Here is a 72,089-nt window from a genome sequence, read left to right as displayed (position 1 = left end):
ATGAAGCAATGCTTTTTTTTCCTAATATATTTTAAGGTCTAAACCATTTTTGAAAGTGACCTTGATCCATAAATTTCCATAGATATTTCACTAGATAGTTCATCACAATAGATCCGAGAAAATTATACTTAAAAATATGAAATCTATACTATGAGGGTTATTATATTTAGACTTCTAAATTTATTCATTGTTTTAATACATCCAATATGTAAAATATATAAAAAAGAGAACGTGTAAAAATACAATCCCTTAGCACAATAATAACACAAAATGTTATCACCAAAAAATGATCACCTAGCCATTTCTAACTAGGTGGATCGAAATACACCATGTAAGATTAATTTTACCATAGTAAAATCACTTCCAGTGTGAAAAATAAATTAGTAGACCACTTTTATTAAATTATTTTCAGATGAAAAAAAAATCCATGAGAATGATTAGAGAAATCCTTATTTATTTAATTTTCTCTAAGAATAATTATTAAATCATTGTTTAAATAATTATTCCTTGTCACATTTGATGAAATCCCCTAGGAATAATTAAATAAATCACTATTTATTTATTATTCATTATTTCTATCATTGGAATAATTGTTAAATCACTATTTAATAAGTGTTTCAATTTCACACCATTCTTAATCCTCGCGAAATAATTAATAAATTATTTTATTTATTAATCATTTCTAAATAAAGATATTTGACAATTTTAAATATCTTTACCCTCTCCAAAAAATACAATAAAGTATTAGTAATGGTTAGATCTTGATTTGGTCAATATTTTTTTATTATTCTCCCTTTTTTAGATTAATTCAATACTTTGTTATAAATAGGAGGGTTTTCCATTCATTCTTCACCATGATCATTATTGTTGTCACCATTATCGTCTCTTTTCTTTTAAGCTCCCATTTGAGTTCTCCACATTGTCTTGGGTTTTTCACACATTGAGAGGGAACGTTGATTACTGAAGCATCAAGGACATCAAAGGACCCATCCCACGAAGGGGGATTTGTAGACCCTTTTTGTAGATATCCTTCACAAGGTGTTATCAATAAAGATATATTCAATTAGAAGTCTTTCTATTTGGGTTATTAAATTGGATAAATATTGACTAGTTTTTGATATTGTGGATCGTAGATGTTTTTTTTGTAGGTTTTACACTTTTTATTGCAGATCTAAATCATAAGAAGCCGCAAATTTTTGTTAGGGTCATTTGTAACCTAGTGACTTAAGTGAAGTGTTTTTGGTAGACCTTCCAAGCAACTTCAGACTAAAAAATGACGACTATAGTGATGTAATAATAACGTTGTTGGGTGATTGAAGTTTTAGTAAATTTCGGGGTTCTCTATAACTATTTTTAACCTCTCAATTTCTATTTATAGTATTATTTCCGTTTTTGTCAAATTTTTGATTCTGGTGGTTTACGTTTCTTTCCACAGGTCACAAGTACCAATCAAGCAGGAGATGGAAAAATTTGTGTGAGATCTACTGACCGAGGGACTAGGGCGAAAAACACATTTTTCAGCCCCTAATCTGCATTCCAGAGCACACTATTTGGCCCAAAAGCTTTGTTTTATAGTGTTTCAGGTGAGTACTTGCATTTTGGTATTTTTCTGGAAATTTTTTAGAATTTTTTTCAGATTTGCTGAGAGTGTTGTCTGTAAACTAGGAAGGGTACTTCACCTCTATTTTCAGTCTCCCCTAGGCCTAGATACACTCATTTTTTCTCTTTGAGGAAGGAAAAATCTACCTAGGGTTTAGACTACACCTCCACATTGTTAGGAAGATATTTCCTGAGTGAGGAGTCTAGGGTTTCAACATTTTCAACCACTGCTTTTTAGAGTCTGATCCATTACTTTTCAAAACTTTTGGATAGGTTTATTTCACCTTTTATCCCTTTAGATTTTTGTTTTTTCCTTTCCCCCTTAGGATCCCCTTGAGCATCCTAGGTTTTAAGAGTTTCACACCTATCCTTTGCAACATTTTTCACCTCTAATTTTTGTTGTTTGTTTGCACCATTTACAACATATTAGTGCCTCTAGATCTCAGTCCCTTGACATTAGATATTTTAGGCCTTTTAATGTGTCTTTGAGTAGATTGTTTCCCTCTCTTTATTATCTACTTGATGGACTTTGTGTGTGGGGTTTTGTGTTCATGATTGGTTGTTTATTTTTTGTCATTTTCAGATTTATTTATAGTATTTCAGCAACACATGGCATCATAAAAATTTCTCAATTAACTCATACAATTGACACATTATTTTCACACACTCACACCCTAAACGAATGTGAGCTTGGTTAACATTGCCAAGTCTAGATTTGAAGCTCAACACAAATAGATTAAGCCCACTTGGGCACCAAGGCAAAACAATCTTTCTATTGTACATGTAGGATTGGTGGGATAGGTTTCCAACAACACCCATCAATCTCTTACATTGAGACATAGATGTTAGCATATTAGGGAGCTCAAAATTAGTCACCATCCCATGGTCCAAAGCCATAGTTCATCAGAAACCCGATTAGAGCGGGTTAGGCTAGGTCATCGTGTGAGCAATTCTCCTCTAGACTACCCAACCTTTAGTAGGGAATCCCATGCGTTGGTTGACTACGAAGAAGCTCAAGAATCAACCACCCCTGTGGAACAAAGGTAACTGTAGTGACCAATCTTAGGAAAGTACCTTATAGGACTGGCTGTGGGAAGCAGTTAATTTTCTACCTTACCTTTCTTTAGACAACCCTACTTACGAGGATGAGATTCTGTCAAGTAAGAAGTTCTTTGGAAGGTCATCTAAAACTATAAATTTTAGTTTGTTTGAGGATTTAAACCACCTATAGGCTAGAGGTATTTTTATTTGATAGGACACGTTTTCTTGTATTAGAGTAACATCATTAATATAGTTAGTTTACACTTGGAACCACTACACTAGGAGTTTGATTGTTTTTTGTTTCCCTTTTATTCCTATCATCACCCTTTAGTCCTTAGATCCATAATTGTCTTGACATCATTATGCTCCCTAGGCATTTGTCAGGGTGACTTCGATGTCTTCACCCTCAGTTCTCATTAGGACATATTACTCCTCCTCGTTGAGTTAATGCACATCCTCCTAGTCCTTCATTGATTAATGATTGTGATGTCGATTCAACTAATTCATCCAATTCCTCCTTTAATTTCGCATATTATCAACCTTGTACCGCCACCATGTTAGGCACCAACATGGGTGTGGGAAACCAGGGGATAACCTATGTACCAATCAAGGTAACCCCCACTGATGTGGTCACTCCTACTCCAATGCTTCATTTTATGGCTAGTTTGAGTCTCCCTAATTTCAGCTAGCTCATTAGTGATCCCCTTCTCTATGATCCCACTTGGACAATTATTCTTACTAAACTTCCTTATTACATCTCTAATTTTGAATGTAATCATAGAGAATATCCCATTAATTAGGTTCTCTCATTCCACATGTCCATCTATCTTCATTTTTTCCAATGCATGCTTACTAGAGGAGCTACTAAGTGGTATGTTGATCAATCCATAGTGACTCATTCCACTTTTTGAACTGTTGCCAAATATTTTCTTGCCTACTTCCAGTCACCTCTCTGTTATGACACTGGTACCAAATTTTTGACTTCTTTCCTTCAAACTTTTTCCATTCACCTATGCCACCATTTTCAAGAATGGTGTAGAAGGAGGAGCATTTGTAGAGCTCCTAAATTCAAAGACCGTGTCTATATGGATTAGTTCCTTAGGTCACTTTTAGCCCCCATTTCTAAAGATATCGCGTCACACTTCCCCTAGTCTGAGGAAGAAGTGTTTAAATGTGGCAACAAGAATATTCCAATTTAATTTGTCCTTGAATTAAATTGTGAATTAAAATCGAATTTAGTCTTAACAGCTACTTGGAATTAATTAATTAATTTATTTTAAATTAATTAGTTGGAGAAATTCAAGTTAGAAGTATTTTTGAAGTCATGCAAGAGTTATCCCTTAAATTAAGGAGATAAGATTGAGTTATATTTGAGTTGTAATAAGTTAACTCAGTTTATTGAGTTAAGTCCAGTTAAAATAGTTCCAAACTGTTTGACGAACTAATAGTGAGTTAATAGTCAGTTGATGCATTAATGCATTAAACTAGTTCTACTCCAGTTAATTGAAGATTCCCGCATCAGAAACTCATCCATGTCTATTCTGAGGAAGACATAGTTGATATTAATGTTCAAGGATAGTGTACTATCAGTTGCATGTGTTTTCTCATGGTGAAAACTCATGCATGCAGTCAAGGATTCATCCTTGAGGACTGCACTATTTTGGATGCTTGTTTTTCCACTTGGTAATAGGCCATTCATCCGCAAGGAACAACACAAGGAAATAGCAGCTTGGAGGGTAGAGAGGAAGGCTGGAGAGAAGCCAAGATTTCCTATGAGCATCTGTGAGGATTGTACTGACTGCTGGCTAGCTGTGAGAGCTAAGGCTTTGTATAATTCCTATGTATTTCCACCATGTATGATAATACAATAGTGTGGTGTTTTATCTGAGACTTTCCCCAAAGTATTTTCATGTGTATTGTGCCATTGATTCTTATTCTTCTGGTTATATTATTCAGCTCGATCTCTAAGCTTCCACAAATTGATAGTAGAAGTAGGTTATAGTAATCCGCTTTGATTTATATTGCATTATCGGGTTAACCTATCACAGATTTTCTACATGGTACCAAAGCTGTGAATAGTATATTGAGAAGAGAATTCAAAGTTTGAAGTTCGGGGTTGCAGGTGCAAATTGAATTCATATCATACTTCAAGGTTGGCCAATGGCATTCTATGGCTTGAGACTCAAGTATTCCTTGGAAGGTAGCTTGAATTACATAGCATGGAAAGGTAGAATGGAGGCTGTATTAGAAGAAAATGTCTTGAAGGAATTCATTGATTAGGAAATCCCAAAGCTAACTTCAACTAATGCACAATAGTTGTTTGAGTGGAAGAAGTGTGTGGCGAAGGCGAGACAGATCATCCTTGAGGCAGTCCAAGACCATATTTTCTCAAATCTCCATGGGAAGGATATACCATTTTGGATGTGGAAGACATTGAAGAACCTCTACCAAAACAATAGTGACCAGAGGAAATTGGCGCTCAAGGATAAGCTTCGAAGAATCAAGATGGAGAAAGGCGATACTATTTCCACATATCTGAACAAGCTCACCACCTGTAGAGATGAGCTTGGAAGTGTGGGAATAACTACTGCCGATGATGATATGGTGAGCCTTTCTCTCCTTGGCCTTCCAAAGAGTTGGAATAGCTACCAGGACTCTGTGAATGGAAGGGAGAAACTGGCAGATTGGGAATGACAGTGGTTGGATCTTATGCAGGAGGAGATCAGGAGGAGCACACGAGATGGTTCTTCATCCAAGTATGATGATGAAGAAAATTTGGCCTTAGCAAGTAAGGCAAGGAAAGGGAAGGGGAAGGCTTCCCATTTCAAATCTAATTCTTCTCATGGAGGGAAGAAGGGTGACATGTCTAAAGTAACATGCTTTAATTGTCACAAGATGGGACATTATATGACTAATTGCCCATCGAAGAAGTCCAAGAAGGGATCCTCGCAAGGATCGGAAGGTGAGGCATTAGCCTCTCAGTTCAAAATGGACTTTACCCTCATCACATGCATGGTGTCATTGATGATGGGTTGTGTCTGGTATCTTGGCAGTGGAGCCTCATTCCACATGACCGGTGATAAAATAATTATCCAGTGCCTTGGAGGAGAAAGACCTCAAGATGCGCATAAAGATGGGCGACGACGGAAGGTATAGTGTTTCAGGAGTGGGCATAGTTTATTTTTAGATGGAGCATGAAGCTCCTCTCACCTTGAGAGATGTGATGTATGTGCTTGGACTGAAGAAGAATTTGGTATCAGTTGCGATGTTGGAGGAGAAAGGATACGATGTTGTCTTCAGTAAAGGAAAGGCATTCCTAAGACACATAGCCATGAGTCAGACCAAGAGGATAGGGATTCGGGTGAAGAATCTCTATAAAATAGAGGTAAATGAGTGTGCAACATTGAGTACGAAAGTAGAATTGGTGCAAAGCTAAGACATTTGCGAGTTGTGGCACAGGTGGTTGGGGCATTTGCATCATGGGGATTTGGAGATAATGTAACAGATATCTATAGGACATTCCAAGGATAAACATCAGCAAGTTGACACATGCAAAGTTTGTACCTTGGGAAAGAACACCAAGTATTCCTTTCATGATCAAGACAGTCAAGCAGAGGCTATGTTAGAGCAAGTTCATACTAATTTGTGTGGACCATTCTTGATGACATCCATAGTGAAGCAAAGGTATTATGTGATTTTCATTGATGGCTATTCTCGTAAATGTTGGATTTATTTCATGTAGAAGAAGGACCAAACTTTCACAAAGTTTTGTGAGTTCAAAGCTTTGGTCGAGAAAGAGTCAGGGAAGAAGATCAAGGCCTTAAGAAGTGACAATGGTGGAGAATATGTCTCTCAAGAGTTTAAGGACTTATCTGCAGTGGATGTAATTAAAAGAGAGTTGTCGGCACCTCATAACCCGCAACAGAAAGGCGTGGACAAGAGGAAGAATAGAACTATTGTAGGGGCAGCATAGGCAATGTTGCATGACCAAGGCCTACCACTTCACTTGTGGGTTGAGGCATGCAACACAACAGTCTATTTTCCAAATAGAAGCCCACATAGCATACTTGGGATGAAGAAAATAGAGGAAGCTTTCTCCAGTAAGAGACCAAATGTGGGTCACTTCAGGATGTATATTTCCATGTGAGAAAGGATGCACAGAAGAAGCTTGAGCCAACAGTAGAGTTGGGGATATTTCTGGGGTACACTGATAAACCTCACAACTATCGGGTGTACTTGCCTACCTGTCAGAGGATAGTGGTTCACAGAGATCTCAAGTTTGATGAGTAGAAGGCCATGCGAGTTTCCCTTGAGAGGGATCTCCAACTAAAGGTTGTGGAGGAACTATTGGTTCCTAAGGAGGAGGAGCCTCAGACTGATGCAGAGCAGCTGCATGCAGAGGTTCTAGGAGTGGAGACATCCACTCAAGTAGAGTCTTCCAGAGATGGATGGAAGCGCACAAGAGAAGCTGACAGATTGTTGGAGGATGTGAGAGAGAATGTGGGAGCACCATCTTCTCAGCGCAGATAGAGGAGGTCACCTGAGAAGTACAATGGATACATGGCCCTTGCTAGGGAATGTGTTGAGATCGAGCCATCTTCCTTTGAGGAGGCAGTGCAACAGCTGATTTTGGTTGATGCTATGATGGAGGAGTATGAATCCATGGTTTGTAACAGTGTTTGGGACATCATTTTGAGACCAGGGAACAAGTCAGTTGTGAGTTCCCATTGGCTTTACAAGGTAAGGAAAGCTGTTGATGGTAGTGTGGAGAAGCATAAGGCAAGATTTGTTACCCGTGGCTTTTCACAAGTCGATGGGATTGACTATGGTGAGACTTTTTCTCCTGTCACAAGGTACTCTTCTATTAGATCTATGTTGGCACTATCAGCACAGATGGGTTGGAAGAACCATCAAATGGATGTGAAGACTGCATTCCTCTATAGCCAAATTGAGGAAGAGGTGTACATAGAGCAGCCGGAAGGTTTTGATACCTTCGATCATGAGTCACATGTGTGCCTACTCAAGAGAGCATTATATGGGCTGAAGCAAGCACCTTGTGTTTGGTACACCAGGATAGGCAACTACTTCACCGGGTTGGGCTTCACAAAGAGTGAAGTGGATGCAAACTTGTACCACATCGTGGTGAAAGGTAAGATGTTGATCATTGTACTTTATGTTGTTGATCTCATATTGACTCGTGATGATCAATTGATCACGTCTTGCAAGGAGGACCTTACAATAGAATTTGAGATGAAAGACATGGGTCTCATGCATTACTTCCTTGGCATGGAAGTGTGGCAGAAGGATGGGGAGTTGTTTGTGTCTTAGGGCAAGTATGCCAATGAGATACTCAGGAGATTCCACATGGAGAAGTGCAAGCCCATGTAAAATCCTCTAGTAGGTAACTGCAGGAAGGAGGTTGCTACTTCAAGGTAAGTGGTAGAGGCTACTATGTATAGGCAACTTGTGGGTTCACTGACGTACTTGATGAACACACGGCCAGATTTATGCTATGCAGTGAACCAACTGAGTCAAGTGATGGTTCAACCTACCAAGATGTTTTGGAAGGTGGCAAACCATGTATTGAGATACCTCAAAGGCACATCTCAGTATGGAAAAAGGTACATACGAATAGAGGTAGTGAAGCTACAAGGTTTCACTGATGTAGGTTGGGCAAGGAGTCCATCGGATTAGAAGAGCACATCAGGAGGGATTTTCAACCTTGGGTCAGCGGCAGTTTCTAAGTACAACATGAAACAGAGGTTGGTTGCACTCAGCTCAGCAGATGCGGAATACATGAATGCAAGTAAGGCAACATGAGAGGCCATTTGGATGTGGAAAATCCTAGTTGGTTTGGTTGTTCAGAGGATGGATCCAACTGTGATCTATTGTGATAATCAGAGTTGTATCAAACTCTCTGAGAAACCAGTATTTCATGATAGGGCCAAGCACATCGACATCCAGTATCATCATCTCAACAACTGTGTAGCAAGGAGGATCATGTTGCTACAACATATTTCGACAGAGGAGCAAGATGCTGACATTTTGACAAAGGAATTGTCAAAGTGTAAATTCGAGTTCCATAGAGACAAGAGTGGGGTCGCAGATAATCCCTTTCTTATTGAGAGGGAGTGTTGAAATATGGAAACAAGAATATGCCAATTTAATTTGTCCTTGAATTAAATTGTGAATTAAAATCGAATTTAGTCTTAACAACTACTTGGAAATAATTAATTTATTTATTTTAAATTAATTAGTTGGAGAAATTAAAGTTAGAGGTCTTTCTGAAGTCATGCAAGAGTTATCCCTTAAATTAAGGAGATAATATTGAGTTATATTTGAGTTGTAATTAGTTAAATTAGTTTATTGGGATAAGTCTAGTTAAATTAGTTCCAAACTGTTTGAGGAACTAATAGTGAGTTAATAGTCAGTTGATGCATTAATGCTCTCAAGTAGTGCTACTCTAGTTAACTGAAGATTCCCTCATCAAAAACTCATGCATGTCTATTGTGAGAAATACCTAGTTGAGATTAATGTTCAAGGACATTGTACTATCAGTTGCACGTGTTTTGTCATGGAGAAAACTCATGCATGCAGTCAAGGATTCATCCACAAGGAACAACGCAAGGAAATAGGATCTTGGAGGGTGGAGAGGAAGGCTAGAGAGAAGCCAAGTTTACCTGTGAGCATCTGTGAGGATTGTAATGAGAGATGGCTAGCTGTGAGAGCTAAGGCTTTGTATAATTCATATGTATTTCCACCATGTATGATAATACAATAGTGTGGGATTTTATCTGAGACTTTCCCCAAAGTATTTTCATGTGTATTGTGCCATTGATTCTTCTTCTTCTAGTTATATTATTCAACTCGATCTTTAAGGTTCTGCAAATTGATAGTAAAAGTAGGTTATAGTATTCTTCTTTGATTTATATTGCATTATCAGGTTAACTATCAGAGATTTTCTAGAAGATGTGATCCAAGTAGCCTTAAAATTTGATGTGATATATACCCAAACAGGTTTTGTTTTTATTATCATCCTTGATCTGCCTCGACCTGGTGTTGTTGATGCACTAAAATCATCTCTTTCCACGGATGGCATAGTTGGAACCATTTCACACCCTCAACCATATGCTCCATCTCTGATCAGTTATGCTCCATATCAAGGAGGGATGAGTTCCTCTTACATTTATCCCTCCCCCAATCCTCCACATGGAAACTCTTATCTAGGTCCCAACATGCCATATGCATATCCCCATCCACATCAATAGACACCAGGGCAAATTGTTGTATCACCTATTTATCCCAAGGTTTCCCCATATCCTTATTATCTGTATGCACCATCTAGTGCTCCAGTCCCTCAGGCACAAGTTTCGCATCCCCTTATGCATGCTCCCCCTCTGCCACAACCAAAAATGCCTCCGCAAGTTTAAGCGTATGCTCATTAGAGTAGACCTAATCCCCCTAATCCCAAGAAAAAGAACAAGGGGAAGGGTAATAGAAACCAACAATCTCAAGAAATAAAGGCAACCAAGGTCCTCTACCCAATGCACCTTAGGGTCCTTAGCCCAATCCCACAACTCAGCAATAGGGCAAACACCCAAGAAAAACAAGGGCCTTCGTATGGATAAACCTTGTTCTTGTTGCGATGTATATGGCCATTATACTCATGAGTGTCCCATTTTACCTCATATTTTTCAACTATGGGAAGCTCAACCAGCTGCTTTTTAAGTACCACATCCCATCACTCCTCCTCCCCCTCCTACTTCATTTCAACCAGTAGTGCTTACCAATACTTTTCCTCACCAAGGATACATTGTTTCCCAACCTATGCCAAGTTGGGTATCTCAACCCACTCCACCACCTAGTAACCATGATTATTAGATAATTATGATGAATTATGATGAGGTTAATACTGAGCAAGTCAACCTTCAGACTTGATCGTGCCAATACAATAAGCCATTTGCAAAGTAAGCAACTGAGTTCCAACCCAAAGTTTACACTAATCCTCTATCATCATCCACTGGTACCTTATAGATCCCTCAACATAAATTTGACATTATTCCCAAGATCCCCAAAGGTCCATTATGTCGAAATGCTTCTTCTACTAAAGGTTCCCATACCTATAGCATAGTAGATGACTTGGCACAGTTTATTCTTGCCATATCAACACTAGAGGTTCTCAAGACGTGCCCATCCCAACGGAGAGCTCCACTCTCTACTTTGGGTGTCATGGATCCCCAAGACGATTATATGATTGTCTTTCATGTTGACAAGTTGGAAAATTCTACACTACCTTCATCTATTGCTTTTCAAATACCAATCTCCATTGAAAATGCCACTATTCAACAATGTATCATAGATGAAGCTGCCTCCACCTTTGTGATGGTTGCTAGTGTTTGGAAGAAACTTGGCTTCCCCGAACCTTTCGCCATCCACCATCACTCTGCATGCTTGGGACAATTATCCTTCACAACACCTTGGCTTATATCACAATAGTCCAATCACAGTTGTTGAGAAGACCATCTCTATTGACATTGAAGTCATCGATGCTCCCTTATATTATAACATTCTTTTGGTTCATAGTTATACCTATGCTATGTTAGCAATAACATCTGTGGTTCACCGTAAGATGTCATTTCCCCACAATGGAAATATCATCATCGTTGATCAGTTGACATATTATGATCCCAAATCCCAGACATCACCTTAGTCCAACATCTCTTCTGTGATAGATAATAAGACTATCTCATCCCTCACTAATGTCTATCCTGGAGTCTACACAGATTCCACTTTGCTTGGTGCTTATCATGGTCCAAAACTACTCCTTTTGAGCCTATCTCATCCAGTTTTTTCATGCTCCAATCATCACAGTCTGCCCATAAATGGTCTGGTATTCCTTCATAGTGACCAACACCTCCACAACCTATTGTTCCTAAATCAACCCAACCTTCTAGTACTACTCCTCAAGGATCATTTCCTTCTACTAGTATCTCTCCTAATCCTCCCCCTCCCCCCTTGGAACCATTCCCCCAAGCCTTAACCAACTCCAGGACATTATCCTTCTAGTCAGATATTGTTCTTATTCCCCCTTGGAGTTTATTCTAGACCTGTCATGGCCACGTTAAGTTTGCCTAACATTACCTTGGGGATCCCATTTTGGTACATTGATCCTCCCACAAACACTCCCCCAAATCAACTCAAACCTTACACTACTTTGACCACGGTCCAAACTATTGTTCCTACCCCTTCCTTTGCTTCAGTTCCACACCAACCTCAACTAGAACCTACTCTTGTTGCGAAAGCACTAAGAAATGGGGGAAAGCCAAGAAAAAGGGAACCAAAGACAATATCAATGTAAACTTTGAAACGGGAACTGATACTGTTACCCGTTTCGTAGAGATAGCAAAAAAGTGACCTGATTTTGAAAAGGGGTGATGCAGAACACACATGTTTTTTTCAGAGCATAGTTTTGGACACTTTAATTTTTTTATGTACATTACATTTTAGAGTGGTAGTGATTTTCATCCTAATTTGAAAAAGTGGGTATTCTGCATCAGACCCTTTTTTTAAAAGACCTATTTTTTGGCTTTAAATTTTCTAATGTATAAAATGTAAATAATTATTTTGTAAATTTGATAATTTTTGAAGTGGTCTTTTTTTCATATTTTCTTGTTTTTATTTTATTTTTTATTTTTTTTGTAGTGAGGTTTTTATTGTTTTGTATTTTTAAATTAGAAGGTCAAAATTTTGAATTTTCAATATTCTACATATTTATACATCCTTAATTAATTTTTCAATCCACATGAAATAATTGTTTCTAAAAAACAATATTTTTTAACAATGGACATAAAAATAACCATTTTTAACATAAATATAACAAAAAACTACACATTTTGATAACTTTTTGCTAGAATTGACATGTCAAAATCACAATTTTTATAGGAAAATTTTAACTGAAAACGGTTAAATAATATCTTTTTTTTATGAATTTCTTGTCAAAAAAATAATAATAATCACTTTTTTTTCAAAAAATAATGATTAACTTAAAAATCAATGCGAAAATCACATATTACAAATGTTGAACGCATAACAACCCTAATTGAGTGTTTATTCTTCCCATAAAATGTCAAAGTCAAAACATTGCAAAGCTTGATTTCCAAGCATAGCTTAAATTTAATCAACAATGTCACATAATCCAAACTCTTCTTCCTCTAGAGTTTCATCATTTTCTTCTTCCACAGTATTTTCTACTTCCTTTTGCTCATCTTCCTCTTCTAATCGATCTTTGATGTCTACGAATCTCCCAATGTATGTCTTTCCAAACATTCCATGTAATGGTGGTTGGGGTTCCTTTGCCTTTTTTGTCACATGTGATTCACTAAAGTCCCCTTTCTTCAACCCAATTTCTTGCATTGCATCTAGAAAAAATTGAAGAGCATTAATTCTTTACTAAATGAAATTGCACTGTACTGGATATTTTTCAATTGCAATGCAATTTATTCCTTTTTGAGGGCAACATTCTAGTGTTGTACCTAATTATCAAGCACAAAAGAAATAATGAACTAAATTAGTACAATGACATGTTAATTGAAAAATAACATATTTAAATTCAATTCCATATAATAAAACTTACCTGAGCTAGAAAATAAATCTAGAACCCAATCTCCTTCATCTGAACATATGTCTATAAGATAGTTAATCAATAATTGTGGTTTTTGATAAATGTTAACTATCTCTCCTTTTGCTTCTTCGTCTTCATATGTTAGTTTTCTCACAATAGCATCATAAATCAGTATTTGGCTATGACTCTTTCCGTCTACCCGATTGAAAATCATAGACATATGGCTATCATCTTTTGCCCAACTATCAATATGAATGAACTCACAATCATTTATGAATTGTTGATCTTCATTGTTAAGAAGATTTGACTTTTTCCTGTAACATGAAACAATAAAAGTTCAATTAACTTGTACATAAATGAATTTTGTAACATTAAGAAAATATACATTTTAAACGTCTTACCATGTAATCCACATCCTTGAATATTTTTTTCCCTTTGAAGCTTGACAATATCATTGCCAATTGTGTATCTGAATGAAATGTCACAAATCTCCATAATGGTGATGACGTGACTTCTACAAATCCCGCAACCACTTTACTAAGAGCTTGATAAGTATAAGGGTCACTATCATAGTCAATGTTTGGAATACTAAAACCATGGGGAATATCTGCAATGACTAGGGCATAATCCCTTTTAGGTATGAGTTTAGCAATGCCTTCACAGTCGCCTTGTATTACTTGATATTGAATGGTGCCTAGCCCATTCCAAATGAAATGATTAAGAGTTGGATCAAGTTCAACATTCTTAATACGTTGCTTCCTCAGTCTTTAGATCTTTATTTTTTCAATAAAGGTTTTGAAACTATCTGGCGTTCCATTATCATCCTTCCTCATCTTTTATAAAATAAACAAATATATGTGTAAGTTATAAATTAAAAATAGTACACAGATGAATAAAAATGAATGTATAAATCAAGATACCTTTTTAAATGCAAGATAAAAAGCTTTTAATGTTGATGTAGAACTTGAATCTGGATAGTTGTGTACAACATCATCCCAACTATCTTCATTCAACAATCTAACCATTTGTTCTTGAATTTTCCTGTAAACTTTGTGACTGCATAGATAAAGTAACAAAAAGTTAATATAATGATTTGTATAACAAATACTACTAAGAACAACATGTTTTATTTAAAAGATAAATATAATCTAGAAATAAATAAAAATAATTCAACAAACTTACTTTTGAAATTCTTCAGACATTTCCTCCAATGATAATTCCCCTGACTTCACACGAGATAATATTGTTTTGACAACTTTTCATCTTCCACTCCTTGCATCGCACTCCAAGATGTGATAGTCATATCATCTGAAGCTGCTTCATTTCAGGAGCTGATTTATTGTTGCTACATATCAATGGCTTAGACTTTTTGACCCTCTGGTTTTTAATGGCAATGTCTTCCCACATGCTAAAAATCTCATCAATCAACTTCCAAACATCTCCAGTTCTAAATGCCAATTGGAAAATGTTATCAACACCTCTGAATAAATCACTATTTTTGTTGCCTTTTCCACCTTTTGAATTGGTTTTCTCTTCAATTTGATAGCATATTTCCATACAACATTCCTTTCGGAAATCTGCAATAACATTTATCCTATCCCCACCACATTTTTCTTGAAATTCACTATGAATAAATCTAACCCTTTGGATGAAAGTCATAGACATCCTATATTCATTATCTGAATTATGATCCCATGCCACTAACTTTGCTTCTGTATCTGATAAACCAGAATAAATGATACATTTCATTATTTCAAAATGTGGGTTATTAGGATATTCCTCCATCAATTGTCTTTGAGCTTCTACAGAATGTTTCCCCCCAAGCACATAATAATTTTATTCAAAACATTTTGACTTATCAAATGCTTCTTTGTTGGGAACTTGAAGTGGATCAACAAGAAGCACATAACTAACCACATGAGCATATGGATTGTACCTCATCAATGTCTTCAAGTTGTGAACATGCAGATGATGTGGCTTTCTGACTTGATATTGACATTGTCCTTCACTTGCCTTATACGTTTGTCTGACATTAAGCTAAAATGTACGACCACCATCAATTAAATTTCTCTTTGTCAAATTCTCTCAAATGGAATTTTTGTTAGAAAATTATATATTACGGAGCAATGGAACACATAAAATATTGTAGAAATATAAACACAGAAAATGCACAAAATAAGAGAGACACAGATATACGTGGTTCACCCAGTTTGGGCTACGTCCACCCCGAACAGCCAGTCCTTCCTTTCTATTATCCAGCAAAATGAAGAGACAAAACCTACAGCAAATCCGCTGTAATATCCTATGTTTTCTCTCACAGTCTCACCTCTCTGTTTCTCGCTCACACAGAATACACATCTATCACACAGCCTCAAATACAATACCCTCATACAAAGAGAGGGGTTGCCTTCTAGGGAAAAAAACCCTAAACAAACATAAGTTCTACCGTCAGATCATCCGCCTAATGAACGGCCCAGATTGACTAAAAATTACTATACTTTTACAAGGCAATTTTACATTTATTTTTGGCTTCAGGGGCACTGCCCCCGAGCCCCCGCCGGGGGACCGCTGGCCCCCGAACCCCCCATCCGGGGGGGATGGGCCCCCCGGACCCTCGCGGGGGGGACAAGTCCCCGCGCACCCCCCCGCGTGGAGGGGTGTACAAAACTTCCTGGGGTATACATCCGACTGAAACAAACACCTCTGAACAATCATGCTCCACACACAACAATCTCCCACTTGGAGAATGATTGTAGCAACTCCACCACTGCTTCATTTGCTGGACAATGGCTCATCTTTGGACCTTGCTATTTCTCATCTTCATCGTCATCCTTGAAGACCAATTGAAACTGAGCATGTTCTCAGTTCCTCCCTGGTTACAACTTTTGTTAGCATATCTACAGGATTCTGGCTAGTGTGTATCTTTTCCAGCTTCAACTCTCCATCTTCCAACACTGATCATATGAAATGATACTTGAGCTGTATGTGTTTAGTCCTAGAATGAAATGTTGAGTTCTTTGCAAGATGAATGGCACTTTGGCTATCACTGTATAACGTGCCCATATCATGCTTCTTACCCAACTCACCCATAAACCTTTGTAACCAAATCATTTCTTTACTAGCCTCTGTAGCAGCAACATACTCTACTTCTGTTGTTGAAAGTGCAACAACACTTTGGATTTTTGAAACCCAACTGACAGCTGTTCCTCCAACAGTAAATACATATCCTGTAGTGCTCCTCCTGTTATCTCTGTCACCTGCCATATCTGCATCAACATATCCTTGTAGGGAGATGTTTGAACCACCAAAGCATAATGCTTGATTTGTGGTACCTTTCAAATATCTGAGAATCCATTTCACTGCCATCCAATGTTCCTTTCCTGGATTGTTCATGTACCTGCTTACAACTCCCACTGCATGTATCAGGCCTTGTGCAGACCATTGCATACATTAAGCTTCCAACTGCTGATGCATATGGAACTTTAGACATATAATCCATGTCTTCTTGGGTCTTTGGGCACATTTCCTTGCTAAGTTTGAAATGGCTAGCAAAAGGTGTACTAACTGGTTTTGCATTGTGCATGTTAAATCTTTTCAACACCTTTTGTATGTACTCATTCTGAGACAATGTTAATTTACAATTTTTCCTGTCTCTAGTTATTCTCATACCAAGGATTTGTTTTGCAGCTCCCAAATCCTTCATTGCAAATGAATTTGCCAATTTTCTTTTGAGCACATTTATTTCCTGCATGTTAGATCCTGCAACAAGCATGTCATCTACATACAATAACAATATAATATAGCTGCCATCATTTTTCTTTTTCAAATAAACACAATGATTAGAGTGACATCTAGTATAACCTTGTTCAGACATAAACTTGTCAAATTTTAGATACCATTGCCTTGGAGCCCGTTTTAAGCCATACAAGCTCTTCTTCAACCTGCACACTAGTTTCTCCTTCCCTTTCACCTCATATCCTTGTGGCTGCTGCATATATATCTCTTCCTCCAAATCCCCATGGAGAAAGGTTGTCTTTACATCTAACTACTCAAGATGCAAATCTTCAGCTGCTACAAGACTTAAAATAGTTCTGATTGAAGTCATTTTAACAACAGGAGAAAATATTTCATCAAAATCAATACCTTTCTTCTGTGCAAACCCCTTCACCACAAGTCTAGCTTTATACCTCTGTTTTCCTCCATCTTCTTCCTTCAGCCTGTAAACCCATTTATTCTGCAATGCTGTTTTACCTGCAGGCAACCTGACTAAGTCCCAAGTCTGGTTATGTGCTAAGGAGTCCATCTCTTCTTTCATGGCTTGCTCCCACTTCTTCCTGGTTTCTACATGCACTGCTTCTTCATAACATTCGGGTTCACCAGAATCAGTCAACAATAAATAATATAATGAAGGAGAGTATCGTTCAGGGGGTCTACTTATCCTGGTAGATCTTCTAACACCACTTTCAGGTGTTTGGGGTGCCTGTTGTTGTTGTGGTGGTTGCTGTTGTTGATTATTATTATTTTCAGGCACCTTTACCTTTTCAGTGATGTCATCAAGAACTGCGTATTCCTTGTTTTTGTTTTCTTTCTTCTTTTCCTGCAACTGATTCTTATACAAGACCTTTTCATTGAATATTACATCTATGCTCCTAATGATTTTGTGATTTTCATAATCATTTAAGCGATAACGAAAATCATTAACACCATATCCAATAAAGGTACATTTTTTTGACTTTGCCTCAAGCTTTGTTCTATTTTCTTTATCAATATGGACAAAGGCCTCACAACCAAAAGGCTTTAAAAAAGAGTAGTTTACCTTTTTACCTGTCCATGCTTCCTCTGGAACACCACCATCCAAGGAACTTGAAGGCCCTCTGTTTATTAGATAAACAACAGTATCTACAGCATCTGCCGAAAACTGTAAAGGCAATCCTGCATGCAACCTCATGCACCTTGCACGCTCCATGATTGTTCTATTCATCCTTTCTGACACACCATTTTCTTGTGGTGTTCTTGGAACTGTCTTGTCTCTGCAAATTCCATGCTCTGAATAGTACCTATCAAACTCTTTGCTGCAATATTCACCTCCATTGTCTGATCTAAGACACTTCAATTTCTTTCCTGTCTCAATCTCAACCAAAGCTTTCCATTTCTTGAAAGTATCAAATACATCAGATTTATTCTTAATACAATAAATCCAAGTTTTTCTAGTTGCATCATCAATAAAGGTCACATAATAACGAGAGCCACCAAGAGATGATACCTGAGCAGGTCCCCATACGTCTGTATGCACAAGCTCTAATTTTTCGTTCTTCTTTTCTTTCCCAACTCTGAGAAATCTGACTCTCTTCTGTTTTCCATAAATGCAGTTCTCACAGAAGTCCAAATCAACATTCTTCAAACCTGGCAACAAATTCCTTGAGTGAAGAATCTTCATCCCCTTTTCACTCATGTGTCCGAGCCTATGATGCCATAATGCTGCATCTGCTCCTTTGGAAGTTAAAGCATTAACAGAGTTAGAAATACCGTTGCATAAATACAATGTACCAACCTTTTCGCCTTTTGCTATTACCAGGGCTCCTTTGGTGACCTTCAAAGCTTTATCTGTGAAAGTTTTCACACAACCTTCACCACCTAACTGCCCTGTTGAAATCAGATTTTTCTTTAGATCTGGAACATGCCTTACCTCCTTTAATAGTTATTGGTTTCCATTCTGCTGTTTTACAAGAACCTTACCCATTCCAACGATTTTACAGGGTTTATCATCACCCAGACAAACTTGTCCAAAATCTCCTTGAACATAGTCATGAAAGTATTTCTTATCAGGTGTGGCATGGAATGAAGCCCCTGAATCTACCACCCAGGAATCAGTAATATTTTTGAAAGAAAGAATCAAAGCATCTTGTAACACCTCACCTGTCACATTTGGTTCATGATTGTTTTCTTGTTGTGCATCTCCTTCTTTTCCCTTCCGAGATCTACAGTCTTTCTTTAGGTGTCCTTTCTTTCCACATTTCCAGCACACTATTCTCGATCTGGACTTGGATTTGCCTTTCCTTGATTTACTGCGATATCCTGAGCTCTTTCCTCTTTCCATTTTTCTTCCTCTAGACTCTGCACTCAATGCATTTCCCGATGTCTCACCAGAGCTTTTCCGTCGCATTTCCTCGCTAAGGATAGCACCGACAACATCATCAAACTTTAAAGTACTAGATCAAGAAATGGAGTTACTAATGGCCATTACCAAACCATTCCAACTTTCTGGTAATGAGCACAAGAATAACAGAGCTCTAACTTCATCATCAAAGTTTTCCCCTACAGAACTTAACTGACTTGTAACTGTATTAAAATCATTTAAATGGTTTGCAACAGATCCACCTTCCGACATATTCATATTAAATAACCGTTTCATAAGAAATACCTTGTTTGAGGCCGAGGGTTTTTCATATAGTTTCGACAACGCCTGCATCAAACCCTCTGTCGTGGTTTCCTTCGAAATGTTGAAGGCGACTGATGCAGCAAGGCACAACCGTATTGTTTCGAGTGCCTTTCTATCGAGAAGGTTCCATTCTTCGTCTTTCATACCCGTCGGCATCTTTGTTTTTCCGCCCAATGGTAGGTATAGATCTTTCTGATACAGATAATCTTCCATTTGCATCTTCCACAGCGAGAAGTTTTGGCCGTTAAATTTCTCGACCCTAAACTTACCATCTTCCGCCATTGCTCCCACTCAAACGAGGAACCCTTCTTTCCTGCGAGTTTATCAGCCAAATAGACCTTCGGCTCTGATACCAGTTGTTAGAAAATTATATATTACGGAGCAATGGAACACATAAAATATTGCAGAAATATAAACACAGAAAATGCACAAAACAAGAGAGACACAGATATACGTGGTTCACCCAGTTTGGGCTACGTACACCCCGAACAGCCAGTCCTTCCTTTCTATTATCCAGCAAAATGAAGAGACACAACCTACAGCAAATCCGCTGTAATATCCTCTGTTTTTTCTCACAGTCTCACCTCTCTGTTTCTCGCTCACACAGAATACACATCTATCACACAGCCTCAAATACAATACCCTCATACAAAGAGAGGGGTTGCCTTCTAGGGCAAACAACCCTAAACAAACATAATTTCTAATGTCAGATCATCCGCCTAATGAATGGCCCATATTGACTAGAAATTACTATACTTTTACAGGGCAATTTTACATTTATTTTTGGCTTTGGGGGTGTTGTCCCCGAGCCCCCGCCGGGGGACTACTGGCCCCCGGACCCCCCAGCCGGGGGGGATGGGCCCCCCTGGACCCTCGCGGGGGGGACAAGTCCCCCCCGCACCCCCCTACATGGAGGGGTGTACAAAACTTCCTGGGTATACATCCGACTGAAACAAAGACCTCTGAACAATCATGCTCCATACACAACAATTTTGTTTTGTTTTGATAATGCCATCATCTAAATTAGCTCCTGGTGTAATGATTTCTCTACTTTCTTTTGAAGTTTCATTAGGTTCTTGACTACTGGTAATGACTACATCAAAATCTTCAACTTCACTTTTCTTCGTCATAACATTCTCAACAGATTTATTCTTTGGCATTTTTACTTTTGGTCCTTTACAGCCCTTCTCAGTTCCAATGTCATCTTTAGTAATGGAAACATATGCTTCACTATCAGTTTCAACTTCGTCGTCCCCAAAAGTAACTTGTTTACCCTTGCTAGATTTATCCACTAGAGGCCTTTTTTCTGATTCTTTGGATGTAGTTTTGTAGCATCATCAATTACTACAGTTTTCTTGTTTTCCATATCTTCTTCTGACACTAAGTAAAAACTTCTGACAACTTTCATGATATCATGCTCTATGAAATGAATTCCTCCCAACCTAATTGAACAACTTTCAACAAAATTCTGCCAAACAAAGTATCATATGTCAATAAAAACAAAGTTAAAAAAATTATAGTGAGACACTTTCAAGAACGCAAAATACAAATATAAATAACAATAGTTACAATGTTTTGTGTTATCTCATTTACGATTTGTTTACACAACTTTGTAGATGCCTCTCTCGTGTCATACAATGAATATGATAGTCGATATTTAATCCTTTCATTTGACTTGGGAGCTTTGGTAAGTATGTAAACAACTCCAGAAAGATTCACAGAAATTTTCTTTGATGCCATTTTCTTGAAAAATAGAACCACATAAATTAGTAAATAACAAAAACATATTAACTTAAATTAACAACAAAAACATATCATAAATTTCTTATTTGTATAATCAGAATCGCCCAGCCACCCCTAACGGGCAGGTGGGTAGGTCGGTGGGCGGACGGGAGGTCGGGTGAGGGACGGTGGGGTGGGGTGGCAAGCCAAGTGGGTGAGGGCAGGCCGGGTGCGTGTGGGCGAGAGGGGTGCACATGTGTGGGTGGGCAGGCGGTGGGTGGAGGCGAGCGTGCGGGGGGGGGGGCAGCCCCCAACCACCCCATCCTCACCCACACCGGCTCCCTCCGCCTCCCGCTCCCCCTAACCCACACTCCCCTCCCTCACCTACCCCTCTCCCACACCCCCTTCCCCACCCTCTTCTCCCGTCCCTATCCCACCCACGCCCCCTTCTTCTCCCTACTCACCCTACCTTCCCCTCACCCATGGCCCCTTCCTACCCCCCTCCCCCTCCCCTACGCCCCCTAACCCCATCTCCTTCCCCTCCCCCCTCACCTATGCCCCCTAACCCTCCCTTCCCCTTCCCACCCCCTTCCTCTCCCTACTCGCCCTACCTTCCCCTCACCCACACCCCCTTCCTACCTCCCTCCCCCTCCCCTATGCCCCCTAACCCTCCCTTCCCCTTCCCACCCCCTTCCTCTCCCTACTCGCCCTACCTTCCCCTCACCCACGCCCCCTTCCTACCTCCCTCCCCCTCCCTATGCCCCCTAACCCCATCCCCTTCCCCTCCCCCCTCACCTATGCCCCATAACCCCCCCTACCCCTTCCCCTTCCAACGCCCCTAAGCCCCCCCTCTACCCTCACCCCTAACCCTTCCCTCTACCCTAGCCCCTCCCCTCTACCCTTGCCCCTAACCCTTCCCCATACCCTAGCCCCTCACTCCCCTTGCCCCTCTCGCCACCCTAACCCACCCCTCACCCTAACCTCCCCACACTAACTCCCCACTCGCCCTAACCCCCCCTACCCTCTACCCTCTACCCTCACCCTACCCTAACCCCCCTAACCCTCCCCTCCCCTTAACCCCCCTAACCCTTTACCCTTGCCCTACCCTAACCCCGCCCCTCCTAACCCTCCCCTCCCCTCCCCTCCCCTTCACCCCCCTAACCCTCTACCCTCACCCTACCCTAACCGCCCCTCCCCCTAACCCCCCTAACCCTACCCTAACCTCCCCCTCCCCTCCCCTTACCCTCGCGTTACCCTAACCCCCCCTCCCCCTAACCCCCCTAACCCTCCCCTCCCCTTAACCCCCCTAACCCTCTACCCTCGCCCTACCCTAACCCCCCCACCCCTAAACCCTGTAACCCTCCCCTCCCCTTAACCCCCTAACCCTCTACCATTGCCCTACCCTAACCCCTCCCCTTATCCCCTTACCACCATAACCCTTCCCTAACCCCCCCCTCCCCCTAACCCTCACCTCCCCTCCCCTAACCCCCCTAACCCTCCCCTCCCCTTAACCCCCGTAACCCTCTACTCTCGGCCTACCCTAACCCTCCCCTCCCCCTCCCCCTACCCCTCCCCTTCCCTTACCCCCCTAACCCTACCCTAACCCCCGCCTTCGCCATCCCATAACCCCCCCCCCACGCCTCCTCTCTACTCTCCCCATCACCCCTACTTGCCCTACCCTAACCCTCCCCTCCCCTCTACCCTCCCCACGCCCTACCCTAACCCCCCCTCATCCCCCACCCGCGCCCACCCATGGGCATCCCCCACCCTGTGCCCATGCCCACCGACGGGCCTCCCCACCTGGCACCTACCCACGGGCCTCCCCCACCTGGTGCCCGCACCCATCCACGGGCCTCCCCCACCCAGCGCCCACCCACGGGCCTCCACCACCTAGCGCTCACACCCGCCCACGGGCCTCCCCACCCGGTGCCCGCCCCCACCTGGCCCCTACACCCACACTCGCTCCCCACCGACGCCCTCCCCTCTGCTCCCCACCCAGTGCCCGTGCCCGCGCCCGCTCCCCACCCGACGCTCGTGCCCGCGCCTGTGCCCGCTCCCCACTCGGCGCCCGCGCCCACGCCTGTGCTCACTACCCACTCGGCACCCTCCCCTTTGTTCCCCTCCCGCGCCCGCCGCCCACCAGGTGTGCGTGCCCGCCGCCCACAAGCTGCGTGCCCCCGCCGCCCACCAGGTGCCCGTGCCCACCCGCACCTCTACCCGCTCCCCACCCAGCGCCCTCCCCTTCGCTCCCCACCCGACCCCCACCCACAGGCCTCCCTCACCGCCCCCGCCCACAACCTCTGCCTCTGGCCCCATCCATGGCCTGCCTCCCTGCCTGACTGGTGGAGAGAAATTTCGGGAATCGCCCGGCCACCAATCGGGCAAGGAGGTGAGTCGCCGGTGTGGCACGGCCTCGGATGTGGCCACCTCGGCAGCCCGCCCGCCCCGCTCGATTGGTGGCTGGCGCCACCCCAGCGGCACGTCCCCCACCTGACTGGTGGTCTAGTGATTCCAAGAATTTAGGCTCTACCATTTATCCCTCCATTACTAGACAAGGGATTCGTAGGCATGAAATCCTCATCTATACAACTAAGATTTACCACAATCCCTCCATTATTGGTCAATGGATTCCTAGTGCAAACAATAAACATACACTACCAAGATTTACGGCAATCCCGCCATTACCAATCAAGGGATCACTAGGACCTAAAAAAGCATGAATGTATCCATATTTATTCACCAATACCTTGAGGAATTGTCTGTCTTGACCCTCATGCTTTACTGTGTATCCAAACATTATCGGTCAAGGGATTCTTAGGCTGTTGGGAATTTTCTTCAGACCACCTCACCCAGTTCCAAAACCATCCAGAAATCTAGCTCAACCAAATGAAAGAACCCCATCACACTATGGATATTAGGAAATGGAAAGGCAAGGTTAAAAACTATTGTCACACCTAGATAAACCCATGTCAATGAAAACAAGATAACCAAATACACAAATGCATATACCATGCATGCCAAAACTAGCAAGGAAATCATACATGGAACTCAATACTTGCAAAGTAATCCCATTGTAGCCACTTGATCCAACTCTTCCTTTCTTGATCCTTTCTTTATTTTGCCTTCTTGTCCTTCATTTGCCTTCCTTTGTCCAATGTTAGAGTGTTCCAAGAATGCTCTAAGTGTGCATGAGTATGAGAGAGAGAGATCCCAAAACTAACTAAGAAAAGGTTGTGCTGAAAAATGTTGTGAACTAGTCCTCATAAGCCTTTTCATTCATGAGGACACTATTTTCTTCAATTTTCATTATTTTCTTAAATTTCATATTCATATACAACATGTTACCTTTCACCTTCCTTTTCTCCAATTTCCTTTATTTTCATAAATAAAATGTCAATAAATTTCTCTTTTCCTTTTCAAAGCCTTTTCCATTTCCTTTGCCAATTTCCTTAGCCATAATAAACCAAATGAACACCCCTCTAGAATGTTTTTACAAACATTCAACTTCAAATCTCTGTCCCATGATCTTGGTCTTATTTTTCCTTTATTAACTTTATTACATGGATTTTTAACTAGGGTTTTTATAGAACCATCCCCTTTGGGGGAACACCATCCTCAATGTTCAGTGACACCTATAACCTGCAAGACCACTAAAAAACAAAAACATACCACCCATGGAGATTTATAATTTAGATTGATGCAATATTTACAATGAACCATCTCTTGAAAAGCAAACCAGCATAACCAACATGACAACATTACAACCATACCACGTATTAGAGCTTTATAACAAAACTTGACACAATATTTACATCAAACATATGCATATATACACATAACCAAAACACAACACCAAAACATCTACCAAAAGACATCCACTCAACCAGTGAATAGAGAAGGATACATAGCCTGCATTTGATCAACCATCTCCCATGTAGCTTCATCAGGGCCAAAGTGCTTCCAATGCACTTTAACTTGCTCGATTTTGGAGTATGAGTTGTTTTCATTGCAAAATCCACAGAGGTTCCAGCTGGAATTATCCTTATGGATCCACATGCAATATAGAAAAATAAATCACATGATCAACATCTTTCACATATATTTTAAGCAATGAAACATGGAAAACATCACTGACTTTCACTATCGGAGTTAGTACAAGTTAGTAGGCCACTTGTCCAATCCTCTCAGGGATCTCAAAATGCCCATAATATTTAGGTAAAAAAATTGCACATGACCCAATCCTCAAGGGGATTATTTTGGGCTTGATACGCAAGTACATATTTTCCCCAACCTGAAAATCCTTAAATACCCTGCGATGATATGCATAGCTCTTCTACTTGTCCTATGCCACCTTTAAATTCTTTTTTATAGCTTGCATTTCATGTTCTATCTCTGCCAACATGTATGATCCTATCAACACCTTGTTCACTACATCACTTTAACTTATGGGAGTATTACAACTTCGCCCATAAAGTGTCTCAAACAAACTCATCCTCAGTGACTCCTAATACCCGTTGTTGTAAGAAAACTTAACCAGTGGAAGATACTCTTTCCACTTCCGCTGCTGATGCATAACATACATTCTAGAAATGTCATCTAAAATCACATTGACCCTCCCTATCTGTCCATTTTCTAGTAAATGATGAGTTTTTTTGAAGGCCAACTTTGTACACAAACCTGCAAACAACTCTTTCCATAACCTATAAGTGAACTTAGCATATTTCGCTAACATAAACTTTGTCAGAATACCATGAAACATCATTATCACCCTGATGATGACCTATGCTACCTCACTGGCTAAATGAGTAGACTTTACTGGAATGAAGTGAGCTACCTTAGTAAAGATGTCCAATACAACCATGATAGAATCGTCTTTTCTAGATGTCCTCGGAAAAGCTATGTTGAAATCCATAGAAATGACCTCCCATTTCCAATCTATAATCAAAATCGGTTGTAGTAACCCACTTAGATGTTTACACTCTACCTTTACCTATTGACAATCCAAACATCTAATGACAAAATATTCCACCTCTTTCTTCAGATTCAACCAATAGTAGAACTTCTTCGCTACTATCAATGTCTTCCAATATACCAGGTGTTATAGGCCATTTTGTCACATCTGGTCAATAGGCCTTTAAATGGGATTAATTCATATCCTTCAAAGTACTGTCATCATCCCTACTCAAATCCCTATGCATGACTCTGCTAAATCCATTAGTTTCTGCTCATAACTGCTTAGTTCCTCATCTTTTAAGTCCCAATGCACCCTAGCCCTTTAGGGACCAACGTTGACTACTAGTTTGACTCTCTCTACAGCAACGCTGATCACTAGTAGGTTGCTCAGTCTTGGGGTTGCACTGATTCTAAAAATTTGGGAAAAATAAAAAGAATCTCAAAGCTTCCTCTTCTAGAAGCTTCCTAAGGTTGTTTCAACCATTTACCTTGGATAAAAATTCAAATCATATTTGATTCCACCTTGTATAAATCGCCATCCTATCCCTTGAGCTCATCCTCCCATCACTTTTTTATCTCAATCCTAGATTGGTAAATGGATAAGAATTCATGAACTACCTCTCACATCTATATATTTAGAGTCATCCATGAGCAAGGGATTGGCTTTTGGAGATTGATTCTACCCTCATGCTATTGCTTTGAGAGTCATTATTCCATACATTAGGGTGACATAAAGGCATGCTTTGTGGCAAGGAAAGGACAAGTAAACTTAGGGAGCTCTTCTATAATATCAACTCCTAGTACACAACCTACTCCTTCTCCTCCAACTACACCTACAGTTGAACAATAGGTTGGCCCTTATGTTAGTGGGATTGGTTACCTTCAAAAGCCTAACTCTCCTAATGTTGGGTACACTCCACAAGAGGGGTAGTTTCCTCTATCATCCCTCCTCCTTTAATAGGGGCAACCTATTATTGGTATACCTCAAATTGTTGCTCAACCTTATCTAAATCCTCCTTATCCTTGAATGGCTGCTAACTTTTAGAAACCCACTTTTACCTTACAACCTAGTTTGACTATGGATCCATTTTGAATTATCAACCTGTGTTATCCATATATCAAATTATTACTTATCAATCCATACCTCTATAAGCTAGAATTCATGTAAGAAAACCTTTACAAGTTGTAACCGTGACTCAATTTATTTTCTTGGTATTTTCTACCCTCCAGGTTCCACTTACCCAGCCTTTACAAGGTATCTTAAAGTCTCAATCAATTGGACAAGGTGTTCCTCAAATTCTGGTAGGACAGATTACTTATAGTATGGCACAACCACCACTGAATCCACCTTATGTTAGGATGATGTAAAATCCCACGGGGCAATAGTATCAACCTTATTAGGGTATTCTTCAAGTTCCCTATCAAGGCTAGCATGTCTAAACCCATCCTCTCCAGCATTTTCAACATCATATTGGAGTTGGAGAACAAGGTTATGTGTATGTTGGTTATTATAATCCTCCTTATTATTGTGCCTAGGTTCCTCTTTATCATAACCCTCACACTCATGGAGTGTAGATACCTATTGATAAGGTTATTCCATCTTATTCAGGTTATCGTCCACCAGATTTTAACATGCAATTACCATTTGTGGCGACTCTCGAATTTCCTTAGTTGACTCATCTCACCAATGATCCTATTGTTCATTCACCTTGGTGGCTGATTACTCCTACGAAATTTCCTTTTGATATCCCAAAATTCAATGGGAATCCTAGAGAAGACCCATCGATGCATGTCACGACTTATCATATGTGGTGTTCATCAAACTCCCTTAACGATGATTTGATAAAGTTACGTATTTTCCAATGTACTCTTACAAGTACATCAGTTAAATGGTATAATGAATTACCAAGAGCTTCATTTAACAATTTTAGTGTCTTGGCTACCACCTTCGTCACACATTTCCAATTTTCCATCAGATACAAAAGTGGAGCAAAAATTATGACCAACTTCAAACAATTTGATTCCACTAACATCTCTGATCACATTCATGAGTGGAGATGTCATTGTCAGTTAGTTAAGACACACGTTCCAAATAAATTGCTAGCGTAATTGTTTACTAAGTCTTTGTTGGCTCCTATAACAGGAGACATAGGTAAGGGTGGAGTTTTAATCGAAGAGAAAGTAATTGCTTGTATGTTTATACCTAATCTGGCATGATTTATGATAAGATACCAAACTCTCTGCGACATTTGAATATTATTGCTCGAGATCCTAGCAAATAATCTCATGTTGTTGATGGCATGATTGGTTCTACCAGTTTGCAATCAGTGAGTAAACCATCTGGTACTGCTTTTACTGAAACTACCCAAATCCCTTCGTCCAATACTCCTGCAACTTCTTCTTCTGAGATCAATGTCATTCATTCTGATAAAGGTAAATCTCAACAGCAACTAGGAAGTAAGAAGAAAGGAAAAGGTAACAAGAAGAAAGATTCTCCTCCACAAGATAAACAAAAAAATCAATCTTCTAATGAGAAACAAAAACCTCATTACGCATTCCTGATTTATAATGAGGAACACTTCACTCATGATTGTCCTCACCAAGTAGAATGAACCAATTTCTGAAGTCTTCTACTTCACTTGACATGTTGACAGATTCATTTCCAAATCAGGAAACTCATTTGGTTGCTCGGGAACCTACGTCCTCTAACTCAATTTCGATGCTTTCTTCTGCTAAATCAAAAACTGATGTTATGGTGGCTACCCATAATAAAGACTATGGTGATTTGAATCCCTCAAACGGTTAGGCTACTGATCAACCTACTAATTTGGCTACAACTCCTTCGGATCCTGATCCTCTTATGATCCCTACATAATTGACTATTAAGTTTTTGAACAGTGTTATTCATAAATATGCTTTCAACCCTCGCGTGAGAGTTGCTTAGAATTATAGCGTAGTTGAGGAATTGGCTTAGTCCCCATCATCAATGTCTACTCTTGAGGTGTTGCAAAATTGCCCCACCCAGAAAAAAAGGATTTTCTTTCCACGATTAGTTGCATCAATCCTTCGAATTCCAACCTAGTCGTTTTCAATCATGAGAACTATACACCTATACTTATAGCTCAATTAGCATTTATGATGTAGGTTGTCATCCACGGTAAGAACATTCATCATTCTATTATGGATGATGGAGCCTCTACTTACATCATATCTTTGTCTTGCTAGAATGAAAATAGTTCTCCTCAATTGAGACAATCGCCCACCACCTTGAAAGCTTTTGATGGAAGAATGTATAAACCTTGTGGGATTTTGAATTCCTTAAAGTAGAATTGGAACATAAATCTGTATCCATAGAATTTTAAGTTATTGATGGACCACCAGATTATAATCTTCTAGTGGGTTGCACCTAGGTTTATGCCATGGCTACTATCATTTCAACTTATTTCTGGATGATTGTCTTTCCTCATAAAGGCGACATAGTAGCCATCGATCAACTGATTTTTTTGCCTCCAATTCTCCTATTACTAGAAGTGTCCCTCTAGTAGGGTAAACTCTATGCCCATATCAGCATGTCGGGTTTGTATTTCTTAAGGATTCCTCTCTCATGGGAACCTTTTCTCTTTCACCTTCTCTACTTCTCGATAGCTCCTCTTTGGTTGCATATATCAATATGATATCCTCTTCTACTATTCCAACTGATCCTTGAATAGTACAAGATGAAACTAACATCAATACTTTTGGTGACCATATGCCTCTTAGCCGCATCGAGCTTGATTATGAAGCCATTCATTTAGCTTGTATGACTCATTCTGATTTAGTCTCTTTAATCAATTAGGTCAATTGCTCATTGGATTATGGCACGTCTTCTAATTCTTTCTCTCATGAATTCCCTACAGATGAGAGCATCATGGAGATCATGATGCCAGACGATGCATCGTGGGATGATCATCACCATTGTTCCTCCTTGTTAGATCCCATAAAGGATAATCCTTATGACTTTTATCAACCTAATATCGCTGAGCTCACTACGAATTATGCTTCCATTCAAGAAGTTAATTCAGAGAAGAACCTATCGAATATTGAAGAGACCATCCCTCTTGACATCTCAATTAAAATTGGCATAGTCAAGAATTTACATATAGATGTGTCTTTCTCCCCGGATGAGATTAAGACTTACAAAGGTCTATTTCAGGAGTTTCAAGATGTATTTTCCTAGTCTTACGAGGAAATGTCAGGGATCGATCCAAAAATTGAGGTTCACGAAATAAAAATGTATCCCGATGCTAAACCATTCTGATAGTGCCTCCGTCTGATCTATCCTAAGAAGGCTATTGCTATTAAATCTAAGATTGAAAAACTTCTATGTGTTGCTTTCATTTATCTAGTTCCTTTGACTAATTGGGTGTCAAATATTGTTCTTGTCATGAATAAATAGGGAACAATTCGCGTATGTGTCGATTATCGAGACATAAATCATGCTTGTCTGAAGGATAACTATCCCAACCCATTCATTAGCAATATTGTTGATGACTGTGCTGGTTGTGAAATCTATTCATTCATGGTTGGATTTTCTAGCTATAATCAGATAAAAATTCTCCCAGCGGATCAACATAAAACTACATTTATTTTTCCTTGGGGCACATTTTCATACCAGAAACTCTCTTTTGGGTTGAAGAATGTTGGGGCTACATTTTAGAGGGTGATGGAATGCACCTTCCATGATATCAAATATATCATGCAACCTTATCTAGACGATCTTTGTGGTCACTCAAAACATTAGGCTGATCACCCGATGCATCTTAGAGCCATTTTATTATGATGTATACATTACAATATTCGATGAAATTGTCACAAATGTGTATTTTATGTTATCTCTCATTGAGTTCTCAGATTTGTGCTTTCAAAACTTGAAATAAATATCAATCCTTTGAAATTTTAGGCGATCATATATCTGCCTGTGTCTTATTCCCTCCTTCAGCTCGAAGGACTCCAAGGGAAGGCTAACATTCTAAGGAGGTTTGTCCCTAACTATGCTGAGTTGAACAAATGATTCACTTTCTTGTTAAAGAAAGGGGTTCCCTTCCATTGGGACGATGATGATCAAACGACATTTGATGCCTTGAAATATGTACTGATTCGAGCATCTCTCTTATATCTCCTGGATGACCAGCACAATTATTTCCTATATTTCGCCATTGTAGTTACAACCATCATCATGGTATTGGTCCAAGAGGATGATATAAGGACTGAACATCCCATTTACTACTTGATTCAGAATATCAATGATATCGAAATTAATTACACTCATGTTGAGAAGTTAGCTTTCGAGGATGTTCAATTTGTTCAAAGATTCTACCATTATATATTGCTCAAAAAAACTATGGTCATTTTGGGTTGCAACCCTATGACATACATTTTTTCATGTAAATTTCTATGGGGAAAGTACTCCAAATGTATCGTCATCCTAGAAGTGTTTGACTTGGAAATAATCAAATCCAAGTCAAAGAAATCATTAGTTTTTGCTGAGATGATCTGTGACCTTCCCACTGGTTGTTCTGAATCCATGTCTGAAAATTCAATCCCAGAGGAGTCATTGTTTTCTATTTCATCATCTGACCCTTGCTATGGATATATCCTTGTGTACCTCTAGAGCCAGACTTTCTGGTCTAATACCTCTCACTCTGAGCATCGACATATTCAATATCAAGACAAACATTATATAATCATTGGCAACACCCTCTATCATCATGGTATCAATACAGTTTTCTGAAGGTTCCTAACCCATGAGGAGGCCAAGAAAGTCCTTAATGAATGCCACTCAGGGGAATTTGGCGGTAATTTATTTGGTTATGCTACCACAAAGAAGATCATATGTGATGGTTACTTTTGGCCTACCATTTTCACAATTGTAATCTCATTGTCCAAAAGTTTCATTCATGCCAGATTTTTTAAGGCAAGACCCATGCTCCACCCTAATCTGAATTTAACTAGGAATGCAAGAAATGACAGATACAACCATAAATATAGAGATGCAGAAGAAATAAACTTCCTTTAATTAATATCCAATAATGAAATATGCTTATAAACAGTATGGAAATGATACTAGCTCGACGATGGTAGCTTATCTCTGAGAATAGATGTGGTGGCTACATGGCTCTAAACTGTGTCACAATAAGGCTCAAGGGCCTTTTTATTATTGAACAATAAGAGAAAATCCTAAACAACCAAAACCCTAATCCGAGGAGGTGTAACACCAAGATTTTATGGGCCCCGTTGGGGTTAGTTGGGCAGCCAACTTCCCAGGGTCGTAACTTGGTCATATTATCTCCATTTGACGCTCATGATACCCCATTGGAACGATCCCTCCGAGGAATAAGGTAAAAAAATGATTAATTAAAAGACGTTGGCAGTATATTGCAAAAAAAATGTTGTTTAGGGCCTCAAAATAGCCCCAGAAGTTTAGGACCCAAAAAACTGCTAAAAATAGTAAACTATGCTACAATTAAGGGAACTGAAAAACTAAAAGAAACAATGGTGGGGTCCACGTGGAATTGGCGAGTGGCCACCAATATCCACCTAGATCATGCCTATACCTATGCATAATGCTATTGTTTTAGGTAATTTTTCGAAATGGGGTATTGATTTCATCACATGTAACCCTCACTCGACTGCGAGGTATGGCTGTATCATTGTAGCGGTTGATTACTCTACCAAATGGGTTGAGTCGATGCCTACATTTGACAATACCAACAAAACATCTGCATATTTCTTTCTCAACCATGTCATCACATGGTTTGGTGTTACACAAGCCATAATTACGGATCATTGAAATAATTTTAGGAATCATATGATGACCAAACTGACTTCTAATATGGGACTTTCCCATGAAAGTTCCACTCTATACTATCCACAAGCAAATGGACAAGTTGAGGCTATTAATAAGGTTCTTAAAACTATGATTTAATGCATGATAGGGGTCCATGAATCAGACTCAAATTTGCTTATTTTTTTTGCCTTGTGGGCATATCGAACCTACGTTAGGACTACTACTAGATTTACAATGTTTTAGTTCGTTTATGGTTTGGAAGCTATCCTTATGATATAATGTGAGATTATGTCATTGAAACCAGGTATACAACTTCTTCCTGCCACTTCTCTAGAAGAGGAATTTCTTTTACACCTCATGCACTTAGATGAGAGATGGCATGATGTCACTTTAGCTAATGAAGCTCATAAGATACGTATCAAGGCACAATATGACAAGAGTGTCAAGCCTCACATCTTCTTAGAAAGAGACCTTGTTTTGCTTTATGAACAAGAGTCTGATAAATTAGGTTCAGGAAATTTCGAGCCAATGTGGATAGGCCCATATAGTTTCAAATGTTTTCTTGCGAAATGGGCCCATGAGATAATATATTTTTATGGAGTTCCACTGGCATAGCCTAGAAATGGGTTGTACCTTAAAAAATACTATGCTTTATTTTTCATAGTACACTGTGTACATGATAAATATAGGTCTGTTGAGTGTGTTTACAGTGTTTCCCTTCAGAATTTCCTTCGGCTTCTTTTAATCCCATTTACATTTGGTTTTCATATTTCAGCATCCTTGGAGCCATTTGTTAGTTATGCTGAGGGTGCTACTCCTAGTACTCAGAACCTATCTTTCACAGCATGGACCATATTCACTCAAGACGATGAGCTAGTGAGTATACAAGGTATTTTTCTCAGTCACTCTACCAATAACATCGTTGAGTATAGTGTGGTGATCAAACTACTACCTAATGATATTTCACATGGTATATGTCATACAGTCATCTGATTGAACTCACAACTTGTAGTACTACATTTGAATAATGTCTACTCAATTAGAAGTCCAACTATGCTTTGCATGTTCTTAAGGGTTCACCTTCTAGAAAGACACATTGATTACATCCATTATCAACACATTTCTATAAATCTAAATATATTGGCAAATGCATTAGCTAATCATGTTTTAAATAGACATTTCTGATACATGTAAATAATTTCAATACACATCACATCAATTGAAAATAATAGGAATGTAGGAAACACTAAATATAGATACATGTTTATATATAATGTTTGATTTTACAAAATTTGTGCCCGAAACAAATATGGCCACATGACCTATCGTATCTAAAATTATACATGCAAATATGGAAGTATACCTCCTAGTAGACTAATCATAGTGCTCACGATAACATGCCACTGCATGAGCTATCTTGCATCGTAGTTGATCGATACACCCTAGCACTCCAATAGTATGTCAGTGTAATCACATAAGAAGTTGTTCGACCAAGGTTTCATCTATACCATGTGTCAATCCCTCCATATGATGTTCTACCTCTGCGAGGGTATTTGATATGTTGAGATCTTGTAGGACTTCCCATCCTACTACAACAACTTGTACTGGTGTTGGTGCCAATTGTGGGTCTGCTGCTCGTTGGATATATGACATACCTATAGGTCAAACGAGTCCAATATCTGCATGTACAAATCAATGTTTTAGTCTCATAAACATAAAAAATAAAAATAGATTGTAAATATTAAAATAAAAAATTTGTCAAAATATCTTACCTATAACACCCCATTTCTCCCCCTCAAGAAGTGCGAACTCTGGGCCTCCGCGGAAATCCACCCCCACATATGGATAATCATGCACCATGATAAACTATATGTGCAACCATCTGAATAAAACTAGTGTGAAGTTCATGGATGATGGACTTGCATGGTGGGAAATGAGATCTATCCACCCCCTCATCCCCGGAAATCTTGCAACAATGGGCTCAAGTGAGATATGTTGAGGTCGTAGTAATGGAATTCTCTCTAGAGAAAAGGAGACTAAGATTGCTCCATAGCCAAATTCTTTAGTCTCCCATCTTTTTCTTTAGTCATTTTTTCTTTCATGTTTACCAACACTCCCTTGCCCCAGTTGAAGATGGTTGGCTCTATAAATTCTAGAGCATACTACATGTGTTATCTATTGGCCACATGTAGTGTAGATTTACCTTCCAATCTAAAAAAAATGAATAGGATCGTTCATAGAGGCACTTAGACCACATCTTTTATGATAATTTTCCCATCCTTGGTCGATTGGGCTCAAGGTCTATAATGAGTGGAAACATAATCCTTGACCATTTATCCTTCTCTTCTCATTCCTATGAAATATGTGGGGGCACCTCAACTAGATAAAACTATCAAGAAATATATGTCTTCTACCTTTATCTCAAGAATATGTGCTCCTAGCCTGAATACCTGCACTTGAGCATCCCATGCACATGAAATATATTCAAGTAATTCCATATGTTTCCTCATTTGAGGGAGCCAAAATAATTTTAGCAATACACAATCTCTTAGTGACTGGATGGTAGAAGTATCTTTTGATGGATTCGCATATTTGTCTTCATGTTCACTTTCCCACCATATCAGAGGCATTTTGTAGCAATGAAGTCCTGAAACATCACAAAGAGACTCATTAGGATTACTTTCATGCAAAAAACTTGGAATTTTTTTAGAACTAGTGGTACAAATTTTTGTTTTTCACCCAGCTCACCCCCAAGGGAGGAAAGTGTGTTCGTGTGCCCCCTCAGTGTTAAGTCTCTAGTATCAACACACCTTTTGACCTTCTGGGGATGCGTTGATTGAGGGGCACTATATTTGTTCCCTAGAGCCTCCTAAAACCTAAAAAATGCGCATGAAATACAAAAATGGTACCATAAAAATAAAGAGAAAGGTCTTAGCTCCTACCTGGAAGTGACGACACCTAAAATTGTCCTATAGACTGGTCACAATCAACTGCAGAAGATCAAGGGTAAAGAGCACTCAGAACTCCAAAGTCAAATGGTGAATGTGAAATGGTAAAAATAAATTTTCATTTTAGATATTTATGGTCATTTATCCATTATTTTATTTGTATTTAATGTTTTGACCTAGTGACAATTCAATTTTGTCATGAAACAGGTATTTTAATCCATTTGATGGTGTTTTGAGTATGTTGGCAGTTGTTTAATAGATTGTGTCATGTTTTGAGTAGAATTAGATCATTTTGACTGAGAGTAAACCTTTATCAATTTTTTAGGCTCTGCAAAATTACAAAATAAACAACCCCCCTAGAGTCCTCTTTCAGCTCTTTTAAGACTCCTGAAATATGAAAATATTTTTTATCACTTGTCTTTTCGAATTTGTTAAAGTAAATGAAAAGACATCTACTCAATATAAGTTCAACCCTTTTCCGAACTGAGATAGACTACTTAAGAAAAATGAATACCTTAGTCGAACATGGCTAAGGGGTTCTCCTAAGTATTATTGTCTACCTTTTTAGACTCAAAAGACTATTATTGTATGAAAAGAAACCTTTGGAGTTTCATTTTTTGCCTCTTTCGCAAACTTTCTAAACATGAGAAAGATGTTGAGTTTTCACCTTCATAGCACTCATTAAAACATCAAACACTAATGGACTCGTCGATCATGATGTGACTGAACCACTCCTTCTCTGGGTTTGTTAAATATACTCAGTGGGATTCGTTTGAAGGATGAACTTACAAATCAAACATATGTTATCCTCCTCAAGCTTGTAAAAAATAAAGAGGTATTGACCAGTAATTGTTGGGGAATATGGGAAAATGAGATACTCCATTTTTTAATGGCAACGAGTCACACTTGAACATGACACTCTCCCACTTCATATCTGTGGCTTTTAGGTTGGGAATTTTTCTTTCTTCTGTTTTATCATATCTTTTCAAAGCCTCCATTTTGGTTTTGGGTCAATGCTTCCAACTCCATTTCAATGTCGTCATTGTGTTCAAGAGAATTCATTCAGTCAATACCTGCTACAATACTCTTAAGCCTTCATTCCATGTATGTCTTTCCTAATCTACTTTATCAACATCATTTTGATAATTTTGTCTCAAATAATCATACCTATTTTGTGTCGTTGATGGGGGATACATCAAGGCCATTTTGCGATGGGTCGCCTCCTGTCGAAACACCCCTTTGGTACCTTGGTTCTTGCATACATCAATGGAAAGTTTCCTCACTCTCGGCAACATGTTTAAATAATTTTCCTTTGATCAAACTATTCTGTGTGATGTTCATCATCAACTCATTCATTCACACCATATGGATTGCACTAGAGTACCTTGATAGCCATTAACATCATTGGTGGTTTCTCTCATGTCTATTAAAGACTTACATAATTGGCTGGTAATTAGATGGTGTCTACCATGTTCGACTTTAGCTCATTGCTTCACATGGTTAGAGTCCTACATTGGTTTGTTGTGTGAATGAGATGGAAGACCCCAAAACTAGTTTCATCCATACGGGCTATGATTTCAGGATTAATACAAGATCAAAAATGTATGATGGCTATGATCATAAAGAGAGTCATCCAGTCATGATTCCACCATCATTCAATTTTGGACATGTCTTTTAATCATTGCACATGTAATGTTAGCTTATGTGTTGAGTATGGGTAAGCCTCCCCCAATAAATATATCATTATGTAAATGTATTATAACAAATGATGATCTCGTCGATTGTTCTTGATCCTAACTTGTCACAAGGTAAATCACATCTGTCATTAATTGTCATTTTTTACTTTACGCTTTAGGAGGCAATATATTATAGGCCATTTTGTCGCATCTAATCAATAGGCCTTTAAGCAGGATCAATTCATATCCTTCAATATATTGTCATCATCCCTACACAAATCCCTAAGGATGACTCTGCTAAATCCCTGAGCTTCTTCACTTAACTACTAAGTTCCCAAGCTTTTAAGGTCCAACACAATAGGTTTCTCAGTCTTTGGGGTGAGCTGATTCTAGAAATTTGGGAAAAATAAAAAGAATCCTGAAGCTTCCTGAGGTTCTTTCAACCATTTACCTTGGATAAACATATGAATCCTATCTAATTCCACCATGGAGAAATTACCATCATGTCCCTTGAGCTCATCCACCCATCACTTTTGGATCTCAAGCTTCAATTGGTAAATGGATAACAATTCGTGAACTTCCTCTCACATCTATATGTTTACAACCTTCCATGGGCAAGGGGTTGACTTTCGGAGATTGATTATACCCTTATGTAATTGCTTTGATATTCATTACTCCATGTGTTAGGGTGACATAAAGGCATACTTTGTGGCAAGGAAAGGACAAGTCAACTTGGGGAGGCCTTCTACAAGATCAACTGCTAAGTTTCCAAGCTTTTAAGGCCCAATACAATAGGTTTCTTAGTCTTCGGGTGCGCTGATTCTAGAAGTTTGGGAAAAATAAAAAGAATCCCAAATATTCCTAAGGTTCTTTCAACCATTTACCTTGGATAAACATCGGAATCCTATCTAATTCCACCATGGAGAAATTACCATCATGTCCCTTGAGCTCATCTACCCATCACTTTTGGATCTCAAGCTTTGATTGGTAAATGGATAAGAATTCATGAACTTCCTCTCACATCTATATATTTACAACCTTCCATGGTCAAGGGGTTGACTTTTGGAGACTGATTATACCCTTATGTCGTTGCTTTGATATTCATTACTCCATGTGACATAAATGCATACTTTGTGGCAAGGAGAGGACAAGTCAACTTGGGGAGCTCTTCTACAAGATCAAATCCTATTTTTGGTTGTAACTCTCTCCATTTCTATTAATACAAAGAGTAGACTATTTTCCTATATATGATGTTATTATTTCATGTATTCGAATACCATGTTGATCTATTTTATGAAGTGATTGGATTATGCTAAATAGATGTCGTAGATCTTCAGCTTGTCTTGTTTGATTACCCAGGTTCTAATTATAGCATTCAGAGCTAGGATTGGAACATACAAGATGAGGAAGGAGTGAAGCTTGCAATAGATTCCAAGTAGGCTTCATGCCATCATTCAAATATTATAAGAAATACATTGTACCCTTTTCCTTTCTATTGTTCTAGGTCAATCTATTGGGTCTTGAGAAGACACTTTTCTCCGAAGTCATAGATTATGTATAACATTGGGTGACATGAATATGAATTGACATGAAATTCCCTCAAGATAAGCTTCTTGATCTCACTATTGTCTGACACATAGATATTGTCCCTAAATCTCACCAAATCATCTACCATGAGATGATAATCCACTTCTTATTCACATGTACCTTACTATTGTAACTTGTGCCTAAGCTCCATGTACCTATCATCCTATTGTCCTGCCTATAAGATTTGATCCTATAAATCAATACCATATGAACTCATACTTGTTATGTGATTTACATTTAATATTCTACTAAGATCATATGCAACCCCGTTCTCCTTTCCCTTAATGTACCAAATCTCGAATTCAAACTCACTAATCGTAGCCAACAACCTAGCTTACCTAGAATTCAGATTAGGTTGGTCAAATAAGTATCTCAATCCATTGTGGTCACTCATCAAGATGAATTTCCTACCAAGAAGATAGTGCCTCAAAATCTTCAATTGCATGATCGGTGCCAACTCAATATCATGGGTCATATAATTATGCTCGTTATTATTCTATTTCCTTGACTCGTAAAATACCACTTCCCCCTCCTACATCAAGACTCCACCAAGTCCTTTCTTGTAAGCATCTCTACACACCACAAACTCTTTTTCTAAATCTATAATCTTTAGAACTGGAGATTTTGTAAGAAACTGCTTCAACTACTAAAAACTCACTGCACATTCCTCTGTTCATTCCAAGTTATTTCCTTCCCTCTCCAATGATGTAATAGCATAGGTAATCCATAAGAATTTCCTTACGACCCTCCTATAATAAGATGCTAAACCCATGAATGATCTGATGTGATCCACATTCCTAGGAGCTCCCCTTTCCATGATAACTTTGATCTTTTCTGGATTTACTGTTATGCCTTCCTTGGAAACAACATTCCCTAAGTAATGCACCTTTGTTTGAAAGAAACTACATTTGCTAAGCTTGGCATACAACTAATGCCCTCTTAGGAATATCAATACTATTGCTAAGTGTTTGAAATGATCGTCATTCTTAAAATATATCAATATATCATCAATGAATACAATAATAAACTTGTCCAGATAAGGACAAAACACATTATTTATCAAGCACATAAAAGTAGTTCGAGCATTAGTTAAACAAAAAGGAACCAAAACAACCTTGTAATTCCCATACCTGTTCTGGAAAGCAGTCTTGTAGAGGTCCTCCTCTTTGATGTGTACCAGTTGATATCCTGATCTCTTTTCAATCTTCAAAAACATTGTTGCTTGCTTCAAATGATCAAACAAGTCATCAATCCTTGACAATGGATGCTTGTTCTTAATCATCACCTTGTTCAATTTCTTGTATTCAATTCATAAGCTAGAAGTTTCGTCCTTCTTCTTTACAAACAATATTGGTGCACCTCAAGGAGATACATTTGGCCTGATGTATCCCTTGTCAACCATTTCCTTCAACTGCAACTTCAATTCCACTAACTCTGGCGTGCTCATCCTCTAAGGTGACTTTGATGCTAGTGCTGCCCCTAGTACCAACTCAATAGAAAATTACACTTGCCTGTGAGCCGACAACTCTGAAATATCTCTAGGAATACATCCTGAAACTGCTGCAAAATCATATATCTCTTCAATACTTCCGCATCCTCAACATCCTTACATTTATCACTAGAAATATGCATTGTAAATAATACATACCCTTTCTTGTGACTTCGTTTTTCCTGGATAGCTATAACCATTTTAACTAATGTAGCCTTCTTCTTACCCTATAAGATTCTTTATCCTCCAATGTCATCCACTCAATAGCCTTCTCATAAAAACCCAGCTTAGTCATATGAAGATACAACCAATCCATACCCAGAAGCATATTGTATGATCCCAATTGAAGTACATTCAAATGTGTTGATGTAGACATACCATTCAACTCAAATGCACGAGTTCTTACCCAATGATGATCTCCTTTCTTTGTACATGTAGCCAACTCCGCTAACCAAGATTATGCATGTACTTCTGTATTTAAACCACACTTTTCCATTGTGTCAGGATTAACATAACTATAATTAGATCTAGGTTCAATCAAAATAGAAACAACTTTATCAGAAAGCTTACCGTCCATCTCGAAAATAGATGCCTGGTGATTTGCTTTCCTGCTATCCAATGCTACAAAGATCTAAGGAATGCTTTGTCCAACATCCCTAACTATCTGCGCTTCCTGGGAATTTTAGATTTGAGGCCTACCATCCTGATACAATGGGAAATCCCTCCTGAGGTGTTCCTTGCCACATATCCAACACTGCAATTATCCCTTTCCCTCACCTTTATTCTTCTTCCCTCAAGGTTGTGACCCATGTCCCTTTCCAACTGCATTAAACTTCTTATAAGGAACAAAATTTTCTTTTTCAATTACATCCTGAGGTCTTGTTTGCTTTGGTCGCCATTTACCTTTATCTTTGTCTTTCCCTTTCCAACCTTCTTGAGACTCTGTCATACACTTCAATTGCTCATAACAATGCTTCAACTTTCCAATGACTTCTTCAAGTGACCAAGACTCATCATACCCAATCCGATATTCAAATGATAATGCTATTCCACTAACAAATCTCTGAAATTTGGCCTTCTCCCCCTTATGATACGGCACATACATCAATAACTCTAAGAAATTAGTCATGTACTCCTCATTTGTCATCGATCCCATCTTCATATGATAGAACTCATTTGATTTTTTGTTATAGTTCCTCTCTGACAATTACTTCTTCCTGAAAAGGCTCTTGAATTCATGCTAACTCAACTCCTTTGTCCTCATGTTTGTGACCCACTTCACATCTTCCCACCAGATGTATGCTTTCCTTTTGAGGTTGAAAATAACTATACTAGCATTCATGTTCTTTGTATGGTCATGCAACCCAAAGAACTTATTCATCCCAAGTAACCATGCCTCTGCATCTTCCAGCTTCTTCAACTTTCCATCAAATGTAGGTGCCTTGGATTTCTTAAACTCATCAGGTAAATATCCTTTGTAATTCCTTCTGTAACGATGATAGCAATCATGACCATGATACCTGTTTGAAACAAAACAAGACTAGAACCCATTTCCATCACCTCTTTCGTTAGGTGTATCAAAAAACTTGTCATCTCTATCTGACCTATTCCCACCATGAGACCTACTTTCATATGCACCATTTTTCCTATCCTCTTGTATCTCAATCCACTAGGATCACTCATCAAGATGAATTCACTACCAAGAAGATAGTGCCTCAACATAATCAATGCATGAATGATCACTACCAACTCAAGATCATGTGGCATATAGTTATGCTCATTCTCATTCTATTTCCTTGACTCGTAACATACCACTTGTCCCTCTTGCATCAGGACACCACGAAGTCCTTTCTTGCAAGCATCTCTACACACCACAAACTCGTTTTCTGAATCTATAATCTTTAGAACTGGAGTTTGTCTAAGCAACTACTTCAACTACTCAAAAATCATTGCACATTCCTCTGTTCATTCTAATTTATTTCCTTCCCTCTCCAATGATGTAATAGGACAGGTAATCCGTAAGAATTTCTTAATGACCGTCCTATAATAAGATGCTAAACCAATGAATGATCTGACTGGATCCACATTCCTATGAGCTTCCCTTTCCATGACAGCTTTGATCTTTTCTATATCTACTGCTATGCCTTCCTTGGAAAACAAATTCCCTAAGTAATGCACCTTTATCTGAAAGAAACTGCATTTGTTAAGCTTGGCATACAACTAATGCTCTCTTAGCAATCTCAATACTATTGCTAAGTTTTTGAAATGCTCGTCCTCATTCTTAGAATATATCAATATATCATCAATGAATACAAAAACAAACTTGTACAAATAAGGACGAAACACACTATTTATCAAGCACATAAAAGTAGTTGGAGCATTAGTCAAACAAAAAGGAACCAAAACAACCTCATAATGCCCATACCTATTCTGGAAAGATGTCTTGTAGATGTCCTCTTCTTTGATTTGTACCTGGTGATATCCTGATCTCATATCAATCTTCGAAAACATTGTTGCTCCCTTCAAATGATCAAACAAGTCATCAATCCTTGACAATGAATGCTTGTTCTTAATCATCACCTTGCTCAACTAACTATATTCAATGCATAAACTGGAAGTTTCATCCTTCTTCTCCACAAATAAGACTGGTGCACCTCAAGAAGATACGTTTGTCCTGGTGTATCCCTTTTCAAGCATTTCCTTCAACTGCAAGTTCAATTCCACTAACTCTGGTGTGCTCATCTTGTAAGGTGCCTTTGATGCTAATGTTTCCCTTGGTACCAACTCACTAGAAAATTCCACTTTCCTATGAGCTAGTAACTCTGAAATATCTCTAGGGAATACATCCTAAAACTACTGTAAAATCATATATCTCTTCAATACTTCTGCATCCTTAACATCCTTATGTTCATCACTAGAAATATGCATTGCAAATAATACATACCCTTTCTTGTGACTTTGTTTTGCCTGGATAGCTATAACCATTTTAACTTATTTAGCCTTCTTCTTACCCTGTACGATTCTTTATCCTCCATTGTCATCCAAGCACTCAATAACCTTCTCATAAAATTCCACCTTAGTCATATGAAGATACAACCAATCCATACCCATAAGCATATTGTATGATCCCAATTGAAGTACATTCAAATGCATTGATGTAGACATACCATTCAACTCAAATGAACGAGCGCTTACCCAGTGATGATCTCTTTTCTTTGTACATGTATCCAACTCCACTAACCAAGATTATGCATGTACTTCTTTATTTAAACCACATTTATCCACTGGGTCAGGATTAACATAACTATAATTAGATCCAATTTCAATCAAAATATAAATAACTTTATCAGAAATCTTACCATCCATCTCGATAATAGATGCCTCGTGATCTCCTTTCCCATTATCCAATGCTGCAGAGATCTGAGGAATGCTCTGTCCAACATCCCTAACTATTTTTGCTTCTTGTGCATTGTAGATTTGAGGCCTACCATCTTCATACGATGGGAAATCCATCCTGAGCTGTTCCTTACCAAATATCCAACACTGCAATTGTCCCTTTCCCTCACCTTTATTCTTCTGCCCTCGAGGTTGTGCCCAATGTCCCTTTCCAACTGGATTAAACTTCTTATAAGGAACAACATTTTCTTTTTCAATTGAATCCTGAGGTCTTATTCGCTTTGTTCACCATTTACCTTTAGCTTTGTCATTCCCTTTCCAACCTTATTGAGACTCCGTCATACACTTCGATATCTCATAACAATGCTTCAACTTTCCAATGACTTCTTCAAGTGACCAAGACTCATCATACCCAATCCGATATTCAAATGATAATGGTAATCCAATGAAAAATCTCTAAAATTTGTCCTTACCACCCTTATGATACAGTGCATACCACAATATCTCTAAGAAATTAGTCGTGTACTCCTCATCTATCATCAATCCCATCTTCATCTCATAGAACTCCTTGGATTTTTTGTTATAGTACCTCTCCAACAATTACTTCTTCCTGAAAAGTCTCTTGAATTCATGTGAACTCAACTCCTTTGTCCTGATGTCTGTGACCTACTTCACATCTTCCCACCAGATGTATGCCTCGACTTTGAGGTTGAAAATAGCTATAATGACATTCATGTTCTATGTATAGTCATGCAACCAAAAGAAATTATTCATCCCAAGTAACCATGCCTCTACATCTTCCACCTTCTTCAACTTTGCATCAAATGTAGGTGGCTTAGATCTCTTGAACTCATCTGGTAAATATTCTTTGTAATTCCTTTTGTAAGGATGATAGTGATCATGACCATGATACCTGTCTAAAACAAAACTAGAGTAGAACGCATGTCCATCAGCTCTTTTGTCAAGTGTATACAAAAACTTGTCATCTCTAACCGTGTCATCTCTATCTGACCTATTCCCACCATGAGACCTAATTCCACATGCCCCATGTGTCCTATCCTCTTGTCCATAACTAATTTGTGGTTATCCATGTGTCTGCAAGTCTGACAAACTCTGAAGGAAACTTCATTGACCTCTGCTTGTTTCTATTGTACCTTGGAAAGTATTTCCTATGACTAAATGATTATGTCATTATCTACTTTGAAACTATTTATGCCTTCAAACTTCTCAAAGTGTTTTCTATGTGAGGGGAGAGATCATCACCATGTTGCTCATCTGATCTATAGGGATAGTCTCGTGAACTGCAATCCACCACTTTGCTCGTCATATTTGATCATTTACTTCATGCAAATATAATATGTCAGCTAAACAAAAATATAAACATAATCAACATACCTCAATGAAGTTCAGGGGAGGCTATCTCATATGTAAAATAAGTCCAGATTAGTATGATACATTTATAATCATAATCATAACCATATATCCACATCATCTCAGTCATTATCTAGTTACCATGTATCACAATGTCAATTGCATACCATGACCTCATGCATGACAACCATGGCCATAACAATACATGCATCATAAACATATAGACACTAGCATACATAACAAATACATATGTAACCGCCATGCATTCCTGACAACTCATCCCAACAACAACATCATCAACTTCTACAAGACAACACAACCATAAAAATGACCACAACCATGCATACATAACAAGAAAATATACAACATTCATGCATGCATGACATACACATTTTTCCCATCTAGTTGAAGTGTTGAACCATGCTCTGATACCAATACGAAACTTCCTCCTCCCACACTTACCCAAGTTCACCTGTCCACAAGGCTAAATATGTGACGAAGAGTTACTATGACATGAATCAACCTCCTAGATTACCTTAAGGAAGTGGAATCGACAAAATAAAAAACTTACTGACTTCCCTCAAGTTCTACAGGACCCCCAATTGCTAAACCACCCTTCCAAGTGCCAAAACCTTGAGTTGAGCTTATTTTTCACTATCCTAGACTCCTAGGCACTGGAACAACACTACATAAATTCGAATGTAACCCTCCAGCCACATGCATAAGCTTGCAAGGGAGTGATTGCAGTATTTTTCACCTAGTTATAATCCTATTATTGTAATATTTGAGCCACTTTTTCAGCGCTAGTCTCCAGACCACTTCCCATAACTTAATGAAACTCTCAAAAATGATAAATGACATAGGGACAAGGCCTTCCATACAAAACTTCGACAAGAAATTTCTCTAAGTAGGCCTAACCATGACAGTCATTCCGTCAAAAAAATCATGAACATCTAAAAGGTCATAATTACATATATGGACATAGGGATCTCACAATTATCTGAGAATCATCAAGAAGGGTTGATGCCTTCTCACAATAGTTGCATTGTAATATATTAGGTCATACATTCATTAACCATTCATTTACTAATCCAAACAAGATGAGAGCCATAACTAAAGTCTTCTATAAATTCATCTTTATAACCAACATATAACCAAAATAATAACAATGAAAGAATAGCCATAAAATCCACATAAAAAAAGTATAAATACTCATGAAATACAACAGAAAAAGAGCTCTTATTAACATATGCAAATACCAACCAATTCAGGGACTTCCACATACCACCCGACCAAAGATTGGGCTGAACCAAATATTTCTTTCAGTCAATCACCCTTGTGCCATATTCCAAGTGTGAATGTGGGACTCATAAGAAAACAACCAGGGCTTCCTCAGGCTTTACCATGTATCCCACCATTACCGGTCAAGGGATTCCTAGGTCCAAAACCCTCATCTATACAACTAGGCTTTACCGAACTCCCATAATTACTAGTCAAGGGATTCTTAGGCCAAACAATAAGCATCCACTACCAGGGTTTACCACAATCCTGTCATTATTGTTCAAGGAGTCACTAGCGCCTAAACAAGCATAGATTCCTCCTGATTTCTTCACTAATACTTGGAGAAATTTTCCAGTCTCCACCCTTAGGATTTACATGTATCTCGTCATTACTGGTCAAACAATTTCTAGGCCCTTTGGAATTTTCCTGAGACCACTTTACCTAGTTCCAAAACCATTCGTCAATCCAATTCAACCAAATGAAAGAACCCCATCACACCATGACTATCCGAAAATCGCAAGGCAAGGATGAAAACCACTGTCACACCTAGAAAATCCCATGTCAATGACAACAAGAGAACCAAATACACACATGCATATACCATGCATGCAAAAACTAGAAAGGAAATCATACAAGCAACTCAATACCTACAAAGTAATGCCATTGTAGTTACTTGATCTTTGTTTTCCTTTCCTTTCTTATCCTTCCTTTTCCTTTCTTTCTCTAATTCTAGAGTGCTCCAAGAATGCACTAAGTGTGCAAGAATATGAGAGAGAGAGAGAATAGAGAGAGAGCTGCAAAACTTAATTGACAAATGGTTGCACTGACAAAAGTTGTGAATTGATCGTCAAAATCCTTTTTATTAATGAGCCCTATATTTTCTTCAATTTCCATTATTTTCCTATTATTTCCTCCTCACGTGTAACTTGTGACCTTTCACCTTCCTTTTCTCCCAATTTCCTTTACTTTCATAAATAAAAGACCAACAAATGTCTCTTTGCATTTTCAAATCATTTTCCATTTCTTTTTTCAATTTCCTTAGCCATAATAAACCAAATGAACAACCCTCTAGGATGTTTTTCCCAACATTTAGCTTGGAATATGTGTCCCATGAACTTGGTCTTACTTTTCCTTTAGTAACTTTATTACATGGATTTTTAACGAGAGATGTTACAACCTTGATGACATCGTGGCTAGACTAACATGGGTGGAGTGGTTTGTGCTATCTGACTCGGATACAACATGAAGTATTGATGATTATTAATTCTCCTACAACAAATTCTCCTTAGGGAAAATTCCTAAAATTCCTCCTCCCTCTATGTAGTCATCATTTCTAACTAATGGTCCACCATGGTTATTGCACTTGTTTCTAATGGTCCACCATATATATTTCATCATAATATATATGGAAAGTAATATTAAAATTCACAGTAATTTACTTTCCAATTGAGTGCAAAGTTATCCCTCACATATATTCCAAACAATTTACATGAAAAGGTAAAAGAAAATACAATATTGATACCTTAATTACAAACGTGATTACATATCGAAACATTGTGGCTGTAGAGTGTGGATTCTCACTTAGTGAAAAGGAATTCAAAAATATTTAAACATAACGCAAATCTTATAATGGCGAACATGTAACAAAATCATGAAGCAAAATACATAGCCGTAACATGTAAAACAACCCTGAAGAACATCACAGGAAGAAAACTACTGCCCAACAGTAAAGTTGGTGAACCTTGTAATTTATACAATTTATTTAAACATAATGAAAATCTCAGAATGACCATAATGTTTAACATAACCAGCCAACACAAACATTTCCACAACACACCATTAAGAAAAGAAAAAAAATTGATGCTAGCCAACAATGAAGTTGGCAGACAATCACGAAATCTAGGTTCCCTCCCTATCACCCACACATTCACTGTTAACATTGATTTCTTTGGTATATGATATCCATGGTTCCTCATCAAAAGTTCCTTGCAGGCCGTTTGTCTGTGTCAGGTGACGTCATCACTAAAGCATCCATTCACAATGCACTGTTTCTATGACGATTCCGTTTGGATTTTTTCAAAGAGTCCATGGTCGTCCTTACCAATGCACAAGAACCAACTAGGTCAAGCCATAGGGTTCACACCTCCTTTCTTTGAATATGATCTCATAATTAATTTTTTAAAAAATTGTTTGGACTACTAGTGCAGATTGTTGGTGTAAATCCACACGTTTTAGATTAAATTGGAGCTTGAGCTAATTACAAATGAGATCTATTATTGTAAATAGTCAATAAGAGCTAGAGTTGTTTTGAATTTTTTTGAAATCCAGTTTATCAAGTCGGCGTACCAAAAATTCCCCAGCTTGATGAGATGTAAATTGCAAATCAGATCTATTAACTTTTAGAGTCAATAAGTGGTATATCTGGTGAAACTGTGGAATCCATTGTTTCCAAATGAGATTTTACTCACTAGCTATAAAAATTGAATCCTTTCGAAATTATATAACACATTTGAATTTTAATTACACAATTTTAAAAATATAGTATCATTTGAGTCAATGTGTCATATGCATTGTTGTTACCACCATTATTAAGGTGCAAGTTACAACTTTATATAAATTTGAAGTCATGGGTTGTTAGAATTTAAAAGAAGTGATGTGCTTGGATTTTTTCATTGTCTTTAATATCATTTGTTTTTATGAAGATATTTACAACTAAGTGTTTTGTTTATAGGTAGAATTTTATAGACTAGTTTGAAGGGGGTGTTGAAGATATTTACAACTAAGTGTAATAGACTAGTTTGAAGGGGTGTTGTATGCAATTTTTTCAAGAGGATGTTTATAATTTATAGGAATAGAAAATATTCAATTAAGTGTTTCATTTATATTTAGAATTTAAATGAGTTTGAAGGAGTGTTGAATGTAATTTTTTAAAGAAGGTTTGAAATTCTAAATAATTTAGATTACGTGAAAAATGAAACAAAAAGATAGATAAAGAAATGCACTATACAAATTAGTAATATGATAAAATCCCAACTCTTTATAAAATAGTTAAATATTGTAAAAGTTGAAAAGAAGCTGAAAAATGGTTTTTTTAATGCAAAGATAAAGCCCTTAAGGTCCAAAACCCTAACCTTATGAGGAAATTCATTAAACACTTATAAGAATAAATCAAGCACTCTTATTAATCAAATTCCTAATGCTCTTAGGTAAATATTTGATGTTTAAGTAGATATGAATAAAAAACTCTTATTAATCAAATTCCCAACACTCTTAGGAAAATATTTAATGTTTAAACCATGTAGGAATAGATATGGTCATTTACAAATGAGAGTGATGAAAGCCCCTCCTGTGGCCTGCTTATTTTTCCCAAGATCCTTCTTCCACTACATGAATTTGATTTAACTGAAAACCTCTTGTACCATCCCCTCTAAGTCAACACTCCTATCCCATATTCTTTTATTTAATCCAAATCTACCTTCCCAAGACGATCAGACACCTCTTCCATATTCTTTTATTTAATCCAAATCTTTTATCTCTATCTTGTTTATGATATAAACATACACAATTAAAATGACAATAGGCTACCGCCACAAGGGATTTCGCTTGAACTAAGGCTGGTCGAGAGGCGAACCCCAACTCGAGGTCAAAGGTCGAGCCATTTGATGGAAAGGAAGAGGAGGAAAGACACAAAAAACACACGCACGTTGTGACTCTTTTATTTATCACACAAAACTTGATGTTAAACTTTTTCGATTAGCAACTTGCCCAAAATAACTTAACATGCACACACACTAAATTTGGACTTCTCCAAATATAACCTGAACTCTACCCAACTCACACTTAACTAAGTTAAGTCACACTCTAAATCTGGACCGCTCTTAACTCACCTTATCTCTTCATGCATCACTCAACTTGGATCATGCATTATTTTCTTTGGTATGTCATATCTTGTCACAACTTCGATAGATTCATGAGGAACTGATGACATCCCTACTAGGTATAATCGTAGCATCTCTCTCACCACATTGTGAAGGTAGTTCAAGCTTGTCACATCAGAATAGTTCACTTTGCATTGTTTTCCAATGATCGATTCGATTTCTTCCTGCAATCTCTTCATTACATGTGGATGTCTAAGAAACTCGCTCATTGCCCATTCTAACATAGTGGCCATTGACTTAGTTCCAGCAGTGAACATATCCTGACAAATTCATACAAATTCGATTCATTTTCATATTAGTAAAAGGAAATTATGTGGATTGATTGAATCTTAGGAATTAGAAAAATGAAAGAGGGAATGAGACCCCAAAGACTTACAAAAATAAATTTCTTGATGGTTTCCCTTGTGATTTTTGCATCTTTGTTATCACTTTGAATCTGAAGAAGGAAGTCAATGAAGCCTTCATTATTATTTCCTGCTTTTGTACCCTCCACCTGGTCCTCCGAGGTCGAGTCCATGCAATGGTTGTTGTCTAGTCAATTTAACGTCTTAAATTGCTCTACATAAATTATCAATCCGGGTATCGTAAACTGATGAAGTGTGGTGCACCATATGTGCTTAGTTAACCTTTCTCTTACTTCGTTGTTTTATAGTTTATGTTGTTTTTGGGGTTTTGTTCTTGTTGGTTTTCTAAAGTGTTTAATGCAAATGGAAATCCTATTCTAAGGTCTTAAGAATACTTTTAAAGGACAAGTATGGATAAAGATTTCAAGACAAGGCCTATGTCCCTAATGGTAACTTCCAAAACTTAGCACTTCAAAAGAACTTAAAACATGTTATTGATGGAATTAGTATTTAAACAAAAGTGTAAATAAAATGCAATAACCAAACAATGAGCTAGTGACTATGAGACCCAGTATCCTTGTTGCTTCAGCAGAAGGACAAGATGATTCTATCATGTCATTAGTCATTAAAAGGCTATGTGCATCACTAATCTACAATCAACTTGAAAGAAATTTATGTACAGCTAATATACAGAAGCATAACAAAATTAATGTAAAACAACAGTAATCAAAACAGCTTGTTATGTACAGCTAATATACATGATGAAATAAAACGCAGCATTTAAATGACAACTGTACAACTAATATACATGAACAGGAAAAAAGTAATGCAAGAGTTAAAGGACAACTGTACAAGGCTTTAGTGAGCAGGGGCCCTCTGCCACTTATGAAATCAAAGCAAAATTGAACACACTTGCATGAATTAAAATTGCATGAATGAAAAATCTAATCTATCAAACTTGAAAGCAATCAAATAACATAATGAAATCAAAGCAAAATTGACAAAATGAAATCTACTCTACCTTACATTCTACAAAGCAATATTTACAAAATGAAATCTTCTCTACCTTACATTCTACAAAGCAATATTTACAAAATGAAATCTACTCTACCTTACATTCTAATATGCTCCATGACATCTACTTCACATCTCCTTCCATGTTGAGAACATCAAAGCTTTATTCAATTTCTTCAAAAGTACAAAGTACAACAAAGTTCTCCAAAGCTTTCAAAAGCCATCAAGGAAGAACTACAAACTTAAGAACTAGGAACTAAAGACTAACAAATGAAGGAGAGAGATCTCCTATTTATACAAAAATATGAGAGCCATCTCATTAATGATAGTCCATGAATCTCTCCCTCTACCTCTAGAGTCCTAATCAAAATAGGAACTGATAAGACACATGTCTTTTTAGAGTTACAATACAATTAGGAGATGTGACACATATCCTCATGATCCCATGATTCTTTCCAACCAAATTCGAATTTGGCCTTAGAGTGCCACATAAGGGTCTTCTAGAAGCCTTCTTTCAACCTAAACATGTCAACAATCTCAACCCATTTGTTAGGTATAAGCATATGCACATTATTTTCTAATGTTTAACCACAAATTCACATAAAAGGCTTAGAAATAATAAAGATTGGAAAAACATAAAGGTCGCCCAATGATAATGAAAGTGGGATGAATGTGGTGACATAGTAGTGAAATGGAGGTGAAATGGAGGTGATATAATGGACATAATAGTGAAAGTGTAATGGAAATGAATGACATTTTCAAGACTCAACAGTTGTCTATCACTTTCTCAGCGAATGCATTGAATATTTTTTTGGCCTCCTTCATGCATCGATTCATACCTTGAAAATCAAGCCATTCCAAATAATGAATAAATTCTCCAATGTTAAAAGCTCCAACTGCATCTTCCACTTCTAACAACAGATCTCTAAATCCTCTTCCATTGCTACCCAAATCATCATTAGAAAATTTCTTCCTCGCCATTATTCACCAAATTATGTTGGTGGTGAGTGTAAAGAAAGCCTTGCTGACATTCATGCCAATTGCGCCACTCTGAATCTCCTCCCAAATGGAATGGATCATGACTGATACTTCTTCCTCACACACTCCCTTGAAGGAGTCAACTCTTTTGGCACTCAATAATTCTATCAGGCACAATTTTTTCATGTGTTTCCAATAATCTCCATACAGAGTCAATATGACACCCTTGAATTGTACGATAAGTATTTTCTAGCTGTTGCTAGTAGCCGACTGATGAAGACCAAATCATGTGTTTTATAAAAGTTCTTAGTCATCTCAGAAGATGAAAGGACTATGACCGAGACAAAACCCAGGAAGAGAAACATGATGGGGCCATAATTGTCCACGTAATTTTTGAGAGCACGCTGAGGAGGTAGACTCAATTAATCAATATTCCCAATTATTGGCTAAGGATAGGGCATTGGAGGAAACTTACTGCCCTTTCTTCCTCTCTTGTGCTGCAAGATCCATCAGAAGAAAACAAGAGTTGTGAATCCAATCATTTTTCCATTTAATATTGTAGATAGAGTCGGATTTTGAACCAACTCGTTAAGAAACATGTCGAACCGTCTGGAATGAATATTGATATAAGGAAATATTAGCATTCTTCAAATATAATAAAATCTCAATAAAACAGAAATCTTGTGATGAAGGGTAACACAAATTTCAAAACTCTTTCATGCTTCATGCACCCAACATGCTACTTTCACAAATAAAAAATGACTGAGATGACCTGCACCATCACTTGAAAGAAGAAAATAATTTCTAGTATAAATTGGAGAAGTGCACTGAGCTTGACTATATCCACAGAGTAGCTATCCTTAAATGGTTGTGCATATTCGGAAAAAAAACATGTTCTTTGGTTGTTCCCAAAGCTTTATCGATAATTTATCCAAATAAGAAATATATTGATTATGCAAAGGAAGCTATATGTCAATGTTTAGCAACATGCTTTACTGTCAATAAAACAATTAATTAAAGGACTTTATTACTAGATTAAATGTAAAAGGTTTTGGCATTTTCTGAGTGATTGATTTGCATTGTGCTTGAACATGATATTTATGTATTGACTCGTAAATAAAAAATCATTAGCAAATTAAGAAAGTAAATAATTTTCCAAATTCGAGAAATAATGTTTGAATTTCGAGATTTATTTCACCATCTACCACTAACATTTACTTTGAAAATTTCAGTTGCTATTTATTCAAAGTGTCAAATGTGTCAATAAATCAGATCTAAATCTGGTAACGACTAGGGAAGAATCACGGTGATGACTTCTGGAATCATACTATTAATCATGATTAATGGTTTTAGTAAGAGAAAACCCTTGTTAGAGATGAAAAACTCACTCAGAAGATTGTGGAAATTCTGTTAGGATTTTTGCCAAATCCTACAAAAACTAATTTTTTGGGAAAATTTGTGGCCTCAATAGACAATTAGCTTTGTTAGTATCAAAATAAAACAAATCCTCAATGATTTACCAATGGGGGTAGCTCAATAACTAATTTAATATGATATAGAAATAGCGAAACATGTCTACACATGATATTCATTTATCTATTAACAATTACCGTTGGCAGTTCCAAAGCTAATTGTCACAATTGTCATGACTTTTTTCTATTATTATTGCATATATGCATCTAGCCATTTTGACAACATTTATGAGTATCAAGAAATCGTTGACAGATTGTGGGAAATTGAAGCCAAAAAATGCATTAGAAAACCTTTTAGAATGTAGTATTCGTACACAATGGTCTTATATTGTATTGCAATTTATGTTTGTATGACATGTATTTCGATGATATTAAATCAACAAAAATATATGTAGTTAGTGGAGGAGATGGTTTTGCAATATCGATATTTATTTCTATTGTTTCCCATAAATATTGGATTTGATATTTTCAATTGCTATTTATTAGGTGTCATATTTGGTAGTTGACACATGAAAAATAGCAACAACTGTCAAGTTCCATTGCATAAGAAAATTGTAAATTTACGCGATATTGGAAACGAATATAAGTAGCAGTTAAATGAATCAAGCTATTTGCAATTGTACAATCAACGAAGTGATATTCGAATCCGACAATGAGAAGGAACAAAGACATCAACATTTTCTTTAGCAAATATTTTCTTGGTCTCAGTTCTCAATGGATTTAGCAGTATTCAACAATTCATTTTCTCAATTGCCCAGGTTATTTCACAATTCTCTCTATAAAACATTTCTTTTTGTGCATAATTGTTTTGGGGATTTGTATTTTCTCATTATGCATTTTACGAACATAGGAACTCTATCATTTGTTTATAAATTATTTAGGGGTTTGCATTTTCTCTTTTCATCTTATCAATTCACTATTGCTTTCTCTTTCTCCTCTGGTATGTGCATTTTCTTTTCCCTAATAACTTAAATTGCATGTGAAGAAAGAACCAGTGCATTTTTTGCATGTCATAATCTATAAGAAAATATGTTTACACAACACATGGTTTATTAAATTTGTAGGAAACCAAGTATTAAATATCGACAATGGACGCCCAAATAATTGTTGAGACAAAACAAAAACAAAAAACGCAAAATATTGCACAACAATTTTCACCTTCCACACCCAATGTTGTCCATGACTCAAGCAAAAAAAAACTTGGTTCTAGAAAATTGGTTATTGGTAAGTGAGCAAGTAATCAACAGGAGCAAGATAATTTTCACAAATTATTTCCAGAAAAAACAAGTATAGTTCAAACACTAAACTCCAAAAGTGTCATCAATAGAGAAAGCATTGAATAGGCTATAGACGTAAAAAGTTGATAGTAGTGAACAACCTAACTAGATTGTTATTTTTTTAGTGGAAAATAAAAAGATAATGGAGCAAATTTTAGAAGAGGAAATTATTTTCAATGAACATCCCATCACATTGAAAAATGCAAAGTATGACAAGACGAGTAAAAAATTGAGAGTTGAAAAGGTAAATCTTGAAAATGAAAAGGTTATTATTCAAGAACATGTGGATATTGATCTGTTTGAGATTGATATGATGGGGCTCATGGTATTGCAACATTTTACCAATGATGTAATTACTCAAAGTGTTACCAATGTTCTTGGAGAAAGTCATATGTTGAAAAAGAAATTAAAAGAACAAAAAGACATTGAAAATCCAACTCCTCAGTTAATGACTCCACTGGACATACGATCACCCTCATCATCAAGTCATGTTGTTGCAACACCACAAACATTCCACAAGGCTATGAATATGTGTAATGCAGTGGACACATATATCCTTGAGAATATAAGTGAAAGATTAGAAATTATTGAAGATGCCTAGCAAGAAGTTCTCGATTTAATGCATTTCCAAGAGAAAATAACGAAATTTATGGACTAATTTAATAGTAATATTACAGAAAATAGGCAATTCGTTGACAATGAATTAAATAATTTTAAGCATAGGCTAGCAATACTCTCTGATTTTGAAAAGCAAAACCAACAGTTACCAAATGTTGAACAAGTGAAGCAGTTGGAAGCTCAATGGGCGGGAAGGGTCACTACACTTGAGAATTTCAAATATAATTGTAGTGAGATATCCAAAAGGAGATATGATGCATATTTAAAGGAAATGAACATTATAAAAGGCTTAAAGGGCCTGGGCATGCTGCATGATTCTAAGTATGATTTCAATTTTAGGAGAAAAAACAGAAAATGGTAGCAGAGTCTAATAACATCATTTATTTAAATTAAAAAAATTGGCACCTGGCTAATTACCTTTTCCATCTTCAATAAGTAGAATACTAAGTTGGTTGTCAACATGTAGGAAGAAACTAGAGAAATTGAAAAATAGATTTTCACCAAAAACGTGAAGATGGAAGTCATAGTTTCCCTAGATGAGGACTACATTAAAACAATGATCACCATATTTCTTCAATGAGTTGTTGACTCGTAATACATCTTACAAATTATTTTCCTGTAGCTGTAGATATTGTTCAAGGAAACATAAAACCAATTTCTGCTACAAAAAATCCATTTACTTTACAATTTTCTTTCGACAATTATGATTCTACATAAGAATTTTGTCTTTGAAGAGCATGTTTTGAATATTCTCTAGGATAAATACGAGTTATGGCCACACTCGTTGACATTTTATTCTGGCATAGTGCTTTCTATAAATTTCCAAAAATATGCTTTCAACTTTTCTATTACATTTAGTGTTGTGTTGTTGCTTTAAACGAAATTTAACATTTGGCAATGATTTGACATTCTAGACATATATCTCTTAATAATAGAATACTACAATGCAAAGTTTCACTCAACACAGCAACTTGCTTCCGCACAGTTAAAGCTTTACATAAGGAATATCGTACTTAAAAAAAACTATAAACAAAAAAATCATAGATATAAATTAAATTAAATAAGTTCTAATATTGTTGAGAAAATTTGTTTTTAATGCCTATCTCTTGAATCTAAACATTTTGTGAACTAGTTGCTATTTACAAATTGAACTGCAAAAAATATTTTGAATTCAAAACCACTTGACTATATCGATTTTATGATAAAGATTTTATTTGTATTCAACCATATGCTTTGATATTTTGTTTTATATCTCATATTGCGTTATTGACCAAAATAAAAATTAACATCATTGTTAACTGCAATTCATTTGAGTTAAGATTTGATTAAATCATTTAAGCGTGAATTGTGAATGCATCCAATGATGCAAAAATTGGATTTTCCAATTTAGAATATTACCAATAGTATTAGCAATAAAATATTTTAGTGTGAAGTGTGGATTTCCACATAAAAACGCTTTCTATGTACAATGAATTTCCTCTGTACAAACAAAGCTTTTGTTTAATGAAATGCGGTTTTGTAAATAGTTTTTTGTGCATTCTGCATAACTTTTACCCAATTGACTACTGATATGCATTATATATAACTAAAATATTAGAAATAATACTAGTAAAAAAAATGTTTTGTATGATGTTTATGCGCTCAAATATATATGAAGGTGTCTTTTTTGTTCTAAAATTACTTGATGACCTACATTTTACTAAATTGAGTGTTGATATGCATTATTTTTAACTGAAACATTAGCTATAATATTAGTAGTTAGTGCAAAATGTACAAATCCGGACAAAGAGCTTCCATAAGAGCCTAAACAAAAAAATATTAAAAAATAAGCATTATTTACACTTAAAAATATTAGCAAGAACTTCACATGCGCATCCATATATAGCGTGTTCGAAGGAAGCTATACAACCATCATTTGGCAGAGCAAGCATGGGATAAGAGAATTATGCACCTTCAAATAATGTAAACCTATGCACAATGAAACTTGAACGACATGAAGCACTTACATGTTAATTGACAGAGACATGTTAATTGATGGAGTAACCGTTAAAATCTCCTAGTCGAGGCATGACATTTATATAAATCCTTATTTTCAAATGAAAAACTAAATTTAACTTCCTAAAAAAAACCACATGCATGCTAAAATAGAATTTTGCATTATGTTATGCCTTGTTCTACTAAACAATAAAATCTAGCAATATAATAACAAACTGTGACATGCCAACTAGGTGCTTCTCCTTTCTGGCATTATTTTCGAGGTTTATTTTACATGCAAGTTTCCAAAGTTATATTCTGTTGTGCAGAGGAAGCATGTGTGGAGAAATTTGTGTAGAGGTGGCTATTCAAAGGAAGTGTGTGCAGAGAACAAATTCTCACTGTGTGGAAATATTTGTGTCAAGAGAATCAATTAATAAGTGGTAGAGGTAAGGACTATGTTGTATCATATCTCATCATTATATTTATTATCTTTTTAATGTTATTATCAGTAGTGTGTGTAAAATCGAATGTTAATGACTATTAAAGGGTTTCATAGAGTGTGGTTTTCATTGTTGTTCTAATAGTGTGAAGTGTGAGGACATGCGAACCCCGTTTAATTAGTTGTAGAGACATGGGGATATGCATTATTTATTGCTAAAACATTAGCAACAATACGTGTAAGTTCAAGAGTTTCCTCGGTCTTATTTCGAACACCAAATATGTATTGTTTAATACAAAAATATTAGTAATAGAAACCATTAGTGCGAAGTGCATCGTTCTGCACATTTAAATCTTCCTCCACACAATAGCCTTCTTATGAACTTCAAGGTAAATTCCTTATTTGAAACATATTTAAAGATCCGAACATAAGCATAAATATATATCATGTGCACACGAAGCTTTGGAGACATCATTATGATGAACAAGAAGAGTGGAAAAAACATATTTTGACACATAAATGTGGACAAAATATGCATTCACAATCCCACCCACATTCAATATTAATTCTATTTTTGTACATACTCTTAAATAGAAGTAGTTATAACTAAAATATGAGCAATAATATTATTAGTTAGTACAAAGTGCAAATATCCGCCCATACAAAAGTTTGAAGAAACAAATATTCAAAATATTTGCAATCAAAATATTGGCAATAACTTTGTATATGTCAATGGTATACTAAAATAGCTACTTGTTCTAGTATACTCTATCCATGCGTTGAGACAAAAATGTGGGCAAAATGTGAATCCCACTTAATTAGTTGTACACACAAAGAAATACATAGTATTTATTGTACATTGAACACTTCCTCCGCATAATGAAATTTCTTTGTGCTTCCATATAAATTAAAATATTATTAATAAGATAAGCGGGGGGTGACGACAGACTACACAAGTCATTTTGCAGAGATACTCTTACAAATTTCCAGATCGCATATTGTATGAATGTTTACAAAGGACGGGGTATGTGCAGGAGAACGAAGAATATTATCATGTTTCGTTGTACAAAGATTTTACTGTGTGGATTACAAAGTTCGTGTGGAAGAGAAGTTGCGTATGGCTTTTGATTTTAGAGCTATATACCTTTGAAGAATGATTGATATTGTTAGTTTCCATTGTGTGTGGTGGTCCATAGGGTATTGTTCCAATGTTCTAATTTTCTTAGGCCATTCAGCCTTGATTTGCCTTATCAGATATAACCAATTAAATAAAAATCTAAGGATAGACAATGCTATTGAGAAAATATGTCTTATTTAATAGTGATTAAATTATTAAAAATAATAAGCCTTTTGTGCTAAGTGAGGCGATCTACACATTGAAAGTTTCCTCCACACAATACAATTCATCCTCACTTCCACTCATATGACTAATGATTTACAATTAAACTATTATCAATAATATAAGCATGAACTATCCATTTCAATAAAAAACCTTTAATGCGAACATAGGCTCCAAATATTTATGCAAACAAAATCAATTAAATAGAAATAGAGACAATAATAATTATACAATGAAAGCTTGAAAGCTTCTTCTGCATGATGGGGTTTTTAATTATTATATAGGGAAGGAGTTGTGTGGGGATCGTTATTCATGTGTGGAGGTTATGTAGAGAAAAAATTCATTTGTGGGAATTGTGCGAGATCAGGAAAATGCAGACGATCCTTTTAATTATAATGTGTTTTGATATTGGTTTTAATTCAGTTGGTTGAATGTAGAAGTGCATATAATGGAAGATTGAGAACTTAAACAACAAAATGACTAGTTGTGTGGACAAAGCTTTGCAGATCCAAAATAAGATGTTGCAAGGTCATTTTTGTTGTGCATCACTAAGAAGCTCATATACAAATTAATAAATGTATGCTAATATGTTATGTTTGTATTTGATGTCACACTAATGCATTACACAAATAGCTCAAACACAAGATCCATGGTAGAGTTATCCTCTTCTATTCACAGTGTTGATTCACTAATCCACATGTGTTGACTAATGGTAGATGATGTAACATAATATGCTATAGATTATAGTATATGTTATACTGCTAGATATGATTAAAATGACATGTGAATCTTGCATTAACGATTAACCTTTGTCAATTTCTGATTCGCATTTTCTAGTTTCTTACCTCATGAACTTGTTTTGTAAGGCTCATTATGAGGACAAGTGCATATGCTCCTCATTGTTATCCTTTAACAATAAATAATTTCACTTTAATTTATTTTAACTAAAACAAATAATAATATTGGACACGAGAGAAAATGGTTACTAATTGTGTGAAAGAAGTTGTGTGGAAATGACAATAACGAGAAAATGCAAGTGAGAAAAACATTCTTGAATAAGGATTTAATAACGTATATACAAGAAAACAAAGGCAAAAAGAATAAGAAAATGAAAGTGTGAAAAACACTCTCGAATAAGGATTACATTCTTGAATAAGTATTTAATAACGTATATACAAGAAAACAAAGGAAAAAGTAATGAGAAAATGAAAGTGTGATAAACACTCTCGAATAAGGATTTAGTAACGTTTATACGAGAAAACGACTAGTTGTACAGAGAAAGCTATCCAGAAACACATCTTCCTCTGCACAATACAACTCATTGACTCTTCTGCACATATGCCTAATTATTTACAATTGAAATATAATCAATAATTGTGCGAAGCTATTTATATTATTTTATTATTGGAAACTAAATACATCATTACTGAGAAAACAACTAATAACTTCTATGCGAGATATTTAGCCTATTTTGCGGAAGCGAGAAACTTGGCCTATTGTGTGGAACTTACAACATTCTACGAAGCTTATACTCCCTATTGTGCGGAACCTAGGTCATTATGCGAAGTATTATCCTATTGTGAAGAACTTAGTTCATTGTGCAGAGCTTATAGCCTATTGTGTGGAACTTAGCTCATTGTGCAAAGCTATTATTTTATTTTATTATTGGAAAAAGAATAGGTCATTACTTTTATTATTGAAAAACAAATACATCACTACCAAGAAAACAAATAATAACTTTTGTGCAGGAAACTTAGCCTATTGTGGAAACTTAGCTCATTGTGCAGAGATTATAGCCTATTGCCTAGTGAGGGGAACTTATCTCATTGTGCAAAGCTTATAGCCCATTGCATGGAACTTATCTCATTGTACGGAGCTATTTATTTTGTTTTATTATTGGAAAATGAATATGTGATTACCAAGAAAATATTATGCAAAAAAATCAATTAAATAATAGTAGAGGTAGGGACTATGCAATAAATCAATTAAATCTTATATCTTGTTAAATTATTTTCTTATACATAAGAAAATAAATACCTAGAAAATAAGAAACACGTATAAAACATCTACACAATTTACATATAAAAAAATAAATATTTTAATATTAATATTTTAAACTTCTTAATATAAAATTATAAAATTTAAATGGAAAAATAACTATTTGAATACATTTTTTTTTCCTATTTAAAGTGATAGGGTGAATTTTGAAGATAGAGTGATTTAGGGTGATACCGATTGGGTGAATGGACTCCTGGTAGGTGGTAATTAATAGAAAGAATGGTTGCAGAGGGAGAAGGAATAGTGAATTACATTATCACTCTCTCTTTTATCTTCTGCACATTTCTTCACCATGCTTGAGATAATTGATATCCTAGGTGAATTATGAGACTGCATGGACATGGTGTTTAAAAATATATGAAAACAATGTGAAAAGTTGAATTAAACCAGAATTCATGAGATATGTGGGAAGTGTTCGTTTCTCGTGTTACTTCCTTTTTTTTCCTTTCTATAGGATGGGCTTCCATAATGTTGGACATTGTCAAGTGGGGAGAGACATATTTTCTTTTTCTTAGATGGGATGGTCATTAGTAAGGAGAAAGATCATTTTAATTTATTTAGTACTTAGTGGTGTCTATGTATTATGTGGTATTTGGATTGTAGTATTGATAACTATCAAATTATAGATCTTGATTTGATTTAAGGCAATTAGATTTGGATGGAGGGGTTTGTTAGTGTAAGTAAATGAAAATGTAAAAAAAAAACATAAAATATATGTACTTAGGATCAATAAAGGTGAATGCCTTAGGCTAGTAGAAATGCAAATTAGAAAGTTCCTCAACAAAAAAAATAGAGCTAAAGTAGAGGCCATGATTTAAGAGAATGTCCATGGTAGTTTTTATAGATCTGAAAGTCGAAAAATTGAAAAATTGCTTAAAAAAATTATGACAACCTGTGCATTGAAAATTATGATAGCATTTCCATTAACATTTTTTATGCTAACTTCTCCAATTAGAATCCAGATCAAAACTTTCCCAAAACATAAAATATTAATACTTTAAAATAATAAAACCTTTATAATATAATAAAAAATATTATTTTACTAGTAGCACTAGAGAATTAAACACAAATAAATTTAACTTTATAAATAAAAAATATAAATCCTCTAAATAATATAAAGATTAATTAAATTTAAAAATCAAATTAAAACTCAGTGACCACTCGATTATTCTACCTTTTAATAACATAACCATAAGTAAATGAAAACTCACAACCCAATACTGATCCATTTTTTAATTCCTATCTTGAAATATTTTTAAATTAAATAATTATTTTGCAGGTTATCATGGTATTAATAATATATTTTATAAATTATTTTTATTATTTTATATAATAATAAATTATAATATAGATAATTATATTAATAATTTTGATGTTAAATATTTTTAATAAAATTACATATTAAAACTACCTATTATATATATTATTAATAAATAAAAATAATAATATATATATAACTAATATTAAAATCCACATAATATTCTATGTAATTGAATGCGAAGTTATGTGAAGTCAAAGTTATCCTTCACATATGTTCCAAACAATTTACATGAAAAGGTAAAAGAGGTAAAAGAAAACACAATAGTGATACCTTGATTACAAACCTGATTACATATGAAAACATTGAATCTGCAGGCAAAGGAGTTTAAAAATATTTAAACATAACGCAAACCTCATAATGGCGAACATGTAACTAAACCATCAAGAAAAATACATCGCCATAGTGTGTAAAACAACCTTGAAGAACATTACAGGAAGAAAACTACTGCCCAACAATAAAGTTGGTGGACCCTGTTATTTATACAATTTATTTAAACATAAATCAAATCTCAGAATGGCCATAACGTTTAACATAACCAGCCAACACAAACATTGCTACAACACACCATTAAGAAAAGAAATGCTGCTGGCCAACAGTGAAGTTGGCGGACAATCATGAAATCTAGTTACCAAATTTCTAAAGACAAACCAAGGGCAACCTTAAGCTTGGAAACATAGAGAGGCATTTCTCTTGACATATTCACTTGGAAGCACATAGAGTTTTTTTGTGCATTCCGCATAACTTTTACTAAATTTTCCACTGATATGCATTATATATAACTTTTACTAAATTTTCCACTGATATGCATTGTATATAACTAAAGTATTAGAAATAATACTAGTAACAAAAAAAATTGTACGATGTTTATGGGCTAGAAGATATACGAGGGTGTCTTTTTTGTTCTAAAATTATTTGATGGCCTACGTTTTACTAAATTGAGTGTTGATATGCCTTATTTTTAACTGAAATATTAGCTATAATATTAGAGATTAGTGCAAAATGTACAAATCTGCACAAAGAACTTCCATAAGAGATTAAACAAAAAAATATTCAAAATACTCTAAAATAAGCATTATTTACACTTAAAAGTATTAGCGAGAACTTCACATGTGCATCCATACATAGCGTGTTCGAAGGACGCTATAGAACCATCGTTTGGCAGAGCGAGCATGTGATAAGAGAATTATGCACCTTTGAATAATGTAAACCTATGCACAATGAAACTTAAATGACACGAAGCACTTACATGTTAATTGACCGAGATATGTTAATTGATGGAGTAACTGTTAAAATCCCCTGGTCAAAGCATGAAATTTATATAAATTCTTATTTTCAAATGAAAAACTAAATTTAACATCCTATAAAAAAACCACATGGACGCTAAAACAGAATTTTGCATTATGTTATCCCTTGTTCTACTAAACAATAAAATCTAGCAATATAATAACAAACTGTGACATGCCAACTAGGCGCTTCTCCTTTTCTGTTGTGCAGAGGAAGCATGTGTGGAGGAATTTGTGCAGAGGTGACTATTCAAAGGAAGTGTGTGCAGAGAACAAATTCTCACTGTGTGGAAATATTTGCGTCAAGAGAATCAATTAATAAGCGGTAGAGGTAGGGACTATGTTGTATCATATCTCATCATTATATTTATTATCTTTTTAATGTTATTATTAGTAGTGTGTAAAATCAAATGTTAATGACTATTAAAGGGTTTCATAGAATGTGGTTTTCATTGTTGTTCTAATAGTGTGAAGTGTGAGGACATGTGAACCCCACTTAATTAGTTGCAGAGACATGGGGATATGCATTATTTATTACTAAACTGTTAGCAACAATATCGTATAAGTTCAAGAGTTTCAGTGGTCTTATTGTGAACACCAAATATGTATTGTTTAATACTAAAATATTAGCAATATAAACCTTTAGTGCGAAGTGCATCATTCTGCACATTTAAGTCTTCCTCCACACAATAGCCTTCTTATGAACTTCAAACCAAATTCCTTATCTGAAACATATTTAAAGATCCCAACATAAGGATAAAGATATATCATGTGCACACGAAGCTTTGGAGACATCATTATGATGAACAAGAAGAGTGGACACATAAATGTGGGCAAAATATGCATTCACAATCCCACCCACATTAAATATTAATTCTATTTTTCAACATACTCTTAAATAGAAGTAGTTATAACTAAAATATGAGCAATAATATTATTAGTTAGTACAACGTGCAAATATCCGCCCGTACAAAATCTTGAAGAAACAAATATTCGAAATATTTACAATCAAAATATTAGCAATAACTTTGTATATGTCAATGGTTTACTAAAAAAGCTACTTGTTCTAGTGTACTCTATCCATGCGTTGAGACAAAAATGTGGGCAAAATGTGAATCCCACTTAATTAGTTGTAGACACAAACAAATACATAGTATTTATTGTACATTGAATGCTTCCTCTGCATAATGAAATTTCTTTGCACTTCCACATAAATTAAAATATTATTAATAAGATAAGCGAGGGTGGGGGAGCAAGGGGAGCACGACGACAGACTACACAAGTCATTTTGCAGAGATACTCTTACAAATTTCCGGATCGCATATTGTATGAATGTTTATAGAGGATGGCGTATGTGCAGGAGAACGAACAATATTATCATGTTTCGTTGTGCAGATATTTTAGTGTGTGGATTACAAAGTTTGTGTGGAAGAGCAGTTGCGTAGGGCTTTTGATTTTAGAGATATGTATCTTTGAAGAATGATTAATATTGTTAGTTTCCATTGTGTGGGGTGGTCCATAGGGTATTGTTCCAATGTTCTAATTTTCTTAGGCCATGTAGCCTTGATTTGTCTTATCAGATATAATCAATTAAATAAAAATCTAAAGATAGACAATGCTATTGAGAAAATATGTCTTATTTAATAGTGATTAAATTATTAAAAATAATAAGCCTTTGTGCTAAGTGAGGCAATCTACACATTCAAAGTTTCCTCCACACAATACAATGCATCCTCACTTCCGCTCATATGACTAATGATTCACAATTAAACTATTATCAATAATATAAGCATGAAGTATCCATTTCAATAAAAAAACCTTTAATGCAAACGTAGGCTGCAAATATTTATGCAAACAAAATCAATTAAATAGAAATAGAGACAATAATAATTATACAATGAAAGCTTGAAAGCTTCTTCTACATGACGGGTTTTTTAATTATTATATAGGGAAGGAGTTGTGTGGGGATCATTATTCATGTGTGGAGGTTATGTAGAGAAAAAATTCATGTGTGGGATTTCTGCGAGATCAAGAAAATGCAGACGATCCTTTTAATTATAATGTGTTTTGATATTGGTTTTAATTCAGTTGGTTGAATGCAGAAGTGCATATAATCGAATATTGAAAACTTAAACAACAAAATGACTAGTTGTGTGGACAAAGCTTTGCAGAGCCGAAATAAGATGTTGCAAGTTCATTTCTTTTGTGCATCACTAAGAATCTTATATACAAATTAATAAATGTATGCTAATCTATTATGTTTTTAGTTGATGTAACACCAAAGAAATACACAAATAGCTTAAGCACAAGATCCATGGTAGAGTTATCCTCTTCTATTCATACTGTTGATTCACTAATCCACATGTGTTGACTAATGGTAGATGATGTAACAGAATATGCTATAGATTATAGTATATGCTTTACTGCTAGATATGATTAAAATGAAATGTGAATCTTGCATTAATGATTCACCTTTGTCGATTTCTGATTCACATTTTCTAGTTGGTTACCTCATGAACTTTTTTTGTAAGGCTCATTATGAGGACAAATGCATATGCTCCTGATGGGGTGAGATTTTGGGGGTTAACCAAAATCCCAATTCCCAAATAAATCGATCCTGAGGCCTGTGGGTTATGGCCCACAAAGCCTTTCGGAAGCGCTAAGGCTTTGAGCCTTTAACCATGGACTTACTTTAGAATCGGAGCCACCCTTTTATCTGCGGGTTTACACCCATCGGAAGCCACCACCCATGAGCTTTAAAGCCCACGAGTATTACAATATAAGCCTCCAACATTTCTTAACCCCGCGGCCAATCATATCTAAATACACGGGAAACATTATAAACCCGCTCCAATGAACACATGTGGATCGCAAATCTTATCCGCCTGCCTTTATAATTATCTGTGAGTCCGGATTTCAGCGTTCACCATAAACAATAGCCTCCCCTCCTCCGATGCGACGGACCCAACGCCTTTTACAAACTGGCCTATTATGATTTCGGCTCCGTCACTTCGGCAGGTTCCGTCGGCAATCTATTATGTAATGGGTCTGCGGACCCGACGACCCATTAAGCTGTCCTTAATACGACTTCGGGTCAGGAAGATTTCGGCGATATCGTTAATCGCTACCTCCATTGTGATACAAGGCCTCTGCGGACCCAATGGCCCTTTAAGCTGTGCTTTATAGGGATTTCGGCTCTGGTCAATCGGAGCTCTCACATAACAGTTCTAAGGCCGCTTCTCCGATCACCGATGAGATCAGAACCGTCGATCCGGACTTGCGATCTGACGGTTCATGATCCTTCGCACTACTTCCATTGCAATTGCTCCTTGGCCAATTCCAATAAGACTAATGCTTTCTCCGATGCGATGATGGTTCTGTCGCTGATGCGATATAGGTCGGACCGTTGATCTTAAGAGATCCACCGGCTCCTGTATATTCTTGCTGCTTCGTCCTTAACTTGTCTTCCGCCATTGAAGGGTTTTGCGTTAAACGCAAGTTACTACCAGATCTGTCAAGCATGCATAAATCTATTGATACCTCTGTGTCTCCTCTTCCACTTGAACGCACAGGTTCAACATACATATATATAAGGAAGTGTTGGATCGGATCACTATGAAGGATCTGATCAACCTTCTACAAAAAGCCCTGAAAGCTCTCATTACATGCATGCATACAACACATGGCAAATTATATTTAGATCAAGTCTCCTCGAGACTTATCCATATTTTTCACTTTAAATCTGTTTTTCCTGCTTTAAAACAGACTTTCCTCTCTTTTGCTTCCGTGGCCACGTTTGCTTGCTTTGGTGTTGGGTGTTCCCGCATCAGACTCTTGAGGACAAAATTCTTCATGGGCTCCTTTCCATGAGCTCGTCTATAGATTTGCCCAGTTTTTGTAGAACATCTTCTATAACCCAAGTAGCTTCAGCAATTGGCTGTCCTTTCCATTTTACCAGATACTGGAAATACTCTCGTCCCTTGTCTTATTATGCACTTCCTTTTCTAGAATTCTCTCTGGCTGTAAATTCTTGGCTATGGGTAACTTTTTACCCAGTCAATCTCTGGAGTCTCCTGACCCTGTGCTGTATCATCTGCAGTTTCATTCTCATACTTGTACAAATCTGCAACATTAAAATTTGGTGATATTCCCACACCAGGTGGTAATTCAATCTCATAAGCATTTGCAGAGAATTTCCTCAATATTCTGCACGGTCCAATTTTCTTGGATTTTAACTTATTATACTCCCCCTTTGGAAATATCTCTTTTTTGAGATGTGCTAAAACCAAGTCCCCAACTTCAAAGTTTACTTCTCTTCTCCTCATATCTGCTCTGGTTTTATACCTGATGTTGCTATCCTGTAGCTGTTGTTTCACCTGTGCGTGTATCGCCTACATTCTTGAAGCAAAGTCTTCACCTTCTGCACTTCTCATTTCTTCTTTTCCTAAATTCCTTAATTCAGATATTCCCCTTGGGTGCATTCCATAAACAATATGGAATGGGCTCTATCCAGTGCTCCTGTTTGGTGAGTCATTATATGCATACTCAACTTGTGCTAACACTTGATCCCATTGCTTTGGATGTTCTGCAGTAAGGCTCCTCAGAAGATTGCCTAAACTTATGTTCACAACTTCAGTCTGTTCATCAGTTTGGTATCAGAGCAGGGAAAGTTTCCTGCGAGGAGAAGGATTCCAGAGAGAAAGAAGAAGAAGCAGAGGTATAGTTGTGTTAAAACTAGAGAGTTTGTGGTCTTACTGTTGCACAGAGAACGACAGCCGAAGGTGAGATGATTTGCAGCAACCTAGAGCAAGGTGTGCTCAATTGGTTCCAGAGGAGAGAACCTGAAGGATGCCAAAAGACTAAGCCCAGAGAAAGCTTGGTGAGGTATCGTGTAGCAGGAGGAGATTGTTACTGCAGAGGTTTGGTTGCAGCTCACAGAAGACCATGAAGGCAATTCCACTGAAGGATTGAAACAGTGGGTAGAATTGCTAACGAAGACCAGAAGCATATGACCAGGAGGTCATAAATTGTGCCTCGGGAGTCTGATGCAGGGGAATCTAACCCCCTCCTTAATGAAAAAGGAAATTGAAGCGGAGCAAGGAGGACATAGACAGAAAAGAAAAATCGAAGGAGAAAATAAGGGAAATCTATTTTAAAACAGATTTAAAGTGGCTTTAAAGCGGATATACCTCGGGAGACTTACTATTGTCATCTGCCATGCATGCATTGTGGAAGGCTTTTGTTGGAGAAAAAAAAAGAGAGGATCAGATCGATCCTTCAAATCTAACACTTCTTGTATGTATATAAGACAGAGATTGTGAGTGCGTGAGATATATCTGTTTGTGAGGAAAAACTGAGTGAGAAAAAATGTAGTCGAGTGTGAGCTCGTTTCTTAAGGCTGAAATGCCTTAATATGTAATTGTTCTGTATTTATATGAAAGCATGCTTTAGTGTTGTGTACGTTATGTGTAAATCCTGTGTTGCGTGCTGGATTGATCATCGATCATCGATGACGAGCTAATTTAACGTTTAACTGTTATATATAAAGAGCAAGTGAGGATTGGCGTGTTAGCAATTGCCTGATGTGGTTTTCAATCTGTATTTCTAATAGAAATCGTGAATATTTGATGTTTAATGTCATCCTGGCAGTGCGCAGTTTAACAACTGAAACATAGAGAACGACTTCACAGAGATTGGAACGAAGGTGAATCCATATATGTCAGGAAAGTGCACGTGAAGCTTTTGTGTCTTTGAAAGGCTCGGGATTATAGTAATCAGGGTGACTGTCCAGATTGCTATGGTTTGAACGCAGGACAACGACTGTGTTTAGGATCTACGTGTCACAGATTTTGTGCATGGTGAAGTTGTACTGTGGGACGCTATTGATCGGTGTTTCTCTAAGGAGACAATCCTACATAGTTTGATCGCAACGGAAGCGTGGTGCTGTGACATGATTGGAAAATCATTTTGGTAAGGCGTATTCAGTGGAAGAAAACCCATATATTGTTCCTTGAGCGCCAGAAGGATTGTATTTTTTTTCGGCTCAAATGTTAATGAAGATCCGCGTAAATGAAATAAAAACGTTTAAAGTTATTTAGAACGCTTCCGTCGGGACTTGTGGGCCCATAACCCACAATCCAGGATCGAGATTTTTCAATGAAAAGGGATTTTGGATTACACCAAGATCTCATTTTCATTAGCTCCTCATTGTTATCCTTAACAATAAATAATCTCACTTTAATTTATTTTAACTACAATAAATTATAAGTATGGACACGAGAGAAAACAATTACTAATTGTGCAAAAAATTTGTGCGGAAATGAAAATAACGAGAAAATGCAAGTGAAAAAAACATGTTGAATAAGGATTTAATAAAGTATATACAAGAAAACAAAGGAAAAAATAATAAGAAAATGAAGTGAGAAAAACACTCTCGAATAAGGGTTACATTCTTGAATAAGGATTTAATAACGTGTATACAAGAAAACAAAGGAAAAAATAATGAGAAATTGAAAGTGCGATAAACACTCTCGAATAAGGTTTTACTAACATTTATATGAGAAAACGACTAGTTGTACGGAGAAAGCTATCCAAAAACACATCTCCCTCTGCAGAATGCAACTCATCGACTCTTTTGCACATATGCCTAATTATTTACAATTGAAATATAAATCAATAATTGTGCGAAGCTATTTATATATTTTATTATTGGAAAATGAATACATCATTACCGAGAAAACAACTAATAACTTCTATGCGAGATATTTAGCCTATTTTGCAGAAGTGAGAAACTTGGCCTATTGTGTGGAACTTAAATCTTTCTACGAATCTTATACTCCCTATTGTGCGGAACCTAGCTCATTGTGCGAAGTATTATCCTATTGTGCAGAACTTAGTTCATTGTGCAAACCTATTATTTTATTTTATTATTGAAAAATGAATATGTCATTACCTTTATTATTGGAAAATAAATACATCATTACTCACAAAACAACTAATAACTATTGTGCGAGAAACTTAGCATATTGTGCGAAACTTAGCTCATTGTGCAGAGATTATAGCCTATTGAGGGTAACTTATAT

This window comes from Pinus tabuliformis, chromosome 7, assembly GCF_031772625.1.
Source record: "Pinus tabuliformis cultivar Carrire ecotype Pingquan chromosome 7, CPIR1, whole genome shotgun sequence".
In the NCBI taxonomy this organism is placed as follows: Eukaryota; Viridiplantae; Streptophyta; class Pinopsida; order Pinales; family Pinaceae; genus Pinus; species Pinus tabuliformis.
The sequence above is the reverse complement of the archived record's forward strand: the minus strand, read 5'-3'. Positions refer to the sequence as shown.